The sequence below is a fragment of the Ochotona princeps genome, chromosome 15 (genome assembly GCF_030435755.1).
Source record: "Ochotona princeps isolate mOchPri1 chromosome 15, mOchPri1.hap1, whole genome shotgun sequence".
Lineage (NCBI taxonomy): Eukaryota > Metazoa > Chordata > Mammalia > Lagomorpha > Ochotonidae > Ochotona > Ochotona princeps.
In genome coordinates, this window is record NC_080846.1 from 30,841,797 (window position 1) to 30,913,885 (window position 72,089).

Here is a 72,089-nt window from a genome sequence, read left to right on the forward strand (position 1 = left end):
TGATATGGTCCATCATAAAGTCACCGTTTGCCCCATATGTCGCTGCCAACATATAGCTGAGATGAATGATTGACCTGTTCTGTCTTCTGTCTTTTCTTGTCACTCCGCTTTTCAATAAATAATACATCTTTTTTATAAAAAAAAGTTGAGTAATAGAGGATGGAAAAAAAAAGAGGTAGCAGATAGGACTGCAGGATTCTCATAGAAACTATAAAACATTCTAGGTCTTTCTACCAGAAAGATTGTAAAATAGAAGACTAGGTTCTTGGACATTTTTTGCAAGGGAGGCAAAGGAGGAGCCAAAGGCCTATTGTCAAAAACGTCAACCATATTAGCACTATATGGTAATGTGATATTAGCCAGAGGCTGGGTATAGGATGATGTCTTTTCCTTTTGATGATTGGAAACATTATGAAACTTCTTCCAGCATCATAGAACCAGTGCATAGCCCTGGACTAGGTAGCCAAAGAGTGGCTGCTGCAAAACCAGTCGGTACCATCTATGCATAAAATGTTACTATGGCAAGAGCAGGAAGAACAGCCTTAGCTTCGTTTATGTTTACCAGTCTTGCATCAATATACCTTATTGACAAAAAGCATATGTAAAATCTGGTAGCATGGAATATGGGAAATGCAATTGCCAGGCTTCCTGTGATGAGAACTTAGGGAGTAAAAATGAATGTTGAACAGCAGCAGATAATATCATGCATACCTGGCAAGAACAAGACTGTGAAGGGACTCTAAAGATAGAGTCAGAAACGTATCATCGTAACATGGGATGCCTCTAAACATTTAAAAACAGAATGACTATAAAATGCATTTTATTAACACTGGTTGTATCATAAAAACTATTCTTCTAAACTAAAATCTAATAAAACAAAATAATATATGTCACAATTATTTATTAGTTATTATATACCTGGATTCATATAATGGACCCTCTAAAATAAAAATAAATTTGTAGTAACTCATGCATTCAATTTTCTTCCCCCAATATTTTACTGGGTGCACATTTTATGGTAGGTGTGGTAACTACAGATATAAATTATCTATGGCCTCTGTCTTTAAGAAGCTAATATTGACCTATTTTTGTTTTCAGTGACAGAAAGTTTTAGAGGGCTATTTGGAAGACTGTTCTCAAAATAGCTTCTGCTGAACCTTGTAAACTCTAAGAAAAAAAGATTTAAAAATAAAATCATTTTTTAAAAACAATGAATACTCATATAAATTCCCTCCGATAAATTCCTATGTGGTAAATTCTGTAGTTAGAAACTGTGTCACGTAATGCAACGTAATTAAAAATTAAATAAATTGAAAGCAAAAAAAAAAATTCTGTAGTTAGAAAAATGACTAGCTTTTTTAAAACCAGTAGAACTTAATTTTGACTCTTAATATTCATTGACAGCTGAGTTTCCAGAATACAGGTGGGGAAAGACTGCAAGCTTGTAGAGAAGAGCTTCTTCAACTGATAGTGACCCGTGAAGTGCTGACTGAAAATAAAACCAAGCAAACAAAAGGGTCTAGGTGTGCAAGAGTCAATGGAAGAAAATGATTTAGGTTTATACATGATTTCTTAATTTCAGAAGTATTTTCAGGTCAAAAGACATTCATTGCCTCATATGTATCTGATTTTAACACTAGAAACAAATGAGTGGCCATTAAAAATAACTTGGGTGCTTGCTTGGACAGCGCATATACTAAAAATGACTTAGAAAAATGTAAAATACTAAATGCCATAACAAGCATTTAATATTTCATTAAATACCCAAGAAAGCAGTGGAGGATGGCCAAAAGCCTTTGGACTCTACCCATGTAGAAGACCTGGCAGGGGCTCCCGGTTTTGGAATCACTTCATCTGGCCATCGGGGACGTTTGAGGTGTGGACCAGCAGATGGAAGATGTTTCTCCTTTTTTCTGTAGATCTGTCTTTGAATAAAAATAAATAAATCCTTTTTAAACTTTTTTTTAAATTTTTGCTGTAAAGTCACATACAGAGAGGAGGACAGGAAGATCTTCTGTCCAATGACTCACTCCCAAATCAGCTGCAACAGCCGGAGCTGCGCCAGTCCGAAGCCAGGAGCCAGGAACCTCCTCTTGGCCTCCCATGCAAGTGCAGGGTCCCAAGGCTTTGGGCCATCCTCGACTGCTTTCCCAGGGCACAAGCAGGGAGCTGAATGGCAAGTGGAGCAGTTGGGACATGAATTGGGGCCATTTAACCTTACAGACACTGTAAGTCTGGCAGCTGATCTGCCTTCAGTTAGTTGATGTCTTCATTATGTAAGCATTAGAGTATAGAATGGTGGGATTTGCAGAAATCATCAGCACATCCCACACCCTTCCCAAGTTGCCATGTAGTTCCTATGTTGTCAGTTTTAGCCTTTGGGAACCACAGGAAGTTCTCTGCAAAGACCTGATTGGGTTTATGAGGGCTTGGTTACTTATGTTGCAACTGTTAATTATTTTCCTTTGGGGGAGGGAAACCACTCATCAAGGAATACCACCACCACCATTTTAATGAGCTAACTTTTATTGCCGTTTAATAAAGCTTAATACTTTCTCTAGAAGAATAAATCTGTTTACATGTAAAGTTGTAGTTGTAAGTAGATAGTAAAGTACATGTAAAACAGTTGTAAGTAGATAGTCATGGATAATACAGTCATTAGGAGAAAGAGCAGAGCTAAATAATATGAAACCAAAAGCAGTGGGCAGCAATAAAATTAATACCTACATAAAACTAGCAGTGCAATAATATAAGCAGAAAGCAGCTTTACAATTTAAAAAGTTATTTAAATACAGAAATAGCACCTTCCAAAAAAGGAATTGAGAAATGTAAACTTGGTAGGTAGATTCAAGTATAAAAGTTATACCCCCAACTCTTGTACCAGAATGAAAGGGTTTTAAAAACCCTAGACAGTAATAGGGCACACATGCCCCCAGTGCCAACTCAAAGCTGCATGTCCTCAACAGGAACACCAACAGTGATTTTTTTTTTTATTTTAAATTATATAGACTCAAGATTGCCACTACTGCTTCACTATCCAACATATCAAAGTCTAGCTCAGCAGTATCACTGCCATCAGCTATTCTTTAAGAAAGACTATTTTCCTGGCAGGAACGGTGACTACATTATTAGTTTGTTTTGATGTATATCAAGCCAGTGCTGAAGACAGAAGTAATTTGTTCTTAGTTTCTATTGCTATGTACTATCACAATCTCAGAATATTCTTACTTATGGGGTTGCTTCTTAACACCTCTCAAGAAGCACAAATGCTCTGAGGTTAATGAAGTCATATGAGTGGACAGAAAAAAAAGGATAGCAAAAAAGTTAAGATAAGTGGAGGACATCTAGGGACAGGAAGGGAAAACCAAGTTTGTGTTTCCAACTAAATGTAGACTTCTTAGCAAGAATATTTAGTTGTGCTCTTATGCTTGGGGAAACATTCAAGACGCAAATACAGACTTCTGAGCTGCACATTCTGTGTCATCTGTATGAATAGGGCTATTTTTACTTGTTTCAAAGGGGGAACCCATTACTATTAATGAGAATAATCATTATCGTGCAGTTGACAAAATCATTTTTTCCATCTAATTCTAAAGACTGGGAAAAAAAGGGAAAAATATCTTGGAAACTTTAAAAGTTTAGTGTTGATAAAAGTTTGTATAAGTAGCAAATTTATTTAGTCTGGCTACTTACCTCAAGTTTTCAAATAGCTCGTAGGGATAATAAGACTAATATTATCCTGTAGTTAATATAAAGCTACTACAGACTTCCAGAGTCTGTTAACTTAATATTATTCTTCCATATAACATTTTGTTGGATCCAAAATTTAAAAAAAACCATATATTGAGATTTAAAATCTAAGGAGTTTTGAAAAAATGAAGACTAGAGGGAGTAGAAAGGAAGGAAATAAGGAGAGTAGGAGAGAAAGGAGGGACGTGGGAAGGGATGGAGAAAGAAAGCCATTTCCTCTGAAGAGCCAAGACTGAGGTAAATACCATTAAATCTAGGAATACAAGGAACTAGTTTGGCCACTTAATGATCTCCTAAAAGTAATATGGTTTAACAAAGGGGAATTGCATAAGAGTTTCCAGAACTGGATTCATGCTAGAACAGTGAAGCCCTGCACTCATCATTCTTATTTATCAGAATTCCCTCTTGGAAATGGAGCAAAATATATCTATTTTTCCTCCTATCCTTCCAAACATGAAGACAAGTAAAGAAAAATAAAATAACCCCCCTGTTGCCCTGTATCAATTTCCACATCAAGACTGTAGAGAAATTCAACCATCTGGGTTCTAATGTTCTACAAAAGTCTTTTCTACCATCCTGATTTATTTTGGAAAGAGCAATTATTAGATGGCATCCATACCTGATATTCTACACTTGCCATTTAAATTTAAAAAAAAAATGCAGGGCATATAATGAAAGAGACGCAACATTGGGGTTATTTTGAACAAACAACCAATCTCATGGTTCACACAGTTATTTGGGAAGCAGTGACCATGCTGCCAGCATTCATATTGGTTCTCATGGTTATAGGTCATGATGGCACAGTTCCTTTAGAGCAAGGTGTGTCATTCACAGTTATTTTGGTCATAACATTGGTCACATAGGCACATTCATCCACATTATTATATTACTAGGTTGTAGAATAAGTGCAGGGCAAATTACAGAAGAAAATACAAACATTCAAGTCGTCATACCCTGAAAAAAATGTGTTAGGCTGTAAGTTGTAAACTTTTTGCACTAAATCCCATTTCAGGAACAAAATAAATAATACCATAGGATTCACAACTGAAGGTGGCTTCTTGGTGAAGCCTAAGGAAGCAGTAGCTTTGTAAACTGCAGAAACAAGTTTCCCTCACCACAGGGTTGCTCAGGGTGAGTGGAAACACATGTGGAGACTGCGCCCCAAATTAAGTGCTAGACACTCCCCATTCAGAATAACCACATGGCTCCAGGAGTCTGTTTAGATCTACTTCTAACAATAAGTTGAAGAACCTTGAAACAAACCACATAAGTCAGTAGGTGCTTTCACTGTGACACCAGGCAGTCTGCACTTTAACTTGTATTACATGCACAATTGACAAAATGATTCATGATGTGGCAAGTGGATGACAAAGGGGAAGGATGCGCTGCGGCACACATGGTTTGTATCCTGCTTGGGATGCTGTAGTCTGGAATAGGGATGTGCAGATAGATGGATTGATGCCACTCTCACTCGCCAAAGTGTCCAGCTAGTCAGCCCCAGCACTGGGGATTTCTAGTCTCCTCTGGGCGGAGCTGGTGTTCCGTGACTGATTCTTTTCTCTTCTCTTAAGGACTGGATCCCTGAGGCTCCCAGGTGTCTTGAAAAATGTCTCGCGATTTGTGCGTCCGGTGCTTTTGGGGGTCAGTGGAACTGGTGACTGAACAAGAAGAAATAGCAAAAGTGAAATCTAACTATTTACTCTACGACTTGGAAATTCTTGACCTTGTCCTTATAAGGACTTTGCTATTATACCCCCTAGGCAGGTGTTCTTACTCTTTGCTTTTCAATCACAATAATCCCACTGAACACTCACAGCACGGTTGTCAGAGCTGAAAATTAGATACCTATTTGGGTACAGAAAGGCAGCTGACTGAAGAGGTCACAAGCATGACACCTGGAGCTGTGTAACTCTGGGCAAGTTATTTATCCCATTTCTCCATCTATGCAATGGAAATGAAAACAGTACCAACATCACAGGGCATTACAAATTAATGAGGCAAAATTCATAAGTACTGTAGAGCAGGTAAAACAAATACCAAATGTGTGTTAACTCTGTTATCATCCTGATGCTCAGTGATGGTAAATATTAACTCTTTACCTCTTTATGCCCTAAAGTGGCTGGGACCATTATCTTGTTTACTGTTGTCTTCACTTCCTGGCATGTAACTGGTGAGCAAAAACTGTTATACTATAATAATCTTTTGAAAAACTAACATGTTTATTTCACTATGGAGCATACATCTGAGCTTCTGAATAACCTAAAATATTCTTGGTTTACTGTGGGAGAACAAGTCATCAGTCTGAACAGTGCCTCAGTGTATGTGGGGAATTCAACAGTTGACTTACTGAACCACAAACACATTAGGTGACAATTACAGTGTTGATTGACATTTATTATATCTATTTCGATAATATGCTTTTAAAAATATTTATTTGGGGCCAGTATGTTGGGTCAACTGGTTAATCCTCCACCTCTAAGTGCCATACCCCATATGGGCACCGGTTTGTATCCCAGCTGTTCCACTTTCTATACAGGTCCCTGCTTACACCCTGGGAGCACGGCCCAAAGCCTTGGAACCCTGCACCTGTGTGGGAGATTTGGAAGAAGCTCCTGGCTGTGGATCAACTCAGCTCTCGCCGCTGTAGCCATTTGGGGGAGTGAACCAGCAGATGGAAGACCTTTCTCTCTTTCTACAAATCTGCCTTTCCAATATATATATATTTGAAATTTATATGGAAAAAAACGATCTATTTGAAAGGAAGAGTGAGAGAACAAGAGCTCTTCCATCTGCTGAATTTCTCCCTAAATGGTCATAACAGTAGGGGCTGAGCCAGGAGCTGTCTGATTATCCCGTGTGGGTAGCAGAACCCCAAGTACTTTGATCAAGTTCTTGGGCCATCAGCTGCTGCCCTCCATTAGAAGGAAGCTAGGTTGGAAGTGCGGAGTAGCTAGGAATTGAGCCAGGCACTTTGATATAAAACCTGAATGTTCCATGTGGCACCTTAACAGTACCCATCCCAATATAAGTATTTTTGTGAGTATATGTCCATCTCCATTGCCTCCCATATATCACATTTGAAGAAATGACAAAAGCTAATAATCCTTAAATTAGGAAGTTTTAAAAAAGATTTTGATTTCTCCTGACTGCATTATTAATATATAGGTTAGTCTTTAAATGAAATGAAGTTTGGAGATCATAAAATCATTAAAATATTCATAATTTTTCTTTACTTATGCATAAAAATAGATCCCCTTTTAATTCTATGAAACAGAATGACAATTAAGATTGTGTTGTTTTTCTCTTTGAAGTGTAATATCACCTTCCTCATGCAGAAATAAACCAACAATGCTGTATCCATCTACAATGGAAGCCAGGGAGAGCTTAACCAAGTGCCAATTCTATCCTGTAGTCATATAACTAAAACAAAAGCTAACTAAATGAAAGCATTCCCAATCACAAAGTGATACCATCTTTGTGAAACCAAAAACTCACCTGCTGCAGTTTTACTACTGAGACTGGATGTCCCATATAAACAGGAGATTCAGGTTGAAGCTTGTATGTTCTTGCCATAACGGGACTTAAGTCCAGAGAAGGTTGAGCCTGAAGCTGAGGGTCTGCAGAAGGGAGTGTGGATGACTTCGAATTAACCATGGGTGCAGGGCCAATGAGAAGATGAGCTGTTGATCCAAGGCCAGGTAAGCCAAAATTCACAGGTCCTGTATTTGGGAGGGTGCCAGAAGATGACACTTGCCCAGGCACTGAGGGAGAATACAGGACAGGAAAAGCTCCCAGAGTAGGAGACGGTAAGACCATACATGGAACACCAAAGGAGGACATCTGAGCCGAGGATGTTCCCACACTCGGTGGGGGCAGATTGCCAGATATAAGCACATTGAAGCCATTTACTCCTGAAACTGAAGCAGAACAAGTGAATCTCAACAGAGGGTTAAGATGCTATTCATGCCAGTGTTCCTCATGGCCTTTTCAGATGGGAGTGCATGGCAAATTGCTGGATGACAAAACCTTTCCCTGCTTGACCAGGACAAACCCATTTCTATATTCTGCCTCTCCACATTTGTCTCACAGTAGTGAGCAAGACTGTAACTCACTTCTACCTACATGATCATTTGGAGGGTGTGTCTGTGAAAGGATTTCTCCCCCGCCTCTTTTTTTGGTTTTATTTTGTTTTGAAAGTCAGAGAGATAGAGCTAGAGATAGGTAGACAGATCTTCCATTTTGTGGTTCATGCCCTCCATTTCCCAAATGTCTGCAAAAGCCAGGATTTGGCCTGGCTGAAGATAACACAGTCTAGCACTCCCCCATGGTGGAAAGGACCAAGTACTTCAACCATTACCTGCTGCCTTCCAAGGTACACATTAACAGGAAGCTGGATCAGAAGCAGAGCTGGGACTCAAACCCAGGCACCCTGATAGAGAAGCCGTAGTCCTAAGCAGTGTTGTAACCACTGCCTGTCTGTCCCTCATCCCTTGAAGCTTTCTCAATCTGAGTTCCACTGAGCCCAAAGGGAGGAGCAAAGTTAAACTGGGATGGGAAAAAGTCTATTTTTACTTTTTGCAAACTTCTATCTGAAAATTTAGATATATCCCTCATTGTTCATCATAGACAGTAAATAACAATATTAACAGTTCCTTGACCTTTTCACTAGTAAAAAGTATAGTTATGATCATATTACCTTATAGCCGTTGCAGATTTTTTAATAAACATGGTCAAGCTCATCAACTTTGAAATGACAGTATTGGACCTGCTACTAGATTTTTATTACTATAACTTTTAAAAATAATTTTTCTAATTTGTATTTTAATATAATTAGATTTCTTTATAACTTTATTCTCTGCATTTATAAATGGCTGGGGAATCTATGGGCCCCACCAAAACGGCAAAGGGTCTATACCACAGAAAAAGAAAAATAAAATTCCTGTGTAAGGGTCTAATTTTCCTTCCACCGGGCTATGTTTTTGTTCATCAACATTGATTACCATGCTAATGTAAGCACACGATGCTAAAGTATTTTCTAGACAGGTGAATCTGTTCTATGTCAGTAATATCCAGTCTGCTCTGGTAGCTTTAAACTTAAGCCAAGCAAGAATTGAAGATCAGCTTGAGTACTACTGCATCAAGAGCTGCTTTATGTACAAATGTGCCTAGGTTAAAAATTAGGTATCTATTGTATATTAGCTTTAATTCAAAATAGTAAGCATTTATTGAGTCTTACTACTTGCAAGGCATTATTTTTCTAAGTGCTTTAAATATCTTATTAGATTAAATTCAGTTTTCACAGCCCTGTGAGGAAGCAGAATCTATTATTGCTGTTTTGCCCATGAGGATGGTTCAATACCTGTCTTAGGTTGCTGTAGATAAGTGGTTTTTGAATGTCAAAACTTCATACCCTAGTCTTGATACTTGATAACAATGATATAGTCAGGACATCTACATTTTTGAGATCAGATGGTTAGCTGTGTAATCATAACCAATAGGTGCAAACTGTTACACTGAATGTCAGAATTAGCTAAATTATAAAAATAGAATTACTTTTGAAAGTTATGCTTTTTAAGCAATGAAGTATAATGTATGGAAAAGATAACTGTCCAAATTATTTTTCTATTATACTTAAAGTTGATGAAACTAGACATAGCCTCACCTTTCATTTTATAAGATGGAAGAAATAAGCGGCAGAGTATGACTCAGAGCAAACAGACAGCAACCCATCCAAGGAAGCACTTTGGCTACATGACATGGACAACTATTTAACAATCTACCTTCTGACTTGGCTCCCCCAAGGCCTCTGGCACATGACGTCATCCCTTACCAGCTGGAGACTGCACATACAGGCACTGTAGCAGAGAAGGCTCTTGGACACTTTCACTTTCTTTCATAGGCTTTTCAGCATCTATATTTCTTGATGAACTTCCCCACTCAGAAGAAACAAAGCCATTAGCTGTAGCCTTTCCCGAAACTTCCTTCGAAGCAGAGGGGTGACTATTCACAGGACAGTCTTTGAAAGGTATAGATTCACTGCTAGCCATCATCTTGGGAGAGACACGGTCTGTGGATTCTGATAATTTCTAAGTACAAGAAAACAAGAGAAAAGAAAAGCCAATCAAAATTCTAATAATAAATTCTAACAGCTTTTTCAAATTGGTTTTCATGAGGGTATTAAAAAAAATTCATGAACAATGGAATTAACAGATCAGTTTATTTTGGTGTAGTTTTAATATCCCTTCATGTTGGCTTTTCATAACAATAACAAAATATCTATCTGGCTCATGGTTTTGGTGTTCAAGATAGGGTAGTGCCACCGGTTTGTCAGGTAGTAAGAGGAGCATGTGCCTTCTCTAGTAAGTCCATCATAATTTGGTCTTGGAAGGGTTTAGCCTAACAACAAAATTCAATCTAACCACATCCCAAAAGTCTGCTTCTAAACACTATTCACTATGCTACGTTTCTACCCTCTTCATCCGATTAACCTAAGACTCTGGGGAGCAAGCCTTCAAATATGGGCCTCCATAAGACATCAGACTGTCTCCAACCATGATACCATGCATTGTTTAGTTGTACTATGATTTTTTAATGAAATTTTTGAAGACTACTTTGTAAACAAACAAATACAGCTATGTCCCACACTGATAGGTATCAACTAGTTGTTCTAGTTTTAATTAAAAGAATGGTCTGAAATGAACATCATATGGATTTGTAGGATTATGACTCCCAAGTGCAGAAATGAGAGAATTTAGTTATGGAAAACTAGCCATGGTGTTTACATTGTGAAATAAAAGTTCTGAGCTGGTTTTATAAGAAGTTTCTGATGCTGTAATTTTCTGGCTGACCCACTGAACTCTGCTGCAATCACAGTGTGTCTGCTTCCTGAGGTTGTGGTCACATCTCCTTAACCTCTGAAAAGCTACCAAGCAGGAGATAAACACAGCTCAGCTTTTTGGTCTTCTCTTTTACTGCTAGGATAATGGGATTACTGAGCAGTAAAGAGAACTGAGTGTGGCCCGTGAGAGCAAGACACCAGCCACATTTCTGACTTTGGAACTCAGCTGCATCCTGGATGAAGATGATTATTTTAGAGGTTCCAAGAGACTTTTAAAAAAAGTATACAAGAATGATGGGGAGGAAACATACAGCCATGTTCACAGTGGTTACTACCTTTATGTTGTAATTCTTAGCTTTTCTCACTTAGCTTCTTCAGACTTTATAGTGTGACTTTTACTAAAACCACTTTTCTATAGTGCTATGTTATGACTAGATGTTTGGGATACCTAGCTCAGTGCTCAATTAATCATGCAAATGACACATGAAATATTATCCTGGTATCCATCAGTGTCCCTAGGAATCAGCACAGGTTGGCAAGATGTTGCTAGATACACCTACCCACTCTGCTTACCTTAGGTATGACAAGGGAGAGGGGGCTGTCTTCACATTTCCAATTTTGTCTTTTAGTGGCTGGCTCATCTTCTTCCTGATGTTCCCTATCCTCACAGAGGCGTTTCTGAGCAGAGAGTAGAGATGATAGCTCTTGCGCAACAGGGACTTCTGAGCTTCTGCTGTCCTTCTCGGACGTCAACCCTGGGGATGGTCCCTTTTGCAGGCTCCCATACAGCATGACCAGTGAAGAGGAGGGCATGTACACCAGGGGCTGTCCAGCTAGCTGAGCTGGTTTCAGGCTTTCCAGGTCAGAGGCCGCAGGAGTGAGGGAGGCACCTACTTGGCCATTCAGACCTTTTTGCACAGAGAAAGCCTGCAAATCTGCCTTAGCCACAGAAAACACTTGATGAGCTAAAGGACTGGCATAATATTCTGAGTCAACAGAGAGGGAAGGTGTAATAGTGCTCAAACTGCTAGATGGAGGCACCACTGTCTTACTGGCAAAGACTTTTCTTCTGTAATAAAAAGAAACAAAAAGTCCAAGTAAGTTACCACATTCTATCAGCCTCTGATTATTTGCTTTCCTAAACAGTCACACCATATTAGGAGTGTGGGAATGGCTTAGGCTTATACTCAAATGCGTTCCCTGAGCACCTATCTGCTATCCCCAGCAGAAAATGACTGGATGAAATCTGGACAGGTTAAAGATAGGATGGTGGAGCTCATGTGGGACCTCAGGTAAGCACACACACTGGCTCCTCCTCCATGCCTCCTACCTTTACTAGTTATCAATTCTTCAGCACTTATTCCCTTAGTGGGCAAGCAGATGCTGTCATGATGAACCAGTGTAACAGTTTTAACCACTTACTTTATTAAGAGCTACCTTTCTTAACCCAAAGCCCTCTGGCAGTATATTAGTGAGGAAAGTATGAAGCCCAACTCTCAATTGTTCGAGTAGAATTGGGATCCTATCACATCTGCTTCTTCTCTATTGCTAATCCCTCCTGCTCACAGCAGCCAGAATAATCTTCACAGACTCTACAACAGTTCTTTCTGAAGAATCCAAATGTTCTGCCTCACTATCGAACCTTTTGGCTAATATGACCACTTCCAACATCCAAGTTGTTGTGGGTAATATTTCCTTTATCCTGTTGGAAAAATTACCACTAAACTATGGCCCAGCTTTTGTCCCTCTGCAGTGACAGACACAAAGGGGAAGCACAAATTCTTAATACAGAATTAGATAATTTTATATTTCGATAGGGAACATTTCAAGTAAGTCAAAGTTAACACAAGGAAATAGGAAAGAACAGATTTTAAAGAATACTTACTGTGAAGTGTCCTCTAGTTTCTGTCTATAGACAGCTGCCAGACTTCCCATATCTAAAGTATAGCTATTTGATCCTGAAAAGGAAAAAGAAAGCTTAACACAGACACCAACAGACTGAACATACACTAGTTAAAAAAGGTAGACTGCTCAATGTATTATTTACAGTTCAGGGATTCCAAAAAAATTTCAAATCTGTTTTAGTTCTGAGATATTTCCAGAAGCTATCTAAAATGGTAACAGTCTCCAACAATGATAAGTGCAGGTCTCCTCAAGAATTAGTAAGCAAATATAACAAAACAAGCATTGCTCTGTAAGTCTGATAAATTCTAACACCAAATAGGCCAACCATGACAAGGTGATTCAGTATCAATTGCAGCACTGGGATTGTGATCACACACTGTGAAGCTGGTATTCATCTCCTTTACACCCAATCAATGTTTTACTTTGGGCAAGTGAAGTGTGGATCTCTGGCTAAAACTAGCAGGACCTCGAGTCAGCACATGCAGTAGAGTCACAGGATACAGTGTGGCCTTGACTACCCAGTGATGGATGGTTCCATGCACTGTGCTTGTGCAGCAGATACCTTGTTCTCTGCAGGGGCTGCTGGGTTCTGAGTTTACTTTCCTCTGGATCCTCTCAGAAGCCTGAACTGGGTGAAGAGAACCATAACAAGCCAGCCTCTGTTTTGCACCAACTGGGATCTGGTCGTATGTTTCCCTTGCCAGTTCTGGTAAGACAGATGCAGAAACATCCACCAGGTCTTCAGCTACATAAATAAATGAGAGAATTGGTAATGTTGTTATATAACTGTAATTTAGGTCATTTTACTCTTTTTAAAAGGGATGGCTTTGAACCTCTGATTGGAACAGAGCTATACCATAAATCAAAAACTAAAACCATCAAAGGAATTTTATGAGCCTTGTCTCAAACTCCCAATTATTTTCAATGTACTTTTTTGGGAAGTTGGTGGAAGACTATAAAGTGAGATTGAAACCATATTTTTCTAAAATTATTAGAATGGCAAGAAAACTAGAGCAAGATGTTCTTTAGCCCAAACTAGAATGGGCCTGATATTCACATACTCTGTTGGTATAGAGAGCATCAAAGTAAATCCAACCACACTCAGCCCAAACATTTTGAGATTCACTTTCAAGAAAAATTGAGATCAACCTCTATGCCACAGCTCTAGGACAATGAATTCAAGAAACCTGATTTTTTAATTATGCCTTATTATTTCTTTTATATGTAGTATAAGGATTAGTTACTAAGTGAGCAAAAGACTATGGACAGCAGAAAACTCAAGGTTGAAATGTGGCAGAACAGTGAGGTTAATCTAAGTAGAAGGCTAGAACTTGGAACTAATTTTGTGCTTAAAGGAGTCCATGTGAAGTTAAGACAGAACTGTCTATATCCAGAAGTTCAACAAGAGTAAGTACAAGAAACATGAAGAAGAGTCTATCATATAACACACACCAAGCTGCCTCAGAGATAAAAACAACCAGGGCAGCATAATATATCATATGCAGAAGAGCAGGCAACAGTAGATTCCTTGTCAAATTCAGTGCAAACTAAAAGACAATGGAGCAATTTCTTTAAAGTACCAAAAGGGAAACAAAAGAAACTTCAACCTGTAAGTCAATGCCTACCCTACCCTCAAAATGGTGAAATGTTTTCAGATATGCAATAGCTGAAATAATTGTCACTAGCAGACGTCAAGAAAGTCCATCACAGCAGCACAAAGCCAGAGAAGGAGAAATGAAAAAAGGTTACTGTAAGACTCTTATACAATATGAACAATATTATATCAGACTGTATTAAATTAAGGATGTACACCATAAATCCAAGAGCAACCCTTAAAAATAACATGAGATACAGCTATTCAGTCAACAATGCAACAAATGTAGATAGTAAGTCAACAAAGGAATTCAAGTGGAAGCCTAAAAAAAATACTAATTAAATTGAAAAGAAAAAAAAGAAACAATTGGGATTCAGAATACAACGGCAAGAAGGCACATTAAAATCCCAGATTAAGGCACCACATGAAACATAAATAGATTCAACCCAATTCAAAAGAAAAAAAAAAATATCAGATTGAGGGAGGGGGGAAATTTTGAATACATTCTTTCCACTAGAAACTCATCTTAAATATAAATATAATAACTAATCTAAAAAAGCAAGGAATATAAACAAGGAACAAGTAAACATGAAATCAATATTAATACAAAAAAATCAGGTAACACTGTTAACGAACTTGACCAAGTTGTCATTTTTAGAGTATGTCACTCAACACAAGGAATAAGTGACAGGTCATTTACCAAGATGGATCACCTCTGTGACACACAACAAATCTAAAAAAATTTAAAAGGATTCAAGTTATACCAAGTATGTTCCCTGATCACATGGACCAAAATCAGAAGCAAGAGAAAGATATCTGGATAATTAGATTATCTCAAAACTACATAACACATCTAAGTCATGGGTCAGAAAAATCAAAAGGGGAAAAGGTATTTCGAATTGGAAATCAATGAAAACACATAAAGCACAAGATGTGGGATACAGTTAAGACAATATTAACAGGGATATTTATGGGACTAACAAAGTATTAGAAATGAAAAAATGGTCTCAAATTAATGATTTCAGGTTCCAACTTCAGCAACCAGAATTAGAAAAAACTGAATTCAAAGTAGAAGGAGTTACTAGAGACAATCTCAATAACCTTATAGCTATAAAGGGAATTATAATCAGCAAACCTTTTTGCCTAGAAAACTCTAGAAGGAGGTGGCTTCTCTGATGAAGTTTTTTCAAAGCTTTAAGGGAAACAAAAAACCTCCAAAACCATACCAATTCTACACAAACTTCACAGAAAATCACACAAGAGTGATTACTTCTCAACTCATTCTAAGAGGCCTAGATTGCCATGATAAACAAATCAATACAATAATTTAATACAGAATGTAAAGTATCATAGACAAATGGGCAAATTTATTTTCAGTATCAGTGAAAAGAAAAAATAGTCTTTTCAACAAATGATGCCAGCATAACTGGATATGCAAAAGAAACAAACAAAAATGAAAAAAAAAAAAGCATCCCATTTATCCACACCTATACTTGTATCCATGTGTTAGGCAAAGATTTCTTAAATACAAACTGAAAGAATGAACTTTAAAAGAAAATAAATGACTAAAGTGAGTAGCCTAGTTTTGGGAACTAGGAGACAGTCAAAAGATGAGAGGTTGATGTCTAATCTCCAAGTACTTACGGCAGCTGGAACGATTACACTGTCTAGTAGACCAAGGACAACAGCACATTACTAAATGGCCACTGTTCACATGGGACACTCTGCTTTGAGTGATCAGGACCAACTTTATGAAGAAGCTGGCATCCGAGCCAGATCTTGAAAGTTGAGAATACATTTATGTTGAAAAGGAGCAGTGGGCTTTACAGGTGAAAAGAATAGGACGAGGCAAAGGCAGAAAAGGAAATGTCAAAGTTGTGTAAGTCAGACAGGCAGGGATATTACAAACCCCTGATCTCTTGTGACATGTAGCATTATGTGTGGCATACAGTCTATACATACTTACTAAGATGAATTAGTTATACTTGATCTTAAGTGGTTTCATCTAGATACAAAGTGAAATTTTTTTTTTTTTACACATGAGGTAGAGAACCACATTTATACAAACCAGGATTAAGTGCATGAATTTAAACCACTACACTAAAAAACTTGAATGTTCTCAGCTATGTGTAAAGTAGCTGGTACAGATGAATCTAGGCCTTGGCTTTTCAGATATTATCCATGGCAGAAGAGAATAACCTTTTTCACTCCAATTTAGCAAAATGGTATTTGTAACCTTTTAAATAAATTGCAAAGAGTGTTCATTGCATATGTACTACATTTAGAAGCCACACACTAGTTCTGAGATAGCAATTAATATACTTTTTACATTTTCTGCCATTCAGAGAAAAACAAGATATTACTCTAATAGAAAAAAACCTGAATTTAAAAAACAATTCTCAGTTCTAAACTTCCAGAAAAAACTTTGGAAGAAAATATTCTCAAGAGTTTTAACTTAGTAGTTATAGAACGCCCACATTTGTAAGCCATGAATGTTTTCATTCCTACTCCGTGAGCCACCATCACAAACCATTTGTAGGCTAACAGTTATTGCTCCTAGAGTGGGGACACCAGTCCAATCTTGTATGTGGTGTGGGTTATGGGAGAAGGTGATCAATCTCACTATATGGTAGACACAGGAATTGGAAAGACATTGGGAATTTAAAATTACACAGGTGCCCAGCACAATCATGTTCCTTACCACTGGAGCTGAAGTCCACGGGCCCAATCCATTTGAATGCTGGTTTACGGCCCCGTTCTTCTGTTACATGCACTTTCTTTATCAAAGCCAGGCTGGTCAAAACATTGGCTATGTCATAGAGTCGCCGTACCTTTGCTTGAAGATATAAAACACAGTGATGGTCATGCCATGTGTGATAACCACAACAGTTAAACTTATGTGACATGTGAAGTGTCTTAGCCACCACATGAAGCCTCACGCAGAAAGCAGCAGAACAGGCTAGGGACCAGTGGCTCTGTCATGAAATCATCCAGGATTTATACATCTGATACATCTAAGGCACACAGTAAGGGAAGGTTAGTGTGCCCTTCACACCTCTGACAAGAAGCACCCAGTGACAAGTAGGGAGCACCATATTACAAAAACAACAGGGGAGAAAATGGGCTTAATTAAAAGTTTGGAAAGTGTAATGCTGATAGGTAGCATCTTGAAAGGTTGCCCTGGGTTTCTCACAGGAGATCATGGCACTAGTTCCATCGGGCGGCCAGCCTGTGACAGATTCCCTGGAGCTTCCAGTGAGGCTACACTGCTGGCTCAGAATGCCCAGGATGCAAGGTTAGGAGACACTGTGCTAAACAGACAGACAGCTCCTCACTGAAAACTTGGGAAATCCCTCCACCCAGCGGAGAGGGCTGTGTGGTGGGTGCACTCGCTTAATTTTAAAGAGATTTTAAGGCACAGCTAGAGGAAAAACTCAGGAGGAGGGGACACATTAAACAGGAAGGGTGATGACGACAAAGTAATTGCTACTTAAGTTGATTAGCAGGAAGGAAGTCCACTTTACCTCAGCACTCAGCTGAAGCAAGGGAGCTTTATTATTGTCCAGAAACATCAGTCATTCACCCCAGTGCAACTTTCTTTTCAATTCAGATAGCGCTGGACTTATCCAGCCATTCTACAGGTGACTGCCAATCCATGTGTAAACAAAAAGAGAGCACTGAGTTCATGGTTTCTTAGGACAGTGGCACAGGGTCCAAACTCAACAGGAAAGGAATGTGCGCTGGGTGTGAATTTTGAAACCTCTCCCAGCCCAGCAGCCATGTCCCACCACCCTTCCCTGGCCATTCTTCTGGTTCTTACCTGTAGACAACTCTCATCTCCACCCTTCAGAGTAGTATGCAGGGGGTGGGGAGAAAAGGGGAAAGAAAACTCAGACATTCTATCTTGAATGCAAGCAAAAATAGAGAAAAATGCAAAGAAATTCATATTCTCCCTGATGTTAAGGATGGCATTGTGCTGCTCATGGTCCACCAGAACTGTCGAACAAGGCATGTAACAGCTAAAGAGGAATTCTAACTCTAAATGAGCAGGTTTATTAAGTCACACACACATTATCTCAAAGGCAGAGGACAGCAACATATGAAACCCAACCACTTCTGTGTTGTTAAGTGGGTGATTTAGATGAAAAATCTTACTTTTAAATTTACTGTGGTCTGGGGTGTCCTGGCTTTCTTCTATCAGTATTTTGGCAGCCATATCCAGGGTAACTATCTTGGTTTTAGAGACCAAGAACAGCATGACAAACTTCTGGCTCATGATCCTCAGAGATTTGTCTTTCCTACTGTGTGCAGATGCTGCAAAGGAAATGAAACAAAACATCAAAACCATAGGTTTACCACAAGAAAGGCTGTTCTTACACTTTGCCAGAACTGTGTACCTCTACCAACAGATGGAAGGATGAACTTTATAGTTAGCAGCCCACTGGACCCACATAATTAAGCTAAGTTCCTAAAGAAATAAGACAGATTTTCTTAACAGCTGATAAAATTATTCCACATTTGGCCTAAAATCTGAAAATGACCACAGTAACTTTCTTGTAATACTTCCTATTTACACATCATTTTGCATAACCCATGAAGTTTTCCTGAAGCAATGTTTTGAACAGAATAATGGAGAAAGATCAGAGGACAGGGTGGGGTCTGCGACTGTTTCCAGGCCTAGCTCTCCTCTCAAAGGCGAGGACTTTGGTTTACTTCTCTGTGTCCGTAATCCAAACAACAGTAGATGTCCATGTCTTCTATTTCGTTTCAGAAACAGGTGAATCAATAAGCTATATCTAAATAGGAGGCTGATCAGGTATGTGTTCCACTGGGTAGGTGGCAGACAAACCCTAATAGAGATAGCTGTGTTTCTTGGTAGTTAGGATAAGGACTGGCTATGGGGTGGAATGAAAAGCATGAGGTCACGAATAAAGCAGAAAGCAGGTCCATATCTTTCCATTTTTATTCTTTATATTTGTAACTGAAATGTGACTGATGCCTGTACTGTGTCATCTTTAAAACAGGTGAGGTAGTAAAAATGGCTGCAAAAGGGGAAAAATATGAATTGGGGGTGGTGGTGAATGCAGATCGAAATCAAATTTTTGCACCAAATGAAAACTGAGGTTATCAGCCTTTCTTCTTAACATTTTCTGATAGGGACCGTTTTCCTAAGTAATCTACTCCAATACATAACTAAATACAATTATTTAAAAAGATACTTCATTCATGATAAATGTTACTAAACGACTCATAAAAAGAAAATAGCACAGGGCTATCAGATCTAAAATGGGAGCACTGTGGGTGATGTACGGCCCAAATCTGCCAAACACCAGGTTGAGTGGGTGGACCCAAACATTCGACAGGTTTTAAGCCAGGTCGAGTGGGGAGCCATCTGTTTTTATTTCTGTTTTTCTTTCTTGAGCAGAGAGTACAGAGGACATCTTTCTCTCAGGCTGTCAATCTGCCACTTCCTAATTCCACAGGGAATCTCTTCAGAAGAGACACCACTTGCAAGGCTCCAACAAACTCACATGAGGGGTAGTCGGGTTCTGAGAAATCCAACAACTGTTGATCCTGACAGTCCAGATAGCCATCTTTTTTATGTTCTCCAAATTTATATTCCATCAGGTCCAGCTCTTTCTGTTGGAGGAATGCCATCTGTTCTTCATATTTCTGCTCCTCTCCTAATCTCTGGAGGTTCCTTAGGGTTTTGGACAAGCTGTGCCTTCCATGCCAGCCATACTGATTCTTGGCCACCCGGCTGACCAGATGCAGTGACTCTAGCACATTCACAATGTCATAGATGCGTCTCCTTTCAACACCTGTTTGGACAAACAGAAGCAACAGACATGATGCAGCCAAACATTTCTGAAATTTCATAAATTCACTGAGGGCCATGATCACGTCTGTGAATTACTTTGTATTGTGCCCAGTGTCACATTCAGCAAGAGTACACAATCATTAAATTCAAACAGTAAGAAAAGAAGCAATGGAAATGTTTCTTTTTTCTTCTTGATACCCAATCCTCCAAAATGATCAAGGATAAAACATACATTTAGAGATGGCAATAGTTCCATCTGTGTAACATCTAGAACATAGCACCATCAATATAGCATCTAGAACATAGCAACTGACTTTTAGTCTTTTAGGAAATCACTACTGGTCTTGACGGACACTTGATGAATGGACAGTTGATTTTGATTTGTACTTCTAATTACGCAGACTATAGAACAAACTATTTCCATCAACTGCCATTTCATTGTCGGAGTTTGGGACAATGGAAACTATCCTGATAACTTTTAATGGCTCAGTAATGATGGCAAGTGTTTTATATTATGACTGGAAACTTGGGAGTCTAAGAACTCAGTTCTCAGGGAACTGGAAGTCTAGAGTATCCTTCTCAAATGGCTAGAGCAGTCAATAGCCAGCGCTGGTGCTACCTACCAGCATCCTTTTGGTCACTGTGGCTATCAGCAACCTTGATTATATTCCCATCAACCCATTCTGCCAAGGAGCCCAAAAGTGAAGCACAGAGATCCTAGTATAAGTTGTACATGAAGTTCATCAACTTCCTATACACTTTCCCAACATTTCCAAACAGCTATGATTACCAAATTTGCTAGAAATATGTATGGTGGACAAATGTGGGAGCAGGTTGGATCGCCTAGTTTTATAACTTTCCCAAGTCTTACTATTTATCTTATAAACTAATCAGGATTAAAAATGAACATAAATGTAAAGGATTCCCAATAGATGTTAATTGTACCTAAATGCTTTCTGCATAACATTGGAGATACCTAAAATTCCAGCTAGCATAAGAGACAGATTTTGAAAATCTCAAGTCTATGACTCATTCTGTTGGGCCACAGGCCCTTTTTCTCTCAGCTATGTATCATAACAAAAGCTTCCAGGCATCTTGCAGAGAAACAGACCACCTAAAAAGATGCTATAATTCCTTTCTCTTGCCAGAGGCTGTTATAAAATCAGGAAATACTCAGTGACTAGCTTCTGGCCCTCTACTGATTTAAAATGAGAAAAATGTGGAATCATAATGAAAAATCAGGAGCTGAGGAACTTGTATGTCATGCATGAAAGAAACATTTCACAGTCTCTTATTAGGACGTTTCAGCTCATGACTCTGAAAGGCTCTGTCACCCTTAGGAACCTCAGGCTTCACTACCAGATGCCTGCTAGAAGGCTCTGGCAGAAGCAGCCAGCAGTCCCTCATCCAGAACTGCCTGGTTCTTTCTCCCAGTTTGTTTTCATGCATTACATCTTGCTTACAAAGTAATATCTACACACCTTCCCTTTAGGAATGTCATGTGAATGCAGAGCCAGTCATATGCCAAGCTGTTTTGTCATTTTATATTTGATAATAAGCTGTTAAGTCTCCATCTAGTGGCCAGACATCCCAAAAAGGAAAAAACACAAGTTTCTGAACACCACCAGCAGAGTGAGGTGATGCATGATATGCCCAGTGAGTGCTTAGTAGGTGATTTTGGTGAAGACTATTGTGGCAGTCGTTTGTCTGAATAATCATTCATCTATACATCTTGGATTGAATTCAGCTGCACCATTAGCAGGTGCACTACAAAGTTATGTTTCACAAGTACCAAGACCTATAGTTTACTCTGGAGGCTTGCTATCAGAAGATTTTCCCTGCATTCAGACTTTTGTATTGAGGTCATCCTATTACCAAGTGTCTCTGTGCTTTCCTTAGTTCCCAGTGGACTTTATCAAGAACAACTCTCAGTCCATTAAAATAGCTACCTAAGTTGTGCTATTTTCCACTCACTTAAATAGCTTCGTAGGCTTTCCTATTTTCCGGTTCTTTAAATTCATACCCATTATATCATTGTCAAATCCACATGGCACCAGAATCTGGGAAATAGTGTAATATGCTCTGCACCCTAGTCCTACAGCCTATAGCATGAGATGGAGTAGTGAGCTGGGACTTAACCCCAAGAGAAACAGCTTCCAGGAATGGACCCCATTTGAGTCTCACATGAAGAAAGAGGAAATGCTCATTTGGCAGGTGATCTAAATGCACTGTTGTAAAACTCTCTGGAGACCAGCAACAAGAGTCAGCCATAATACAAGAATCAGGGTAATCTGCAGCCCCTTGAAACTAGGTGTCCCCTGTTTTTCCTCTGTGGGGCCAAGACATCTTGGTAGAAGCTGGATCTATGGGGGAACAGGCTTCCTGAACCCCAATGGAAAGGACACTGGAAACATGACATTGTTTTACCCTCACCTCATCTTCTTTTGTAAGACTTTTTTTTTTAAATTTATTTATTATTTTTAATTCATTAATTACATTGTATTATGTGACAGTTTCATAGGTACTTGGATTCTCCCCACCCCTCCCCACTTTTGTAAGACTTATTTCCATGACCCTGTTACTAGTTTCACCTTACCCAGCCGGTCCAGCTAGTTCACTCTCATGTCATTCTGATTGTCACCAGTCCTAGAACACTGTCTTATACAGAATGACTCCCAACCTTAGCGCTCTACTTCCTCTTCCCAGTCTAGAATCTGACAGGAAAGTAGCACACAAGAATCCTAGTAAGATTTTAGTAGAAACTATTTCTTATTACAAACAGGTGAAAGAGCTACCCAGGTCAGGCACTAAAAAATGTCTGTTGCTAGCATTTCCCCGACTCTGCTATGTCTCTACATTGTAGGTACTACAGTTCCTTCATTATAGACCAGAAATGACAAATAAAGCCCCATTAGCTTTTCAAAGTTCTTATGGCCTATAAGCAGATGAGGCAGGCTTCATATCTAGCCCAAAGTCTACCCTATGGCCTTCCTACCACAACTTATTGCCTCTTCATTTCAGTTTCCAATAATCAAAATATTCTTTGTTGCTTGAAATGACTCACATTAATAACCATCTCCTGGGGAACATTTCTCCTGAACTAAGAACATAAAAATATAATTGGTCATTCACTTATTTGACTGTTTTTTTTTTTCAGAATTTCCTATTTCCTATATGTAAAATCTTCCAATTTATTTATTTTTCAAGAAGATTTATTTATTTACTTTTCTTGGAAAGGTAGACTTATAGAATGGAGAGACAGAAAACCCTCTGTCTTCTGGTTCACTCCCCAAGTAATTGCAATAGTTGCAGCTGAGCCAATCTGAAGCCAGAAGCCAGGAGCTTCCTTGGGTCTCCCATGTGGGTGCAGCGTGAAGGCTCTGGGTCATTCTCTATACTGCTTTCCTAAGGCCACGAGCACGGAGCTGGCTGGGAAGTATAGCAGCCAAACACAAACCAACGCCCATATGGGATTCCAACACTTACAAGGCAAGGATTTAGCCACCGAGTCATCATTCTCGGCCCAAAACCTTGCAATTTAAAACAGAATATTCTGACAATTTGAAATCATTGTGATTTCTGCTTTTTCAGAATTATCCACATAAATATATCCTGAGACTAACTGTAGTCCATGTCCACAAGGGGTCTCTATTCTGAAGCAGCTGCATGGTGTGCACACAGTCATGCCATGTGAGCACATGTGCTCGTCTTTGTTATAAGGCGCGGCTGTCTCTGTCCAGATGTACTTTTTCAAGTTTGACAGCCTTCCAGACTGTCAAGCTATGGAGCTCAAACATAATTTTCTGGCTCTCAAATTCTGCTTTATAAACAGGAATAATACCAGTCCTGATTTCTTAGAAGCTTTATCAAAAACAAAGATATACTTCTAAACACTACTTAAATCAATCTGAAGATGAATTTAAAATATGATATATTATATATACCACATAAAAACTATTGCTTTTTTTTTTACAAAATTACTAAGGCTAACAACCCTGGAATTTTTCAGCAGCCTCCCTAGAATCCTTTGTATAAGGAAGAGAGACAAAGGAAGCTCTGCCTGCTCCCCTGTTCTTGCTGCTATGGAGGATACCTAAAGACTTCCACATGCCCAAGGAAACCGGTTTCCCCACTGCAACTTGAGACAGTAATCTGATGATACATACCAAGACTGACAGCAACTTCATCTAGGGAGATGGTAGTTTTCTCAGTTGATAAGGGATAACTTGGATAACGCGCTAGAAACTTCTGGCACAGGAGTCCTAAACTTTTTTGTTTTCTGCTTGGCCTTTGTCTTTCAAATTCATCAACAGCACTGTCCCCAACAGCATCAAGCTACAAAACACAGAAAAAAGGGGGAGAAAAGATGTGCACAGTTAATATTCTAATGGAGAGATTGCAATGGTTGGTACTGGTCATCTGGAGGGATATTCAAATGTAAACCATCTAAGATTCTGACTAGAATTCATTTCCTAATCTGTTTGTGATTCATGTTTAACCAGTCATATTCTGAGAACTGCATTTTAAAAATCTCTTTTTGCAATCTGAGACTCAGTCTACTGGATAAGTTTCTTCTGGTACATGTAAAACGTGGTCATTGATAGATCTCCACCCTAAATACTAGTGTGCTTCTTAGAATTGTGGAATCAGCTTCCCAGGATTTTGTTAGAGATGCAGAATCTTGGGCCTCATCCCAGAACTGGTGCAGTAGAATCTTGAAAAGTTTGAAAAGCACTGGCCTATTCTGTATCACCAGTTTTCTGTTTTATAATTAACCAAAGGTTGATGAAACTATACGAGAGTAGTTAAGTCATATTCTTCTTTATTATCTCTAATATTTAAGTACATGAAATTAGCATTCTTGACTCACTAACTGATCTGTGAAAAGGGCTCTCCATTTAAGCCCTAAGAAGATATAAGGCTTTTCAATAAACATATTCAAAGATAAAAGTGATATGATTATCTCTAAAGACTCAGAGAAAACATCTGATAAACTTAAGACTCATTGATGATTTCAAAAATGTCCTTAGAAAGCCAGGAATTCCTTTAATAAAGTGTATTCATGAAAAGCCAAAATCAACCATCTAACAGAACATTGTAAGCACTGCCCTAAAATCAAGAAAATGTAAATATATCTACTCTGATTACCCCTCTTCCACATCATATTAGAGAACCCAGTAAGAGCCTGAGGACAAGAAAAAAAAATTGAGGCAGAGATTGGGAAGGAAAAAGCAAATTTTCATTCTGCAGAACATGAGATTTTCACATAAAAAAGCTTCAGTCACATTATTAAAAATAATACTCTGAGAACTTAGCAAAGTACAACACAAAATAGTTGCATTTCCATATAACAGTAACAGAGAATTAATTCAAAATACATTAGTAATTAACCAGAAAAATGACAGAATTTTAGAAAAGCATGTGTTTTAATGAATGGGAACACAGCACCACAAAGAGGTTAATTCTTCTCAGAATAATGCATAGATTTAACATAATTCCAACTAAAATTCAACCTAGAGTATGTATGGAAAAATAAAGAACTAAAAAGGGGCCATAGATGATGGAGAAAAGAAAGATGAGGGTCCTGCTTTGCTCCACATCAAGGTTGACACTGGTGCAGAGATAGGCAACTGAAACAGACATACATATATATGAAACTTAGACATCTGAGAGAGGTGGTGGTGTCTCACCAGATGAAGAAACTACTTAATACATGGGACAGAGACAACTGACCATGCACAAAAAAACCAAACTGTATTCCAGACTCCAGTATACCAAAAGCAATCTCCAATTGAACATATACAGCAAATTTTAAATGAAGAAAATACAGGAGAATATCTTTTAACTTTGGGATAGGGAGAGATTGCCTGTTTTAATGTTTGCTTTCATCTATTTCAAAGACAGAGAAGGGAAAGAAGAGAGATCTTCCATCCAGTGGTTTATCCCTCAAATGTCTGGAACCAGGGCTGGTTGGAGCAGAGAAGTCCAACCAAGTCTCTAATATGGAAGGCAGGGGTCCAATAAGTACCTCAAATGGTGGCTTAACCTGCTACACAACAATATCCATTTCTTTATATACAGAAGTACTCTTAGGACACATGTAATTGACTTAGCTTCAGTATCAAGAACACATAATCAGTTCTTAGATCAGTATGAAAAAAGCACAACCCTAAAAATGAGCAAAGAACAGAAACAGGCACTGCACAGGAGGAAAGAAATCTGGTGACCAGTAACCATATGGAAACTCAACTTATGAGTAATCAAGGAAAGGAAAATGAATGTATCACACTAAGACACAAATTGTATTACCATTATGTTGGCAGAGATTAGTAATGTAGACATTATCTACTGTGGAGATCAACAAATGTTTACACATTGCTGGTGGAAACAAACAGTATTTTCAAAAGCCATTTGGAATTATCCTGTGAACATAAACTTAATGACTTAGCAATTCCACAAAATGTATACATAGCTCAGTTCTCCAACTTTTTTTTAAAGACTTATTTATTTTTATTGGAAATTCAGATATACAGAGGAGAGGAGAGAAAGAGAGGAAGATCTTCCATCTGATGGTGCATTCCCCAAGCAGCCACAATGGCCGGAGCTGAGACGATCCGAAGCCAGGAGCCAAGAGCTTCCTCTGGGTCTCCCAAGTGGGTGCAGGGTCCCAAGGCTTTGGGCCACCCTCGACTGCTTTCCCAGGCCACAAACAGGGAGTTGGATGGGAAGTGGGGCCACTGGGACTAGAACAGGCACCCATATGGGATCCCGGCGCGTTCAAGGTGAGGACTTTGGCCGCGAGGCCAACACCACACAGGGCCCAGAATCTCTTTATAATCTTAAGAAATTATTTCATGTTTACTGGCTTTATGTACTGATATTGACTGTAATAAACTTAAGCAGAGGGGCCCAACAAGATGATTCATTGGCTAAATCCTTGCCTTAAAAGAACCAGGATCCCATATGGGCACCAGTTTGTGTCCTGCTATTCCACTTCTCATCCAGCTCCCTGCTTATGGCCTGGGAAAGCAGCTAAGTATGGCCCAAGCATTGGAACCATGCACCTACATGGGAGACCCGGAAGAAGTTCCTGACTCCAGACTTCAGATTGGCCCAGCTCCAGCCTTTGTGGCCACTTGCATTGTAAACCAGCAGAAGAAGTTCTTTCTCTTCTTTCTGTAAATCTGCCTTTTCAATAAAAATAAACATATCTTAAAAAACAAACAAACAAAAAACCCAAGGAATTTAAACAGAAAAGAAATGTTTAGCGAAAAAAGGCTAAATGTTTAGATATTATTTCAAGTTTCTTTAGTCCTGGCTTCATAAGAGAACTGGATTCTCATGTTTGCTTTTTTTTTTTAAGATTTATTTTATACTGGAAAGGCAGACATACAGAGGATAGAGAGTAAGTTTTCTGTTCGATGATTCACTCCCCAAACAATCACAATGGCCAGTGCTGCGCTGATCCAAAGCCAGGGGCCGGGAAACTCTTCTGGCTCTCCCACATGGGTGCAAAATCTCAAGGCTTTGAGCCATCCTCCACTGCTTTCCCAGGCCACAGCAGAGAGCTGGATGGGAAGCAGGGCTGCAGGGATTAGAACCGGCAACCATATGGGATCCTGGTGCATGCAAGGCTAGGACTTTAGCTGCTAGGCTACCGTGCCGGGCCCCATGCTTGCTTTTTATTCAATCTGTTGCAATATCAACATAATTTAGTACAAGAATCCACTGTACACTCAAAAAACAAAAAAAGTTGAAACAGCCAGTATTTCAGTAGTATTAGCAAAACAGTTTGGACTTCTTTGATCCCCAGAAATAATCCTTGGGACATTGAAATCTCTGAATCACATTTTGAAAATCACTGTCTTAGACAAATTCTTGTCTGTAATCACCAGGAATCAAGAACAGGAATATCATAACTTCATAATTACATAAACAACCAAAGTGGCAGTAAACAAGAGTGGATAAATAATGATATGTACATGCAATAGAATACCATAGAGCAATAAAAATGAGAAGTATGACCACACAGAAAAACAGAACTGGATGTATGCTGACTGAAACAAACAAACAAAACAAAACAAAACAAAACAAAAAGACAAAAAACAAAATCAAGGTCCCCAAAACTGTATACTTTATGGATACCATTTTACAAATCCTAACTCCTTCCCCTAAAAAACACCCTCACAAAAAATGCATACATATGTAACATAGTGAGTTAAGAATGGCCAAGAAATCATAAACACAAATGAAGAGAGTAGCTATTCTGATGCAAATTAGTAGTACTGTTCTGATTTTGGTAAAGCCCCAAACCACTGAATTGAACAGTGGAATTTCCTGAACCAAAAATATCTAGCTTAATATTATCTTTTATATCAGCACAAAATTAAAATTCATGGTAGTATTTGCAGAAAAATTAAAAATCCAGAAGCATGGATTCCATGACAAAGTTTTAAGATGACTATTTTAAAAATATTATTATTATTATTATTATTTTTTTAGATTTTATTGTTATTGGAAAGCCAGATATACAGAGAGGAGGAGAGACAGAGAGGAAGATCTTCCATCCGATGTTTCACTCCCCAAGTGAGCCGCAACAGGCCGGTATGCACCAATCCGATGCCGGGACCAGGAACCTCTTCTGGGTCTCCCACGCGGGTGCAGGGTCCCAAAGCTTTGGGCCGTCCTCGACTGCTTTCCCAGGCCACAAGCAGGGAGCTGGATGGCAAGTGGAGCTGCCGGGATTAGAACCGGCAGCCATATGGGATCCCGGGGCTTTCAAGGCGAGGACTTTAGCCACTAGGCCATGCTGCCGGGCCCCAAAAATATTATTTTCAAATATATGTGGGTCACAGGAGTATCATACAGAAGAGCTTATAATGAAAATAAGGCATAAGGCAAGATTTCAGCCTTAAATAAAGATATTAATTTTAATACTACTTTTGTCTCAACAGGAACCTACATAATGAGAATTCCACAATTTTTTAATATTAAAATACAATTTTTCAGTTCTTAACTAGTCTTTAGCGTGTTTACCTGTAGAGAATCTGTAAATGCATCATGCTTGTTTTCAATGGGTCTAAACAGTTCCTTTTTCTTCTCCCGGTCCCTTATTTCTGGGCTGGCAGCACTAATGAGCATCTTCAGGTTAGCTGTAGGTGTCCATGGTTCTGCCTGCTGCCTGTCAACAAGCTTGACTGGAGTAATGGGATTTCTTTCTGGAGTGAAGATTTTTTGCTTTGATAAGTCAATTGGTTCATTTTTTATTGGAGTCTTTGGGACCATCCTTGAGCGATCAGTAAATATATTTTCCTATTAAGACAGAAAAAAAAGACTTTTTAGCAAGGATGAACAAAGACAAGTATAAGCTAAAAATACAATTTGCTTCCATCATTCTGTAACACTTGAAAATACAAACAAGGCCATATGTTCAGGGCTGAAAAGTACCAGGACTAATGAGTATCAGACAGAAGGATTCATGGGTTATAGAGTGGTTCTAAAATGAGAAATGGGTTGTAATCTGTTCTTCCTTTTAAACACTTTTTATGCCATCTCTGTCAGAGTCATAGTTGTAGTTATCATTGGCCAATGCTTATAATGATCAGAGATGAAGAAAACCAATGTGGATGAAATCCATGTTCCTTCTGAATGCTATGTTCTTAAAAACACTATTTACCAGTTTCATTAGCTAGTGAACAGCAATTGTGCTTTTGTAGTTCAATGTTCACCAGTGCTGAAAGAGTAGTAACATCAGTTAATGGAAAACCATCCAAGAAAACACCACATCTTAAGCAAATCTAGAAAACAATCGAATGTTGTTGTGGCAAAACACTGTGTCTTTGTCTGTGCTACTATCTATAGTAAAGGACCAGTGTTTGATTTTCAGACTATGCACACTGACATGCAATTCCATTTTGTAAGACTAATCTGTGTCTGCCTCACAAGTGATCTGCCACCTGAGTTTGTCAAACTAACCTACATGAAACCACTGACCAGAGACTTAGATGGCCTCCTGGCAACAGTAGATTGCTTTTGGAATTTCTAAATGATTAATTCCTAAATTTTGCTCTTAGTTTTTTGCAGTCTTGGTAATAGTTTGTGGACAAACACCTTCCCCTAGACAACACTTGGGGAATAGACTTATGTAGAAAAGATTAATGATGAGCTCACTATGAAAAAACACTAAGTATACAGATCCACACTTGGAACAACCAAGTAATTCATAAAAATTTATTTCCTCTAAAATAATTAATTCATAGAAAGATTCTGCTTCTTCTGTAGTAAGATTTACTTCCAGTCAACAATATCTTATGTAATTATGAAAGTAGAGGATTTAATTATCAGTACACATTTTGCTCTACAGCAACCACATGCTCAATTTTGGCTGAGCAGTGATTTAAATAAAAAGTGCTTATTATATAAGCAACAGGTGAAGAGGTAAATGACAACCGGGAAGAGCAGAGGTTGCACTCACAAGCTGTTATTCCTCAGACTAGTAGACGCTGCAGCCATGTAACATCCCACCCTCACGCAAGGGCAGCCAGGAGATTGGGCTGATGTCTGTCATAGCAGAAGTAAGAGTCCAGCCCAGAGTGCTGCATCTGTCCACCTATGTTCATTTCACAAATGAACTCTCATGGAAATTATTAAGCATTTCAATAGATGCCAGGCCCTGTTTCACATACTTTATGTGTATGAACTTCTCATCCAATCTGGTGGCATATATACTATCATCTTTCCAGTCCACCGATGAAGAAATTAAAGCACAAAAAGGGTCAGTAACTACCTAAGGCCACATTATGAGAGGTCTTTCAAAAGTTTGTGGACAATGTATATTATGGAAAAAGTATGTGTGGATCTGCAAAACTTTTTTGCACGTTAGTACATTAACTTTATGAAGTGCCCTCATAACACTTCAACTGAGGCAAAAATCATTGGTCTAAAAGAAGCAGCTAAAAACAGATGTTCTGGAAATTCTGCATTTAAACATGAACCTTTCATGGGCGTAAACTGGGAGAAAGTTGCTACAGGTCACTGATACCCAAAGATTGTCTAGGGAGTGGCTATATGGGGAAGCAGCAACATACGTAAGAATTAGAGCCAGCTTACCTGTTTCTGCTACTTATCAGCCCTGTGAGCAGGGAAAAGTTCCTTCCCACCTCACTATACTTTAACTCTTACAACTGAAAATGAAATTCGTAAAAATACCGACCTCAAAGAATTGTACGAATAGTCTCTGGCATACAGTGAGCACTCAACAAAATAGCTTTCCCGTTCTTTCCTTTCTGTATTCTCATTCCCTCTGGCAGTTGGAGCTAATATACACAGCATATTGCAATTTACTTTCTGGGTATGTGTCACGTCTCAGTAATGAGACTGTATACCTGTGGAGGACAGGAAGCGAGTTCCACTTGTCTTACTGCTCACAATTTGGGATACATTGCCTTCCCATTACAGATGCACATAGAACACTATGCCCTGGTTATCTAGTTATTCCAAAAGGTATCTTCATGGTAGAGGGGGTGGCTTAGCAAAGCTGGGTGCACTTTCTCTACTGCTTCCTAGTAGCAGTCCTCACAGGACCAACAAATTCCAACTTTCTTCCTAGTGGAGCGGTTTAGAATGGACTCATGTGCTTTGATATATTTTCACTACAGTTAAAGTAATACTTCAAAGCAGGAGGGGAGTTAGCTCTTGTGTTAGGTTATGATTGTACTTTACCTCTACATCAAAAGGAAAAGTGCAAAGCAAGCTGTGTTCTGAAGTCTTGGGTGGAAGAAAGTCAATTGTAGTCTAGTCCTTCCCTCTCCATTCTGTCTTACTCCCCTAATACTAAATATGGTAGTGCAAAAGGGATTAGAATGGAAATTTGCAAACCTAATGTGTGACTCTGCTATTTCCATCTTTTAAGAAGTTTTAAGAGGTAGGCAAAGAGAGAAACGAAAACTCTTAGCTGTTGTACTCCCCAAATGCCGTAGTGGCAAGGACTGGGCTTGTTGGAAACCAGGAATCAGGAACTCAATCTGGGTCTCTCCTGTGGGTGGCAGAAACTCAACAACTTAAGCCACTATCAGAGTCCTCCAGAGTGTGAGCAGGAAGCTAGAATCGGGTGCTGGAGCCAGGAGTGAAACCCAGGTACTTGGATGTGGGACATGGGCATCCTAATACCAGTGTCTTAATCACCAAGACTAACCACCACTCATTTATATCTTCTTGATAGTAGACATATTGCTCATTCTGTCTGGGTGTAAGTTTTTATATGTATAACTAAGGGGTCTGAGGCTTTCTTACAAAGCTACCTAGCTGTGTAACACACACTGAGCTACATCCAGATCTCTTCATAAATGACTTACTTGTTCCATAGCTGCTCAAAGTAATACAAACAACAATCCCTTTATCAAATTGTCTTGGCTACAGAGGGCTGACAAGTCCATGACTGCCCCTTCTTGGGAGTCCTGGATTGTACTCAGAATGGCTGGTATAAACAGCTCTAATAAGTGAAAGTCTGGCCTCCTTGCTCCAACTCAGGTCCACTTCACATTTGGGAATTTTCGTTAGGGTAAACCCAACTTCCACAGCTCCACTTCTGTTCCAGTCATTCTGCTATGCCTTCCATGCTCTTCTTGTCCTCAGGCATTGATTCCAAGAGCACTCTCTTAACTGCACATAAAACTCTGGTAGCTATTAACCTGCAACATCTAGGAAGTCACTTCATTGACTAGAGGGCTTGGTGAAATGTAGCCTATTAGTCTTCCAGTCCTTATACAGAAATGGAGATGATACATTGGCTTACCAGCCAGACTTCCTGGGAGGATTAGCTGAGATAACAAAGTTAAAGCAGTCATTTGTGAACTACTTCACAAATGTTCATTATTAATATAGGACCTGCACCAAGACTACAGATAAATAGGTTGGATGATAAAAATATGTTAGTTTTGGTCCCACTTTTGACCCAGATATTATCTGGATGATGTTATCTCAAATAATATATTTTGGGAGCAGGTATTTGGCATACTGGTTAAGGTACCAGTTAAGATACCTGCATTCCATACTGAAGTGTCTCGGTTGAGTTCTAGCTCCAATTCCACACATAGGAAGGCAAAAGACAGTGACTCATGTGGTTGGGTCCTTACCACCTTTGAGAGCTGGGCTGGGTTCCTAGATCTTGGCTTTGGCCAGCCCAATCTTTGCAGATATTTAGGGAATGAACTAGTAGATGGGGGCTCATGAGTGCTCTCTCTGCCTCAAAAACAAACCAAAAAGTATATATATATGTGTGTGTGTGTGTGTGTTTAAATATATCTGTGTAAATGTGTGGTTTCCAAGGGTTTCTAAAACAATTATGGTCAGCTTTGATCCACAGCTCTCACTGAGGTCACCTTCAGTTGCCAGGTCAAATCAAAGGAAAAATATCCTATTCATGCATTCCATTTCCAATATTTCAACTACATTTCCAGTGTCTTTTGAGTCCTTCCAGTTTTTTCCATTTTTGCTATGTTATGAAAGTGCAACTGGACTCATGGCTTACTGGTGCTAAACATTATAAAAGGGTCTGTCTTGATGGTTCTTGATCAGTACTTGAAAAAGCCTAGGCATTGGCAGATAGGCTCAAATTTTTATATAAATGTACATAATTGTCTGAAGGCTCAACCATTCAAATTGTAAAGGAAAAGACAACATTTTGCTCTGCTATATGCGTAAAGTTTAGACATTTCTACCCTCTTGTCATATAGGTAATTTTTTTTCTTAAAAAAAAGTTCTATTTAAAACACTGAAGTGTTAGTATAGCTCTGATCCTGACAACAAAATAAAAATCAACTGCTGGAGAAGCACACAGTTTCTCATCTACTCAACATCAACAACTCTTAAGTATTCTTTAAAGGCCACTAAAATTAGTTCTTTGCAACCTGGCAGGTTCACTGTTGCTCCTAAAGCACAAAAAGACCCAGAGTTTCAAGACAGCATGTGTTGTATCTATTTTGCCTTTATTTACAAATACTGATATTCACTGCTAACAAGCTACCCAACTTTTCTAGTGCCACACGGGCTAATTGCTGTAACAGTGCTGCTGTGTCCAAGGTGATGGCTTTGACATTGTGATGTCCAATTTTTTTCATAACCTTCCTTGGAGACACCACTATGATCTATCACGGAGATCAGAAGAGGTACAAAAAGGGAAGAAGTGGCTCAGTGCAAAACTAGCAGGAGCTCTGTCAACTGTTCACATGGCTGAGTCACTTCATCCTCCCCCATGGGACCCAGGAGTCCTACTCTCAGGACTCATTAGTCTCTAGGATCGCTGGTATGAAGACAACATTTCACAGTACTTTAATAATCCAGCATTAGTAATTACAAAAGTCTTATTTTCCTAGAACTGAGGCTTAACATTCTTACAAAGCATTAGCCAAGCCAGCCTTGACAACTGTATAACAAACTTTGGATTACTGTGTCCAGCATCTCTGTGATTTATTGAGTTGGTTAACCTAGCTTCTCTTTCAACTGCACAATGACTGAGATTAGAAATGAAAACAATAATGGCTTGGGTGGTCCCATTTTTTAAAAATGCTTTATAATTAGGATGCTTGTAAGACAAATACAAGTGCCATACTGAAATAGCTAGTTGGTTTAGACGTCAGTCTCCTTCACACCTTAGAAATTTAAGGTACATGTGTGGTGCTTACCTTTTGTGCATTTTCTCCATCTTCAACTGTAAAATCTAGTCTGGGCTGCCTGGGGTTGATCAAGTCTTTTAGTGTTAAACAGTTTATCTCCATCTGTAAAGCACAATTGAATTAGAAAAATGATTTTACAATTAAATAATTTCTGCCCTAGCAAAAGCATCTATTCATGCTTGGTGAACATGAACTTCCCCTTCCCAAAATGCTTCCTGGGAATTTCCACTTCTCTCTAAAACCACCCTCCATTTTTGGCTTAAACTCACATTAATAAATACCAACACCTTAGTAATTACTGAAAATGTAGAAAGGAAAAAAAAATCGATAAAAGCAGCCATTCTTTATGCAAAGCCACCAGTGCAAAAACGAAGTTACCAAGTGAGGAGGCTGTTGGGCCAATCTGTCATAAAGTAGAGGGTCTCCCGGGTCAGTTAATTTTGGCGCAAAGAATTGGGAGGAATTTTGCTAAGAGGGAGTTTGAATTAGGGGGTGGGGGGAAAGGAAACCTGATCGCTCAGCTCAAACTTGCTCAGCTCTGGGCGCAGCCTGGTCCCAGGCCTCCAGGCAGACCCCCAAGATAAACTCATCCTAGGAAAATACTGAAATCTTGGGAAGGGGCAACTCCCCTGTAGAGCCTGGCAGGAGGGAGAGCTGGAGACTGCACAGCCCTTGTCGGGTCCCGCAGGCGAACACCCTGCTGCCCCACAGTCGGGAAGGGAAAGGCTGGCAGCACAGGAGGAAACCCTTTTCCCCCCCAGTTCCCGCCTCCCCACCAACGCTGAAGCTACACGCTTACTTACTCCCGCTTTCCGAAGAAGGCTTTTTGCCTCTTCAGAGACCCCCACTGCCCCACACGATTGCGGGACGCCTGTGCAGAGATCAGCAGCCTGACGGAGACATCGGGAAGGCAAAGTGAGGGACGCAGACGCTCGCTCTTAAGGCACTGCGCTGGCGGGGACCCCGTGGCGTGCGGGAAGCGCCAGCGCTCCGACCAGCCGAACACGACTCCTGCCTGGATTGCAGTCCCCGCTAAAACACCTCCTCTGGCGCCTTGAGACCGAATTTGAGAATCCACCAATCAGCGGTGGCTGCCTGGGGTGGCCGCGGCCAATCCCGCGGCAGCACGGCCAGGGCTCGCCGCCCCTCGGAGTCTTGGCGCTCCGGGTCGCGCGTTTCGCCCACACCCGCCCAATTGTTGCCGCCTCGACCCCCTCCTCCTTCCGGGTACCTGGAAACCTCGGGCCTGGGAGCCAATTCCTGCTGGAGACGCGGGCCCGGGCGGCCGCGGGAAACCTAGGTGGGGGCGGCGCGGGGCGGCGGGAGGCGGGGAAGGAGGAGGCGGAGGCCTTGGGCTCCTTTGTTATGCATAAAAGACCCGCTTGGTCCCAGAGCTTTGCCGCGCCGGAAGACCGCGAGCACAGGCAGGGGAGGGAAGACCAGATGGGCTTTGGAAAAACGATACACACACACACACACGCCCGCCCCGGCAACCTGCGCGGAAGCGAAGCTGCCCAGGCTTGCCCGGGCGAACTCCTAAGTCCTGGACGCCGGTGGGCACTGTGATCCATGGTTACCACTTCGTGCGAGAGCAGATGGCACGCCAGTTAGTCCTGGAAACTGGATTGCTATCCCCAGCCAATATTTTTTAATCCGGAAATACTTCCTGGTTCCTTCTCCCCCCCCCCCCCCCAGGATATCATAAATAATTAGAGAAAAGGCACTAATCGATAATTCTTTACAGCATGCACTCCTGTTCTGGGAAAGACTCATGAGCAGTTCCTCAACATTACTGATTTGTATTAAATGTTTCACTTCCTTCAACTTAAGTTTCTTATCTAAGTTATATATGTAGGGAGAGACACCTGCGTTTTTTTTAGATGTAGAACTGTAAACTGTTTAGTGGAACAATTTTTAGCAAGATGGAAAAAATGCTACAGAGTTTCCATGTGTTAATAGTTTCATCAACTAGTATTGTCTTCTGTTGATAATGTGCTAAAATTAGTAGACCCATATGGGTGTATTATTCTTACCTGAAATCATTAACTTAGATGATCTTCCTTTTTATCTATTGTCTTTCCTGTTCCAGACTATCACAGACCTTTAAATTATCATGTCTATCTGTGACAACTTATCCAATTTTCATGGATTTTGGTGATCTCCTGTTTTGAGGAGTTCTGTTCCAGTATTTTGTATGGTGTATTACTCCATTGTGCTTTCCAGCAGCCTTCTTTAAAGCATGTCTGCTCATATTTCACTACAAGCCATGTGCTTACCAGCAAAGATACCTTTCTCATGATCCTGTCTACCAAAGCTCCTCCTTCCGCTGCTCACCCATAAAAACAAGTGTCTTTTAAATGAACTATGAGAAAACTCATTGTGCAACCAGATCCTTTACTTTGTACTGTATTTGTTTTTCAGTTTTTAAGCATGTGTGTTTGTGTGTGTATGCATACATATGGAGGCCAGAGGCAGAGAGAGCTCCCATCCATTTGCTCATTTCCCAAATGCCAATAGCAGTTAGGGGTAGGCCAGAGCTGAGAGCACGATCCAGGTCTCTGATATTGGTGACCAGAACCCATTCACTTGAGCCATCATTGCCATTTCCCAAGATCTGCTTTAGCAGAGGGGAACTAGAGCCCGAACTTAAACCCAGGTACTCTGATGTGGAATCCAGTATTCAACCTAAATGCCCACCTTTACTTCATGCTCTATTTAGATTGTTAGCAAGTATAGCCTAAAAGTCACAAGTCAGGTGTTAAAAAGAAACCGAAAAAGCATGCAAAGCATTGAGTGCAATGAAATGTAGCAATAGTTCGTGACAATTTCTGTAATAGAAATAGCATTTTGAGGGGCTGGCACTTTGCTATGGCAGTACAGGGCCTACCTGAGAGGCTGACATTCTGTATGGAGGCCAGTCCACTCCCTGGCTGCTCTACTTCCCATCCACCTCCCTGCTAATTGCCTGGGAAAAGCGGAGGGAGATGGCGCAAGTCTTTGTCCTACCACTGACAACTTGGGAGACCAACCAGGATGGACTTCCTGGCTCCTTACTTTGACCTTAGCCTAGCTCTGACTGTTGTGGTCATCTCGAGAATAAATCAGTGAATGGAGGATCTCTGTCTCTCTCCTTTTCTCTCTGACTCTGACTTTCAAAATAAATAAATAAATCTTACTTTTAAAGTAACATCTTGAGCTTTGACATAGAAGCGTAAAGGCAGGACTGTAAAGAATGAAAGAGCAGTTATATGGAAGCAGAACATTTAAGGATTTTTTCCCTCGATTGTATTAATTTCCTGCAACTGCTATAACAAATGATCACAAACTGATTAGCCCAAGAGAACAAATTTGCTGTCTCACAGTTTGGGGAGGCCAGAAGTCTTAAATCAAGGTGTTGACAGGGTCATGCTCCCTGGGGAGCTCTGGGGAAGTCTGTCCTTTGCCTCCTCTGCCTTCGTGGGGCCTTTGGGAATCCCTGACATATGGCTGACTCATGGCAGTGTCTGTCCTCATAATTACATTGACTCCATTTTTTCTTTTAAAAAGAGACACTCGTCTGTGTGTCTCTTTGAAGGACATTTGTGCCTAGATTTAGGTCTCACCTGGAACAATCCAGGGGACTTCTGTTCAAATCGAGAAAATGTTAATACGCAGCTTCAGACACTTGCAATTTCGTTCATTGTTTAAAGTTAGAGTAGTTTTAGATTTTGAAGTAAATTGGAAAATGAATGTTTGATGGGCAAAGTCAGTGGTATTATTCCTACACATTTGTTTATACTTAAGCTTTTAAGTCCTAGGTTTTATAAATGACTTGTCAGTCTCACTGTTACTGAGTTGAGAGCCAGTGTCAGCATCAAGGATAGTTTCTGCTTCCTTCAAGCCTGGTAGCACACAGCATCGGTATCTTTTTCATGATGTCTTCAGGGATTGAGAATGAGCCTCCCAACAATCCCATCACCCATGGTAACAAAGTCTGAGATCTAAAATAAAATAGCATCAATTCTGCTATATTCTTTTGGATTAGGTAATCAAGAGCTCATCCCATATGTGAAGGGAAAGATGTGTCACACCTCTCAGTGAAGTGAGTGTCAGAAATATGGGGGTCATTTAAAAAAAACGCCACATCAGATTTCATGGCAATTAAAATACAGTTCTATCTCAATAACTTATGGTCTGGGGCCAGTTATCTGAGTTAAGAGTTTAGATGCTATTTAGGATACCCACAACCCATATTCAAATGCCTGGATTGGAGTTCTATTCTACTGCCAAATCCACCTGCTTGTTAATGTACACCCTGAGAATCAGCAAGTTTAGTACTTGACTCCCTATCTGCTAGAGGAAGCCCTGGTTTTCCTAGCTGCAGCCTGGGTCAGCCCTGGCTATTGTGGGTATTTGGATGAGCAGATAGAAGCTCTGTCCTTGGGCCTGGTGCGATAGCGTAGTGGTTAAAGTCCTTGCCTTGAACACGCCTTGATCCCGTATGGGTGCCAGTTCTAATCCCATCGGACCCACTTCCCATCCAGCTCTCTGCTTGTGGCCTGGGAAAGCAGTTGAGGACAGCCCAAAGCTTTGGGATCCAGCCTCCCCCCCCCCCCCCCCCCCATGGAAGATCTTCCTCTCTGTCTTTCCTCCTCTCTGTATACTGGCCTTTCCAATAAAAATAAATGAATCTTTTTTTTAAAAATGAAGTTCTGTCCTTGTCTCTCTCCTTTCTCCCTCTTTTCTCTTATCTTCTCCCCTTACTTTTCAAATGAAGTAAATAAAAACAATGGAAACATACAATTTAGACTGAAATATTGATTTTGAAACAGTAGTATTACATGGTCAACAGCCCTGTGTTCTGTAATATCAGTCTGTGACTCAGCGTCGTTTCTCTTTTAGAGTCACTAGGGAATTTTTTTTTTTTTTTTTTTAAATATTGGGGGCCTGGCGGCGTGGCCTAGCGGCTAAAGTCCTTGCCTTGAACGCCCTGGGATCCCATATGGCCGCCGGTTCTAATCCCGGCAGCTCCACTTCCCATCCAGCTCCCTGCTTGTGGCCTGGGAAAGCAGTTGAGGACGGCCCAATGCATTGGGACCCTGCACCCACGTGGGAGACCCGGAAGAGGTTCCTGGTTCCTGGCTTCTGATCGGCGCGCACCGGCCGCTGCGGCTCACTTGGGGAGTGAATCATTGGACGGAAGATCTTCCTCTCTGTCTCTCCTCCTCTCTGTATATCTGACTTTGTAATAAAATAAACAAATCTTTAAAAAAAATTGGTATCTGAATTTCACACTCACAGATTTCTGTTTTACTGATCTGAAATTGGTTACGGGTATTACATTTTTTTTTTTTGAAAAATACTTTGTATCTTGTTCCTTAGCATTATCCTAGCATATCCTTTGATGTCAAAGCCTTCAAGTATTTCTGACCTGGTGGTTTCAGAAATGGATCCTCAGCTCCCATCAGAAAGGACAGAAAAGGCTGGGCATGAGGAGGTGTAGTGGTTTTATGAAGCTGGGTATTGTTGGCTCTTAGCTATGTCATTGATTTTTGGAAGGAATCAAAAAATCTTGTGGGCAGGGTGGCTGTATCATAGAAAAGGGGTGACAATGTTCTGTTCAGAGGAATGCACAGATGGTATGGTCTGTGACATTCTTCTCTGAATGTCTTTCTCTGAATGAAGACTTTCTCCATTGCTTTTGAAGGCTGTAATCTTTCACCCTTTGGTATCCAAATCCCAAGCATTATCATGCTTTTCAAGAAGAGGTTTATCTCTCATAACAGAATACACAGTAATGAAATATAACCCATGCCTGTCAGCCCTAGGGCCAGGCCTTCTGGGTTATCTAGTTAATGTACTAACTTCCTCAGATATTTTACTTTTCTTGCAGTACTTGACATAATGGAAGTGAAGTCATGTTTGTGAGACATCTATATTCAAAATGTATTTACAGAAGGGAATTAGAAACTGATCCTTTCACCACAAGTAGTAGATCATGGCTTCACATCTTGAAAATTTCAGGCCACTTTGAATGTGTCTCATTTTTTAAAAATTTAAGACATTTATTATTTATTTATTGAAATACCAAGCGGCAAGCAGGAGAAGAAGGAAAGGAAAGAGGGAGGAAATAGTGATAGAGGGAAGGACAGAAAGTGAGAGATGTTGTTTTCTGTTGTTTTCTCGTCAAAAGCCTACAATAACGGGACTGGACCAGGCTGAAGCCAAGAGCCAGAAACTCCATTCAGTGCTCCCACTTGGGCATCGGGATCGTAATACCTGGATCGTCATCTGCATCCTTTCCAGAACATCAAAGAAACTAGATCAGAAGAGAAGGAGCTGGGACTCAGAAGACGAGGGCTGTGGGATGGGATGTGGATGTCTTAAGTGATAGCTCAACCCGTTAAAATAAAACACCTAGCCTTGAGTGCTTCAGTTTAATAGCACATTTTAAACTGAGGGATGCTATCTCAAATGGCCTTTGGGAATAATAGAGCTGGCGGGTGACAAACTGAAGAAAAGGAAATAGCATTATGGATTTGATCAGTTAATGCTATATCCATGTGGTATAGTTTGAATATGATTTGGCTTCCCGATAATACTGATGTTTAAGCCCAATGCTGTAAGTTTATCATGCTACAGAGGGTGGAAGCTTTATCCAGTTAATTATGCTGTTTAGAAGGTGGGCCTGTTGGGGAGGTCCTTGGGTCACTGGGCACACACGTTTAGACAGCAGCTCTGAGTTAGGCTTGCTCCTCTCTATGCTTCCTGGCTCACCACATCATCACTGCTTTGTGTAGGCTTCAGCTTCATCAGACAGCCTAAATGATGGTGCTACCTTATCTTGGACTATGAGCCTCCCCAAACCCAAAATAATAAATCATCATCTTTAATACGTAGCTTCCCTTAGGTATTTAGTTATAGTTAAAAAGACAACATGTATTGAAATATTACATTGTGCTCTGTAAAATTGCTGTTATTGCTTGTTAGTATATATTGTTTTGTTTTGTTTTTAAAAAACCTTAAAAAAAAAGCCTTTACTTTCAGCTATTTATGGGTGTGGTATATTTACATCTCTAGCTGCCATAGAGTTCAGGATAGAATTTTGGTTTTGACTGACTAAAAGCAATGTCAGGAGAATGAATTCATGAGCGGTTTCTATTTAGAACTTCAGCAGCACTATAAAGAAGATTATTTCAAAGGATAGTTACAACTCCCACCTCATATGACATCCAGATGTCCAGCTGATCAAAGGGAAGTACATCAGCTGTGATTATTTGTCATGCAGGGAACAAAGAAAATGCATTCTTTTGTACTGTAGAGCAAGGTCAGTTTCCCTGATAGTCGTGTGATTTGCATTCTCATCAAATGAACATACAGTGTGTTTGATGTGTGTGTGTGTGTGTGTGTGTGTGTGTGTGTGTGTGTGTTTGTGGGCAGGGATGGGGCAGGGTTAGTACTTGAAGCAAACAACCCAGAGCATAACAGACTAGATGAAATTAGCTGTTTCCGAGAATCCTGTGAGAATGGACAGTAAATGATTGGTACTCACGCACCTCAGGCCACATGGATGATGCAGGCTTGGGAATGGTGTTTTGGGTGACTGACTACTTCCATTTAACTGGGATTTTGGAGAACGTAGGAAGCCTAGCTTTCTCCCTAATGTTCAGTGTCTTATCCAGAAGGAAAGAACTTCATCTTGATGGGCAGAGGGACATCAAGTTTACATGAGGTGTGACCATAATCTTGCCAGGTGTTCTAGAACAGGTTTTGCCTTTGTAGATGGAGCTGATCTGCAAAACTTCTGACTAACTACCAATTCTGATATTCTATATACTTCTTCGACTTTTAGTTAATTTTCTTAACACTATTTGCACTAACTCCTAATCACTTAGTGTAGATACTTAACAGTGTGGTTGAAACCCCTTAATTTATTTCCTTACTTTGGTGAAATCTTAAGTTCTATACTCAGTAAATTGTGTGATGTACATCCACATATGTGCTTCCATGTGCTAATAATGAGAATGTTAAAAAAAAATCAGACCTGGGACCAATGCAGAAGGATAGTGGGCAAAGCTAGTTCTCTGCCTGTGGTGCCAGCACCCCATACGGATGCCTGTTTGAGTCCCAGCTGCTTCACTTCCCATCTAGCTCTCTCTTAATGGCCTAGGAAAGTAGTGGAGGATGGCCCAAGGCCTTGGGACCTTGCACCCACATGAGAAACCTGAAAGAAACTCCTAGCTCCCAGCTTTAGACCAACTCTGCTTTGACCATTATGGCCATTTGGAGCACAGCCAGTGGATGCAACATTCTCTCTCTCTGATTCTCCTTCTTTCTTTTGAATGATTTCAGATAAAAATTAATATATCTTTGAAAAGGAAGGTCAAAGGCTGACCTTTGCAATTTTTCACTTTTCCCAGAATTAAATACTTGAATATGATGCATTATTTCTGCAAAACAACATGATTTAATTCATTTATGATAAGACTTTGAGACGTGATGAAAATGTTTACACTGTACAGTAGAAAGTAAAGCATGGGATGAGAGATTATGGGGCATTTTCTACATAATCCAAGGACTCCTCCTGCCTCCTCAGTGAATTCTGGATTTCTCAGTCACACAGATGCTGAAGCAAGTCCTTCCCACCTTCCTGGACACCTGAAACCTGCACTGCCCTGTGCTGGTCTCTTTCTGTCCCTCCCTTCCCGTGATGTATATTCCCAGGTAATATGATTCCCTCCTGCCACCACAGTGTCCTCATTCAGATTATAAAGAATGTTCTGGAATACTACTATGCACTCCATCAAAAATGCCAGATCTTTGTGCTCCCTGGAGGGTTGCTGCGTATAAGACTGGTAATACTGCTCTTCCTGACCGTATGTCCCACAGAACATGGAAGATGCATTAGCCTTTCTTTGTTATGGCTAATTCATATTGGCCAGTGCTCTGTAATACCTATTATTTTGTTGCATTTGTTCTTCCCCTCTTAGGTTTATATATATTTAATAGACCAGTTGAATATCTTTTGTATCTATCCATTTTCTTTTCATTTTAATTATTCCACTTTTAAAGTGAATTATGGTAATTTTACTTATCCTTGGTTGAAATAATTTATTTTTACATGAAAGAGATATAGACAGAGGGAGAGACAGAGAGGAAGAGAGATCTTCTGTTTGCTGTTTCACTGCCCAGATGACTATACCAGCCAGAGCTGAGCTGGTCTGAAGCTGGGAGCCCAGACTGTCTTTTGGGTCTCCCAGGTAGGGTTTGGGGTCAAAGATCTGTGAATATCCTCCACTGCTTACTCAGGTGCATTAGCAGGAAGCTGGATGGGAAGTGGAGTAGTCAGGACTCAACTGGCATGCATGTGGAATACTGGCAGCAGAAGTGGAGGATTAGCTTGCCATGCTACCATCTTGAACCCATTGCCTATCCTTTTGATTGAAGAAGGGCTTGTTTTTCCCTTTTCCTAAAGCCAAACTTTACCAGATTTCTTAATTTTTAAAATAATATCTCATTTGCCTGCTATTGTTTTAATATTGCTAAAATTTTCTCTAGTAATTTATTTTGACATTTTACTTGTTTCTTTACTCTTCTTGTCATTATTAAATATCTTATTGGTGCTTATAATTACAGTGTCACAATGCTAGAGTATCCTTCTAAGGTAATTTATGTTTTATTTTTTCTTAAGCTTTCTGAAACCTTATTTTAAGTTTTTGTTTTCTAAAAACTGGTATTATTTATTTGAAAGGCAATGAGAGGAGAGAGATATTTTTTTTCCCATTTATTGGTTCATTCTCCAAATGCCTACAACAGCTAGAGCTAGTTCAGGCCAAAGCCAAGAGTGCAGAAGTTCCATTCTGATTTCCCATGCTGTTGGCAAGAACTCCAGCATCTGAGTCATTTTATAATACCTCCCCTTGGTGTGCATTAGCAGGAAGCTAGATTAGAAGTGATAGTGGGACTCACTCCCGAGCACTCTGGTATGGATTGTGGGCATGCTAAGTGATGGCTTACCCCACTGTGCCCACTCTATTGTTCCTGTGTATGTGTTTTTTAATATTTAAAAATTTAAAAATTATTTTACCCTAGTTTGAATATAAGCCAAGCAAAAATGCTCAGTACAGTACAGTGTAGTTATTTGTACTTTCCTCAGTGACTGAAGTAAAAAAAAAAAAATTACCAAGTCACTCAGCATAACTGAGAATGTGTGATAAAGAATGGAAACCTTGCAGTTTTGTTTATGTGGACTACCACATAACATACCTGTAGACCTAAAATTAAAAAAAAAAGAAGTGAGAGATGACTTAAAACTTGTAGATTAGTATGAAAACAATTAAGTTCTTCATAGTAGCGATTAATTATCATATTGAGTTCAATTAGATAACAAGACAAAGAAGCCTGTGTAGTCTCTGAGGTTAGTAAAATCATGGCCTAGGAAAGGACATGTTGAAATTTTATTATTTAAAATGTGATGGTTAAACTTACGTATCACATTGTCTGTGCCATGGTGTACAGACATTTGATCAAACATTCAGTGAAGATGACTTGGATGAAATTCACATTTGAGTAAAGCTGATGATATAATGAGAATGAAAGAGGACCACCCCTACCCCTAAAAGACAATTCTGCCAACCCTCAGCATTCAGACTTCATCTACAACATTAGCTCTTTCTGGTTTTCTAGCACCAGGACCAAGGGGATAGTGGGTAACCTAAGGTTTTTTGTTTTGTTGTGGGGTGAGGGGTGGGGTATATGGTATATTGTAGTTGCTTTAGGACAATCTTAGTGGACTCTTTGATAGAATTTAAAACAGTATCGTCCCCTCTGGTTAATATTAAAGATGACACTGAAGACAAGTATACATCAATAGCATTAGAATTCAATGAAAAGTGTTTATAATAGGAGTAACACAGAAAGCATTCATAAAATCTTGAATTAGTTTTGCTTACTTTTTGCACTTAATTATTAGTATTTATAATGAAACAGTAGAGCCGTTTTCACTACAAAGAACACCAAACACTTTATGAGCTTCTGCATGCCAATTTTGGCTTACAATATACTGACTTTAGCCACAATCATAATTATTATTTATGTCTGAATATCAGACAAGGAGCCTTTGGCACTCCCTCAAAGATGTGGTCTGAATACAAATAGTGCTAACCACTCCATTACAATCACGTCATTCCAACCCTCCCCTCAACTGTTTTGCTCATCTCAGAACTCAACTTCCTGCTCTCACTCTGATTTTTTCCTAAACAGAAGCTACAGTGATCAATGATGAGGTCAGATCCTGTCTGCATTGATTGCAAACCCTCTAGTCGCTCCTTCCAGTGGCATCCCAGCAGAGTAAAGACCAGTCTTTACAGTAGCTTGCAATATCTTAAAGCTCTGGCTGTTTTTTTTTAATCACTCTGATCTTATCTCTTTCAGTTCTTCCCCTTGTTTGCTTTGCTTTGGGAACATTCAACTCCTTGCTAATCCTTGGATACACTGCTATTTTTCTGACTAAGGAATGTAGATTTACTATCTCTCTGTTGGAATACTTTTGATCCAAAGAGCTGCAGAGCTCCCTCTTTCACTTCTTTTGAAACAGATTAATTTCTAGACCAAAGAAGATATCAAAATTTTGGTGACTTACTGAAACAAAAGTTCACTTCTTACTCACCTAATAGCTGATGACAGTGTACCTGGATGGTAGGTGGCTTTTCTGTATGTGGTAATTGTGAGACTGGGATCATTCCAATTTGGTTTACTGCAGTATCCTCAGACAATGCCTAAGACCCTAAGACCTGCTTCCTGCTTCCAGGTCTTTTTTTTTTTTTTTCATAAGTGGAAAATGACAGTGGAGAAAGAATCCATCACCTTACTCACATCCTCTTGGGTGAATGAGCAGTCACATGTCCACACTGAATTCGAAGGAGGCAGTGACCAGTCACTGGTTCTGCAGCATATCTTGGTCAGAACCCAACACTATGGATGGGGGCAAGAACTCAAGGTCAGTAAGCTGCTTCTGCTGAAAACTGTCCTGCCCCCATCTACCAAACATCTCTGTGATTCTTTGCCGGAAAGATTACAACCCAAAGTTCCAGCCAGGCACTATATTCATGACAAAGCACCGAAAATCTAGTTCAAGTGGCTTTTTTTGGTGCAGAGACCTAACATAATAGACAAATTATCTTCCAGCCTCCTGACACTTCACCAACCTCATATAACAGATGTCAACTAAAAACAAGACAACTACAATTAATCTTTCTTTTGGAAAAGGGAGGACTGAGAGGTCTACATTAGTAACTAATTGATGGCAATGAACAATCTGCCCAAGCAGGTACTTGAAACGATGGAGCTTTGTTTAATAGACTATGGCCCTGTTGCATAGGAGGGAGTTCCTTGTTCCTTGTTCCCTATGGTTCTTTGCTCTGCCCTCTTGGATGTTCCTCCTTTTCAATTGTCCTTCCTGGCAATATCTTCAATTGCCATAAAGGAAAGTAATATCTCTGGATCTTTCACAGCTTGATATTTATTTATTTATTTGTATTTGAAAGGGCCGATGGGGATGCAGAGAGCAAAAGAGAGATCTTCCATTTCCCTAAATGCCTGTAGAGCTTGAACTGGGCCAGATGGAAGACAGGAACCTGGAACTTAATCTGAATCTCTTACATGGGCGGCAAGGAACGAATTACTTTTGCAGCCACCTTCTAGCCACCACCCTCAGTGCTACCAACTTTTTCTGTTTACTTTCTCTAGAATGCTTCCACTGTTTGGCATATCCTATGCTTTGTTTATGCTTTTACTTGCTCTTTTCATCTTTACACATAACTCACTAGAAACAACAGTATCTCATTGCTAAAACATAGACCCTTTGTTTGTCAAAGCATAATAACCAAGGAGAATAAAAGAGTGAAAAATGAATTTAAACAGTATCTACCAGAGACAAAAGGGAATGGGGAGCTTGTGTTGAGGCATGGCAGGTAAAGTCAGCGCCATCAGGGTACTGGTTCATGTCTTAGCTGCTTCATTCTGTCCAACTCCATACAAATGTCCTGGGAAAAACAGAAGGTGATGGCCTAAGTATCTGGGCCACTGACACCCACATACAAGACTCGGATCAAGCTCCTGGTTTCTTACTGACTTTGTCCTGGTCCAGTTTTTGCTATTTAGGCCAACTAAGAAGTAAGCCAGCTGACTGACAATCTCTCTTTCTCAGTGTCTCTCATATCCTTCTGTAATTCTGATTTTCAAAGGTATTCATGGCTATTATTAAAAATTCAATGAAGTTTTGTAGATTGTGTATATGCTATGCTATTTGTTAGTTTACTACATAGTTCTAGTAGCTTCTTGGAAGAATCATTAGGGTTTTTTTAATATATGAAATCATAGTTCTGCAAATAGAAAGTTCTACTACTTTCTTTCCAATCTGCGTGTCTACTATTTCCTTTTTTTCTTGTTGTGATAGCTAAGAACGCCATAAAAAGCCCCATGTAAAAAAAGCATAAACTTGTCTAATTGCTTTCAGTCTCAGAGGAAATGCATTCATGATTTCATTTTTAAGTGATTTTTAAGTATCATGCAAGTTGTAGCTTTTTCACAGACTCCATTTGCCAAGTAGTTGGAGTTTTCTTCTATTTCTAGCTTTCCAGGGATTTGCCGTTTATTACTAATGGATATTAAATTTTTAAAAAAGCTTTGCTGCATCTGTGAGGATGATCTGGTTTTGCTACTTCGCTCACATTTACTGAGCACTAAATCAACTCTGCATTTTTGGGGTAAATTCAGTATATTCATAAAGCATTATCTTGTTTCCATATCACTGAATTTGATTTGCTAGAATACTTTTCATAAAAGTAGAGTTTTGAAAATAATTATTTACTGGGGCTGATTTGTGGTACAGTGGCTTATGCTACCACCTGCAACACCAGCATCCTGTTTGGCTGCCAGTTCCAATCCCAGCTGCTCCACATTTAATTCAGCTTTCTGCTAATATGCCTGGTCTTGAATCCTGGATTTATCCTTTTCTCTTGCAGCTATGTCAAATTTGCTGTCTATGTTTTGAAGCTTTATAAATTATTTTTAAAAAAAGATTTATTTATTTTTTTATTGGAAAGTCAGAGTTACAAAGAGAAGAAGAGACAGGGAGAAAGATATTCTTTCTACTGGTTCACTCCCCAGGTGTCCACAATAGACAGAGCTGATCTGATCTGAAGCCAGGAGCCAGGAACTTCTTCTGGGTCTCTTGCACGGGTGCAGGGTCTCAAGGCCTTGGTCCATCCTTACTGCTTTTCCAGGTCACAAGCTGGGATCCAGAGAGAAGTGAGGCAGCCGGGATATGAACCAGTGCCCATATGGGATCCTGGCATATGTAAGATGAAGACGTTAGCCACTAGGCTACTGTGCCGGGTCCTGAAGCTTTACAAATCTTACAGTATATTTTAACATATAAATTCAGTTCTAAAAGTTGGAGTTATTAACACTTTCTATTGAAATAAATGATTTATCTGTGCCTTATGATCATTTTAATTTTTTTTCTTAAAGTCTGTGTTAATAAGGGCATATGTTGTGGTGCAGGAGGCAAGACACAGCTTAAGAGGTCTACATTCCGTGTCAGAGTGCCTCGGTTCACATCCCACTTTTGCTTCCCATCTCGCTTACTGTTCATGCATCCTGGGAGGCTGCAGATGATGGCTCAAGTACCTGCTCCTGCCAGCCATGCAGGACACCAGGAGTTCCAGGCTCCAGGCTTTGGCCTGGCCCAGTCCTGGCTGTTCAAGTCATTTGAAGAATGAATCAACAGGTATATATACTAACAAAAATAAATCTTTTTTTTAGACTCCTGAAATGTTTTTTAATTTTAATTGGCATTTAACCTATTTGAGCAATCATATGGGATCCTGGTGCATGCAAGGAAAGGATTTAGTCACAAGGCTATCACTCCAAGCCCCAAAGCATTATTAAAATGACAGTGCAGGGAAACATTTTATTGTGTAGTAAAAATAAAAGCACACACATATTACTTGTTAATAGACATACGTTGTTATCAACATTTGGCACTAATGTTATGGTTTTTCCCTTAATACCCACACTTTTACCTTCTTCCTCTCAGAAGAGGAAAAATTTATTGTTTCCGAAGAAAGGTTTAGATTCAGAATACCAATGACTACAATATTTACTTTAGTGATGAGGGTAACTTAAGATTAGGGAAGCAATTCCAGACTTGAGCATACACTTAATAAAGCAAGTCACATCCAAAATGTAGTGGCTTTAAATGACAGTAGTCTGTGATTTTTCGGTATTTGAATTCTGGCAGGATGAAGTTGCATTTTTTTCTCTGCTTCATGGTGTCTCTCTGGGATCATCAAGGTATTGAATTCAACTGCAAGATGAGCTACACTGGGACATGAAGACCTTTTCTCTCAGGGCCACTTCTTACTTCATTCAGTGTCTAATCTGGGCTTCCTAACATTGTGGAGGCTGGACAATAGTTTGATTTCCATCCTACCTTTGCTTTATCCCTCCAGTGCATTCCAAACTCTCAAGAAACACAATGGGTCACAAGACCTGTTCATGAGGTTCTCTCTGATCGCTCTGCTTAACCTCTGCCCATTAAAATCCTTGTCATCTTTAAAAGTTTTATATTTGATGATGTTTACATAGTTGATTAGGGTGGGAAGGATAGAGTGTCAGGAGAAAGTGGAAGAGACCACTGTTTCCACATTTCCTTTTTATTTGTTCTGTATGTGGGGAAGGGAGGCTTAAGGGGAGAAGTCGCACCCAGCCTCCCAAACTACCTCAGTACCCGCGGATGGGGAACAGCTACCAAGTGTCATCCAAGAGTCCCCATTGTGGAGCATGTTCTGAGGGTTCTGCTCAAGTGATATTGTTAGTTCTGAAATGCTGTTGTTTTCGCAGATCCAAGGATGAGAAAATTCTTCCAAAGTCCATGGCTGACAGTCCACCTTAAAGTCTCCATTCATCCAGATATTTGCTGTCAAGCTTTGCTGGGGTAGTTAACCAATTTGTTTTGCCCTCCTTCCTCTGCTATTGTACCAATGGATTGCCAAATTCTCCATGTGCATCAGGGTATGCCAACCACTGCTTTGTCTAAGCCACTGGGGAGACCCAATTCTGACATGTGCACTCCACTGTCAGACCACAAGTCCTGCCACTCTCCCCATGGTTGGAGTCCTAAGTCCAGCGGTTTGGCTAGGAGGATCATCAAAGAAATCTTGTCTATGGTATCCCAGACCTGAATCCTGTGTGTGCCTGCCATTATAGGGTCCAGCTCATTCTATCACCCACATCAATCTACGCAAACACCAGTATCTTCAATTGCTAGCTCAGATCAATCTCCAGCCCTGTGGTGCCCTCCAGTACTATGGCCCAGCCCAACCATGCCCACCACATACTCAGCCCCCATATACACCAGCAGCAGCTGTAGCCTAGCCAGAGCAACCCCCAACAAACCCCACTGTGCTGGCCACCAGCCCTTGTTCCTGTGCCTGCCAGCATGTGCAGTGAACTGGTCTGGTCTTTCCCAAATCCTATTCAGTTCTCATACACATTTTTGGTGCTAAAGCCTAACTCAACTCAACTGACTCTACCCTCCAGCACACACTCATGCCAGTGGGTGCCACTGTCTGTCCATCCAGGTCCACCCCTCGTCCTGGTTCTCATGCTCACCAGTGGGAGTTGCAGCCCATTAGAGAGGTGCCTACAGTTTCCATACTGGATCCATCCCCTGCCCTGGATCTTGCACTCTGCAGGTGGTTCTGTGGTCTGGCTTGACAGGACCTATCCCCAGTCCTAGTACTTGCCAGCTGATGCTGCAGCAAAGACCAAATAGCCTACCCTTACTTTAGGCTCACGCTTGCACCAGTGGATACAGTCAGCTTTGCCTGGCTCTCCCTCTAACCCAATTCACATGCAGGCCAAAGATGTTTTGACCATGCCCAGTTTCATCTGCCCCCAGTCTCAGCTCTCATGCTTACCAGCAGGAGCAGTGGCCTAGCAGGGGAGTTTCCACAGTTCTCCTATTGGGCTCACACCTTTACCCCCTGGGTTTTATGTGTGATGGTGGGTGTTGCGACAGGTTTAGCTTGACTGATCTCACCTCAGCATTTGCTGGCAAGTGCTGTAGCCAGGCACGGCCTGATCTTCCCCTAGTTCTAGCTCACACTGGCGGGTGCTACCATCCAACCTGTCTATCCAGCCCCGAGTCCTGGCCCTAATGTGAACTGGTTGGTGCTGAGGCCCAAATTGGCTTTTCCTTAATCCTGTCCTGGTTCTCAGATCTGCCAGTGTGTGTTATGAACTGGCCCAGCCTGGTCTGCCCCAGACCTGACCCACAGGTATGCTGGTTGGCACTGTAACCTGGTCTGGTCTGGGCTGCTCCTTGTCTAGATTCTTGCAATCACCTGTAGGGACTCTGTCCTGACTAAGGATCTTATACTTGCCAGTGGTTGCTCTCACATAACTTGGCATAGCCCATCTTCTGACTCGGCCTTTGCCATCTGATACTGCAACCTGGCCTGACCCACTCCGCCTCCAGTCCCAACTGTTGCTGGTGGGTGCTGCCACCTAACCCTGCCCAGTCTGCTCCCATCCATGACTCTTGCAAACTGGCAGGTGTGATAGTCTTATCTGGCATGACCTACCCTTTGGCCTGGCTCCTGCACTTGCCAATGAGCCAAGGTTGGCCTGGCCCTGCCTGGTCTACCCACCTCCAGAACCAACCCACACACTTGCTGATGGGTGGAGTTATTGTGCCTGGCCTAACCAACACCCAGATCTGAATCACATCCTCACAGCAGGAGGTATAGCCTACCAGGGAAGTTTCCCAAGTTCCCTACCAGGCTAACTTCCAGATCAGGATCTTGTACATACCAGCAGATGCTAGACCGTTACCTGGCATAATCTGCCCCCTCAGTCCTGGCCTATGTATGAGCTGTTGGGTGTTGAAGCCCGGTCTGATCCACACCCTCTTCTTGGGTGCCTCTACAGGTGCGGCAGCCTGGACCAGTCAGCCTCTCCCCAACTCTAGTTACCCATGAATGTTGGAAGGTTCCATGATCATGTCTAGCTTAACCCATCACCACTCCCTGCTTTTATGCAAACCACCAGAAACTGTAATTCCACAGGAGTTGGTCCATAAATCTCCCACAGAATCTGCCCCAGACCCAGTTCTCTCATATGCTGGTTAGTGGCATGGCCCAGCCTAATGTGACCCGTTCCCTGTTCCGACATCACCGGTGGGTGCTATGATCTAGCCCTTGCCAGGTAGGCCCTAAACCCTAATTTTAGTGTGTGTTAGTGAGTGGTGTTCGGCAGTGGTTGATGTTAACCAGCCGAGGACAGGTCTCCCCGTGGACTGGTGCTTCATTCTGATCCTTAAAACTCCTCTCATTCCCCATCTCCAAGCTACTTGGTCTCAGCCTCCTCACTTAATTGCAAGTATAGTGGCTTTGTCGATCGAATTCTTTAAGCAGTCATTCCTCACCCACAACATATTCCCTCTTCTACGTATCTTCTCATCCTTTTCTCCTCACCACCTTCCCTGGTTAATCTGCCCTCCTTCCTCTGCTATTATAGCAGAGGTCCCTGCAGACCTCAATGGACTGTCATATCTTATGTGTGCATCTGGGTTTGTCATCCTGTGCTCTGTCTAAGCCACTGAGGAGGCTCACATCTGAGGGAACATACTTTGTCAATGCCATTACCTCAGAGATCATTTCTCACCTGGATGTGAACCCTCAGGTCCTCACACACCTCCACCTATGCCATCTCCCAGACCACCTGCAAGCTCACAACCCTAGTCCCCCAGAGTGCACTGCTGGGCACCCTGAGGGCTTCACCTGGTGCCACTGGTGCCTGGGCTATCTAACCCAAGCCTTTCTGAACTCTTCTTTCCTGGGGCTAAGCCACCAATCAGTCCCACAAATGCGGGCCGAAAATGACCCAGGCCACCTGACCAAATCCCTGCCAGGCTTTCCCTCCCTTGGGAAATCTTTTTCATCTTAATAGTACCCATCTTATAACCACTCTCAAAACCTGCATGACATTTTTTCTCCCTTGCTGTATTCATAAGCTCTGGTGGCCATACCTTAATTCCTTTTGAGTTCTTGCAGAATACTATTTGTCATTCCATCCTGTGTTGTTCTGTGTGTGGTATTTGTCATTCTGTCTTCCGTTATACATTTAGTTCAGATGTTTTGATGTTCTGAGGAAAGCTTAGCACTATCCCTCAGTGCTTATTTCAGGAATTACCTTTGTGTGGTCTTGAGACCTTGTTTTCAGTTAGTTGTTCTATTTAGGTGTCTCAACTTTTATGAGAGCATCATCTGTCTCTATTTAGACTAATCAATAAAACATAAAATTGTGCATTATAAAATAATTTGTACTTCAATTTCTTGTCAGAGGGTATAGCCTCAGAATATCTGCTATCCAAAGAATATGAAAAACTGAATTGTGGAAAGTAATATATATGAATTGCCTTCAGGATATGCAGCCTGTCCTTTCCCTATATACATTCAATTTTATTTTTGGATTAAGCCAAACCAAGAGAGAGCAGCAGTCTGAAATACTCTTGTTTCAGTTCCACTGAGAACTGCTTTAATGGAATTGCCCTCAGCATTATGCTATCGGTGTACATTTTGGTGGGTATTATGAGAAAAAGCCTGTTAATGTTTTTTTGCCAATAAATTAAAAAATTGAAATGAGAAAGACAACTTAAGAAATTAGAAATGAACAACATTGACTCAAGTGGATCTAGAAAAATCTGACTAGACCGATAATAATGGAGAGAATTATAAAATTTAGCGAAGATATATTCCCTTACAGAGATAAGAGCCCCCCTCTTTTTTGAGTGGTTATCAATCATGTTTATTTATCTAGCAATTGCTTGTCTGTCTCTATAGCTTTCTCTTTTTGTCTCTTTTCTCTCTGTCAGCATCACTCCTTTTGGTGATGAATTCTTTCCTACCATAATTAAGTGATTTTATGATAGCAGAAGATCATCACATGTTGACTCTTTGTTATAGGAATTAAACTTATATTTGACCATGATAGTATCTATCCTTGTGTTGATTAATCCAGGATGGGGCATGAGGCTTATTGCCATCTGTACAAATATGTCTCTTATTTTTAGTTGTTGAATAGTTATGAATACAAGCCTAGAACTTAATGTAGACACAGCTATTCCTTTCCGCATAAATAAACCCATCTCCAATGAGAGATGGGTGTGTGTGTGTGTGTGTGTGTGTTTGTGTGTATTACAGAGTGAAAGAGAAAGAAAGGAAAAAGACTTAGGGAGGAGGGACAGGATGGGGGTGTGGTGACATACAGACACTCAGAAACCCTTTACACTGACCAATATGTGGAAACTGAGGCAGAGGCATGTACATCCATAGAATTCAGACAGAAGGCACAGAAATAAAGCATTAAAAAGAACATAAAAGAGAGAGTCCAGTATTCTTTGAGTCCCTAATGCTGCTCCTCTCCTTCCTACATATGAGACAGTGCATTTTTTTCTTTTTTAAATAAAAGCTAATTTTGTTTAGGTATCTTTCACTTGTAGTTAAAATATTTCTAGTAAAAATTAGTTTTTAAAAATTAAGGACAGAGGGCCCGGCGGCGTGGCCTAGCGGCTAAAGGCCTCGCCTTGAACGCACCGAGATCCCATATGGCTGCCGGTTCTAATCCCGGCAGCTCCACTTCCCATCCAGCTCCCTGCTTGTGGCCTGGGAAAGCAGTTGAGGTTGGCCCAAAGCTTTGGGACACTGCACCCATGTGGGAGACCTGGAAGAGGTTCCTGTTTCCCGGCATCGGATTGGCGCGCACCGCCCGTTGCGGCTCACTTGGGGAGTGAAACATCGGATTGAAGATCTTCCTTTCTGTCTCTCCTCCTCTCTGTATATCCGGCTTTCCAATAATAATAAATCTTTAAAAAAAATTAAGGACAGAGAATTCCTTTTTTTTTTTAACATTCCAAAGGTTGGAATGGGGAAACACAAATATCTGTATTAATTTTACAAATCTAATATTAACTATGATATAAAAACTAAAAGCTCATAGGAAAATAGAAAAGCATGAATTTCAATCTATATATTCTAAAGATAATGCGGAGTGTATTTATCTACTTTTCATCAGCAGACTGATTCTATTTGGCCCTGAACTATTGGTACAAAACTTACCCATTATCTAGTGAATTAAAAAAAGCCAAACAAATCCAGTCACATTATGATTGTCAGAACAGATAAGATTTTGCTGTGGTGACAAGTAAGTCCCAATTGTCATTGGTTTAAAACACTGAAAACATTTCTTGCAGACCAAGTGGAATTTGTGGATTTACGCAAGATACAGATTTCAGAGGGTCAACCATTTGGAACATAACCAAACAAGTATTACACGAGGCAAAAAAAATATGTGTGTGTGGTGGAGGAAAGGCTTGTATTTTATCTCTTAAAGCAGTGTCACAGAGATGATGCACATCATTTCCTGTTGTATGTTGCTGGCCAAGACAAATCATGCAATGCAGCTAACATTGATTAAGAATAATTCTACGTTTACCATAGAAGTAGGAAGAACTGGAATATTTACAAATAGTTCCAATGACTTATGAAATTACTCTTTTTTTCTCACCAATTATTTATTTACTCTCTTTTCTGCCTTCAGAAGACTATTGGCTTCTTTCAAGGGAGGCCACTCAAAATTTCTTTAATGTAGCAAGATCAGATTCAAAGTCCAGGGTCTCTGGGTGGTATATGACAGGCTCTTCATCAAGAAGGAGACAGTGTTTAATTGCTTTATGAGGTCTGGATGTGACTTCTTTTGGTTTGAAGACTCGTGGATTAAAATATCTACCACTGAAGAAACTCAATAAACACCGCAACCAGACAACTAATAAACACATTCAAATGGATGGGGAAGGATCCCTCTTTCTGGGTATGAAGATAATTTTTGTTCAGTTTCTGAAGGGGCTTTCTTAACTGTAATTTTTCACAATTGCTTGTTTCTATGTCTAAGAAATTCTTCCTTTTCCATTATTCAGAAATGTACATTCAAAACAGATGGCTTTGTCAGAATGCTTCCTGTTAATAAGAGATTGAGTTTCATGGTAATTAAATATAGAACCAATCATTGTCACTTTTATTTTATGTTGGTGGTACTTTTGGAATTGTACTCTTTCAAAAACACTGGTGGTTTATCGTCTACTAGATTTCAGTCAGTTTCAGTGCAAGTTTAGTTTCTCCTTGCTTGTTTTCCAATGTTCTCTTAATCTTCCACCTTATTTTGTAGGATAGGGTAGCATAAAGGCCTTTAGAAGATGTTGGTGCCATGTTTCTTAGAATTCCCAACCTCCAAAACTGTAAGTCAAGTAAATTTGAATTGTTTGTTAGCCAAACTGTGGAATTATTTTATAGCCAAGTAGAATGGATGATGACAACAGATTTTCAACCTTTCATTATTCAGCAATGTTGTCTTCACTTACCATCCAGTCTTAGTAGAACACAGTAATACTTTACTATACAGTATCAGTTCCCATATTAGGATAGATTGGGTTGTGCTGTGTTAACAAACACTCTACAAGTCTTGTAGCCTAAGATGGTGAAGATTTCTTTTTCACTCTTATCAGATCCATTAATGGTTAACTGTGGTTCTGTAGTGTATCTTTTGCGCTCAGGGATATAGCCTGTCAGAGAGCTTCCTATATGGAACATGACCAGTAACTAACAAAGGAAAGGGGAGTGAGTAACAATACACAGATTCTTTCAGCTTTATTCTATGAACAGCTCTAAGGACCACCACTCACATTTACTGGTCCATGCAAGTCACAATAATTTTTAAGAGTTAAGGAAATTAAATCTTACAACATGCCTGGAAGGACAAAGAGAGAATATCTGTGAACACTTCCAATAAAACACACAAATACCTAATCTTGTCCCCAAGATTAATAATCTTGGTCAATTTTCCTGAAAATTTGTATAAACCAAAGGGGAAATTGTATCACATGGTGTGCAGAATTTTGCTGAAGATATCTTCATCTGAAATTCCTCTTTTCCCTGGCTCTGCGGTGTAATGCATGCTTTGTCTTTCTATTTTTTCTTCATGTATCATGCTGCCTCATTGGCACCACTCCATTCTTGTTTTTTTTTTTTTTTTCTCATTGTGACTTACAGTTTCATACACCTTTATTATGGGAAACAAACTGCATTATCTTTGTTATTTACACATTCCCACAAGGTCTTACATACTCTTCCCTAGAGAATTACAAATCATTTCTTCTGAATAAATACAGTCCTTTCTCTAATGGGAATTCTAGGTGAATGCAGTTTTCTCCATCTTACTACATTAATAATATATTAGCAAGTCAAATATAAAATTACCAAGTATGTTTTATTCTAGAAATAGAAGATGTATGAGCATAATATATTATTTCAATGTCTTACTTGAAGAGATTTAAAAATTTTTGCTATGTGATAGCTCAAGTTTTTCTGTCTACCATGGTAGACACTAACCACATGTAGTTACTTCATTTTGAATTTGAAGAGTTGAAATGAATTATTTCAATGTTTGTTTCTCATTCTTATTAGTTGCATTTCGAGTATTGAATAGCTACATTTAGCTAGTGTCTATTGTACTAATACAGGAAGTGAACAGTTCCATCATTGAGGAAAATTTCATTGTACTGCCTTAATATAAATATAAGAAAGGCTAGATGGTCAATTGATACATTAGACTTACTAGGAAACTTTACTAAGTTGAGAACCAGTAAATGTTAGAAACCAACAATATACCTAGTAAATAATGAAGGCAAAGTGCAGTTTCCCTTATATTTAGCAAAAAGTTGACTATTGCAATTACAACTATGTCCATTAGGATTACATTTGGTTTAGATAAATACACACACACAGAAATGTTTGGCTTTCTTTTCAAGAAAACTGGAGAAAGATGTTACCTTGAGAAGTATTTAAGAAAATTCATGTATTATTTTGCTAGAGATTCTCTTCAAATATTATTTTCAAGTAGCTTTTGTTACCAATTGATGACATGCAGCGTAAAATTCTGCTCTGTGTCAAGTATTCAAAATCACACATTTGTATTTCTAGTTTTATTCCAAGAATTTAATAGTTATCTGAACTTGACATCCCACAGTTGTCTCAGAAAACTATCCATTTTATCCTTCTGACCTATTTCTTCTGGTTCTTTGAAAAGGATTGATATAATTTCCATCAAGAAGTCTTCATAAATGAAATAAGCCAGATAGGGAAAGACAAACATTGCATATTATCTCTCATATGTAGAAGCTAAAAAAGAACATGACGATTATTAAAGGTTTGAAGGAGTGCTGGGGTGTAGAGGAAATTTGGAAAATGGACACCAAATTAGAGTTAGGTTGAAGGGACACATTTTCAGTGTTATACAGCGTAGTGAGGAGATCACACTTCATAAAAATCTTGTGTGTATTTTATGAACAAATAGAAGAAATATGGTCCAATCCTCTAATCAGTAATATTTCAGGAGAGGGTGTTGCAGTTCAGAGGCTCAAACTGCCACTTGTGAAACTGGCATCCTACATTGGAGAGTTGGTACAAGTCCTGGCTCCTCCATTTCTGATCCAGCTTCCTACTCATGCGTCCCAGGAAGTAACAGATGATGGCTCAAATGCTTAACTCCTTGCCACCCACATAGAAAATCTTCACTATTGCAAACATTTGGGAGTGAAACAATAGATAGAAGAGCTTTTCTCTCTCTCTTTTTTAATCGTTCTGTCTTTCAAGTGAATTGTAAGAACAGTAATGCTGGAGAAAAGAGAATACTTATTACCCGAATTTGAGGAAGAGTTGTTGTATGCATGTATTAAAATGTCACAATGTAGCCCATACAATTTTTGTTGAAAAATAGTGGGAAAAGAAATCTCACATAATTTGAGACATAAGTCACCTATTTTTTTTGTTGTTGTTCTTCACATTCAGTACATATCCAAACCTTTCTAGTATAGCTTGTTTAATCTTGAATCTCTTCCTGCTTTCTAGTTCCATGGACACTGTTAAAGCTCATTCAGGATCATATCATTTCAAGCCTGGAATCCTGCCCTCTTGTCATACCTGTCATTTCACCTTTAATTCTGTTTTTTAAACATATTTATTTTATTTGAAAGGCAGAGTGGCAGAGAGAGGGAGAAATTAGAGAGATTTCTCCGTTGATTCAATCCTTAAGTGACCATGACAGTTGGACTGGGCCAGGTTGAAGTGAGGAATTGGATCCAGGTCTTCCATGTGGATGGCAGGGGTACACACTCTTGTGCCATCTTCTGCTGCCTCTTCTTGTGCATCAATAGGGAACTGAGTCAGAAACAGAGCAGCTGGAACTCAAATTGGCTCTCATTATGGGATGTTGGCATCACATGGCAGCTTAATTGGCTGTGCTGCAACACTAGTCCTTAGTGCAGTCTTTGCCTGACTTACTTTTGCATTTTTGGTATTGATTGCAATGATTATCATGTAGTAGGCAGGTGAAGTATTTTAACTGGATAGGTTCATATATGAATGAAGGAATATACACATGTGTGGCTCTTGTGAGAAATACTATTGTAATGCTACTTTGCAGTATTGGAATTCTTCCTACCCTTATTCATGTGCCTACATGATTATTCCAGACAGTTGTCTTGAGCAGTAAGAAGCAAAGTGATGTTTCCCAGATTCAGAGCCTTCTTTTCCCCTTTTATGTAGACAAACAACTGAAAAGGAGATCAAAGACCTCCTGTCCCCTACTATCTGTAGAAAAAAAACTCAAAGACCTAAAGAGGAGGAGGGAGCATCAAGTAATCTTCCTGCAGCTGTGCTGAAATTAATGACTCCTGTGGTGGGAGATAAGGAAGAGACTCAGTAAAGCATCGTGAGGTAAACCACATCCCAGGCAGGGATATGCTCAGATGAAGATTAAAAGAGAAGCACATTTGCCTGTAACTGGATGGTATTTGTTGGGACAGAATGAAGGTAAGGGATTTTTGCAAATCTTTTTAAAGGATTTATTTACTTTTTAAAAGGCAGATCTTTCATAGGGAGAAGGAAGGCAGAAAGAGAGGTCTTCCGTCCACCTGTTCACTCCCCAAATAACTGCAATGACTAGAGCTGAGCTGATCTGAAGCTGGGAGCCAAGAACTTCTTTTCGGTCTCCTATATGGGTGTAAAGTCCCATTGACTTTGAGTCATGCTTCAATGATTTCCAAGGCTATAAGCAGATTAGCTGGTTGGGAAGTGGAACAGCCAGGATATGAATCAGAGTCCATATGTGATGCCAGTGCTAACAGGTGGAGGATCAAAATGCTATACCACCACACTGACTCCAATTTTTACAAATCTTAAGAATATCCTGTGGGAATGCATGCAGTAAGCCATATGAAAAGTTGTAAGATAAGTGTATGAAACAGTAACTAGTTCAGGGTGAAGCAACATCATGGGAGGCTTTGGATGGAATAATTCTGTTAAAGCAATTGATAGCTATGATTCTTCACTGTCAAGAAGAAAGATCGCTATTTTGTTTACATCGAAGCAGAATAGTACTGAGAACAGGTCAATAAAAGGACCAGTAATTCATGCAAAATACATAGAGGGCCAACTTCTCAGTCTGAGTGTGGGAGAAGGAAATAAGTAACAGTGAATTATTTCGTTAATGCATTTTTAGAAGATTTATTATTTTTTATTGGGAAGTCAGATACACAGAGAAGAGGAAAGAAAGAGAGGAAGATCATCTGATGATTTACTCCCTAAGTGGCAGCAATGGGTGGAGTTGAGCCAATCTGAAGCCAGGATCCAGGAACCTCTTCTGGGTCTCCCACGCAGGTACAGGGTCCCAAGGCTTTGGTCTGTCCTTGAATGCTTTCCCAGGCCACAATCAGTGAGTTGGATGGGAAGCAGGGTCGCCAGGATTAGAACTGGTGCCCATGTGATATCCCAGTGTGTGCAAGGTGAGGACTTTTGCCACTAGGCTACAGTGCCAGGCTCAGATGCAGATTTAAAAGCTATCTTGGAGTTACCTTGAGCATTAGTGATCATTTTATCAGGGCCTGATACAGTGGCTCATGCAGAGAAAGTGTACAATTAAAAGGAATTTATGTCAGGCCCTCTCTAATTAAGCTATTTTCTGTTCTGATTTTGAAGTCAGAATAAAATTGTTCCCCTTTCATTCCACTACCCACACTGCCTTGTTAAATTAAATCTACAGGCAAGGGAGTCATGGAACAGATCAGCAGACCAGCTCATAATGAAGTAAAAGATGCTCTTTGCTCTGGATAGTGATTTTTAGCAACTCTGTTTAAATAACAGTCAAATTTTGAGCCCAATGAGATAAAATTAAAAATAAGTTCCCAGTTTCCACTTCATGCCTGAATCTTTAGTGGAGACGGAATAATAAAGAAGAGTCCCAGGAGCTTAGGAATGAAGCAGACCAGATTATTTTCAGTGACTATTTGAACTTTAAAAAGATCAGAGAAAAGCATAATTAAGAGAGGATTATTATATTATTATTAAATTCCTGACTGCAGATTTGTTCAACTAGACTCAGAAAATCTTAGGAACATGCAGTGTTGTAGGTTGATTTTGATAGCCTTAGGTGTCAAAAGGTGTTTAATTGTTTTCAGAAAAATAAAAGAAATAATGAACAATAACACTGTGTGAATGGTTCATAAACAAAGTAATGATAGCACCAGTTTATGTCATTAGCATAATGGGAAAGTAGGACATTGATCACTAGCTTGATCTTCATCTTCATAAAGATATGATTTTCTTTTTTTTTTCTCACTGATTTTTTTTCAGTACATTTTTGTTTTGTTTTGTTTTAAATTACATGGGTTGAAATGTTCTGTGCTTTGATGTTCTCAGTTCAGCAGTTGACCTTTTCAGAGGAAGGGCTTTGCCACTCTTACATGTAATAAAGCAAGTCATAAGGGAACCCGGAATTACTCTTGCTAGTAAGCTTTTTTTTTTCATACTTCATCTTAATGAAATGATGAGGGCTTCAGAGAACAATGACTATCTTGCTTTCATGTTTTTATTAATTTCTATGATTCTAATAGCCACTGCTAGACCAGGTTGAAGCCAGGAAATTGCAACTCAGTGCAGGTTTCCCACATGGGTGGTGGGTGGCAAGGATCCAAGTATTAGATTGACAGAAGCTGCATTTTGAAGCTAAGAAGCTGGGACTTGAACCCAGGCACTCTGACGTGGGATGCAGAGTGTCAGGAGGTGATTTAACACTCTGCCAAGCTCCTGTCTCAGTGTGTTATCCATTTCTACAAACCTGTCCTACTACTACTCTGAAGTTGTTTCAAGTTTGTCAAAAAAATACCTTATGGGGCAGCATTTAACCTATTGGCAAATTGGGTTGTCCTTGTCCCATATCAGAGTACTGCCTCCTGACTTCAGCAACTTGCTAATACAGACCCTGGGAGGCGATGGTAATGATTTTCAGTGGATAGAGAAATTTTCTTCTGCCAAGGGCTATTTGCACATTTATAACATAATTCATGTGTCATACAAAATTATCTATTTAAAAGTAGCCTGCTGTAGATTTATTGAACTTCAAATTCTTCCTGTGGCTGCCTTGGCAGATCAAGTGATTACATGGGCCTAATGCAGCCTGCAGGGTGGAACCTTTAGCACTCCTGGTTAAGTAATTGGATTCCTCCACTCACATGGGAGACCTGGATTGAGATTCCAGCTTATGAATTTGGCCCTAGCATGGAACTGTCCGGATGTTTGGAGAGTGAAACAGAGGATGGGTGCTGTTTTTATGCTTTTCTTCTCTCTCTTACACAACACTTGAGTCAAGTAATATACTGTGATTTTTCTTGAGTTACTTTTTGTTTTTCCTGGAATTAATAATGACTGATTTTGGGCTGTTTCTTTGCTTCTACTGTTGTTAATGAGAAGATGAAATGTACAGCTTTAATATATGTAAAACAATTTTCCATGATATTTTTAAAAAATCTGTCTTGAAATTTGATAATGTGCGTTAATGTGAATCTATTTTTGTTCATTGTGCTGGGAAATCAGTCTAGAATCCTGACTGTTAACAGGTTTGGAACTTCATTTTTAATTTCCTCCATCTAGAGTACTTTTGGGAATCTACTTACTACATTGCAATTAGATCTTCTGATCTAATCCTATAGTTTTAGTATTTTCATTCCACCACTTACTACCTCTGTTACCTTTTTTTTGTTACTTTTTTATGGAATTCCTTTTAAAAAAATTTTTGTGCTGCTATTAACTTTTATCATCATTGTAAAATGTTTATGTATTCACTTTATGGGGGTATAATTAGGATACACATTTTTAAAACATACTCATTTGAGGGTTAGCTGACTAAGATGCCTTAGTGAATTTGTAAAGTTATGGTTATTATTATTTGCAATAGTAATAGAATTCCTTCTACTATGGACCTGTAACTGAGAAGTGCAGCATGTTGAGGAGAAATGAACTAAGCAAGTTTCACCAGTTGGATTAGAATCAGATCCAGAACCCAATCCTTTCAGTGTTTTTTGGACCCCAGAGTTCCTCTTTAAAATTCCTAGAGTTTTGCACAACACAGTCAGAAAACTGAGTGATCTTATTCACATCTTAACCTGCAAGCAATAATTAGATGAAATCAAAACCACTGAATGGTAACAGAGTATTACCATTTGGGATGTTGCAACTGGAGTTTAATGTACTGCCATTCTCCATCATTATCACGTCCCTATGGGAAACTTGGCAATTTTTTTGGACTTCTTCCTTAACACAAGGATGCCTGACCTTCTGCCTTCTACCAAACTGTGATTGTTTTCTCATTTTTATCAAAATCACCTCCCACCTGTCTGTGATCTGAATTATTGCCCTTACCTCCACTTTGTTGTGCCTTCTAAACTGCTCTTGTACTCTCAGTGTGTGCTGTTATGATTTCCACCAAGTTTATACTTTCTGTCATGTTCCTTTACCTTAGTGAGCAATGCCACTTATTCCCACCCCCTTGCTCCTAATCATCCTGATTACTCCCAGCCACATGCCCTCTACTTTAAATTAATCAAAATTCCTAGGATTTCTAGCTCTAAAATGTCTTTTTTATTATCATATCTATTTTTGATCATATCTGAGTATAATTCATAATATACTCATTTGCTTAAGCACACTACATATTAGTTTCCAACTTTTCCAAATGTCTGTATCATCTTCCTGGCCTCACTCTTGCTTTTTTATATTCATTCTGACTTTAATACTTAGATGAGTATTTTAGAGATTATTTCTCATGTATTATTTGTGGTCGCCTATCTTTTGAAAGATTCATAGTTTTAATCTTGTTAAAGCCAGATTATTGGGCCCTGCATGGTGGCTCAGTGGCTAAATCCTCACCTTGCATGCACTGGGATCCCATGTGGGCACCAGTTCATGTCCCAGCTGCTCCACTTCCCTTCCAGCTAGTTGCTTGTGGCCTGGGAAAGTAGTAGGGGAAGGCCGAAAGCTCTATGACCCTGAACATGTGTGGAAGATCTGGAAGAAGCTCCTGACTCCTGACTTTGGGTTGGCTCAGCTCCGGCTCTTGTGGCCACCTGGGGAGTGAACCAGCAGATGGAAGATTCTTCTCTCTATCTTTTCTTCTCTCTGTAAATCTGCCTTGTCCCCCAGCCCCCCCCCCCAAATCTTTAAAAAACCCAGATTATTGATTTGGAGGTCAGAGTTACAGAGAGAGGGTCTCATACACACGCACACATACACACACACACACACACACACACACAAAGGGTGAGGTTGAGGGAGGGAGAGGGAGGGAGGGAGGGAGGGAGAGAGAGAGAGAGAGAGGTGGAGGTGGAGGTCTTTTATACACTGGTTTGCTCGCCAAAACACTGCACAGTCAGGGCTAAGTGAGGCCAACACCAGGAGCCAGGAGCTTCAATTGAATCTCCTATGGTGGTAGCAGGGATCAATTCTTACATTACCAGATGGTTTACATCTCTTGGTTAAGAAAATTTTGGTGAACCTGTCCTGGTATTTTAAGAATTAACAAAGTAGGCTTAAACTGTGCTTTCAAAAACGATAGTAGTATCTCTCTTTAATTTTTACTTTTTATAATACAGTTCCACATGTGCATGAATTTCCCCTTCAACCCCTCTGTAGCCCCACCTATGTTATTACAATAGTGTAGTTTTTCAGCAACAGTCACCAGTCCATCATTCTGCTATTTAAGTGTATTATGACATTGTAGGTATAGACAGTGGTGGAAAGTGCAGCATGCTATTGTTAAGATATACTTAATAGTTTCACTGGGGGTTCTTTTATTTGGGAGTAGAAATGCATGCCACAATGTATCTTCACTTCTCGTTATCCTAGTCTCCACTATACAGTTCCTCTAGGTGAATATATGTATACACATGTCTACCTATAAGAATATCTCTTAAAATAGTGACTGAGCTGCACTTTTCTAAAGGCATTTCTGGGACTCTTTAAAGAGTTACAAAGCTGCTAATACTTGCTAAACAGCTGCTGTCTGAGACACTGTGGTAGGAGTGAATCCCTTCTCAGGAAAGACTTCATTATTGCTCTCATGGAACTGAGTGTTTAGTAAGAAGAAAAAGGCAAGTACACACAGAGCTACACATCAAAGAGTAGTGTTTAGTTAGCCCAATCATAGAGGCACAAAGGGTGGTGAAGCCACAGAGATAAAAAAAAAATATTTGTTTGAAATCTGGGGGAGACTTCTGTATTCTTCATGAAGTTCACTTAGTCTACAAATAGGCTTATGGACATGGTGGTATGTGTTGGGCATAGAGAAACTGCTCTTGAAGGACGTGGAGGCTAATAGAGCCCAGTGAACTATGAGAAATAAATATTACACAGAGAATATATGCCAGGTGATTTATTGTAATAGTGAAGTTTTTCTGAGGCTAGGGATATGCAGGATTCAGACTTAGGGGACTTTGAAATAACTTCTACATTTGGAATAAATGGCAAATGAATGCTTAGGTGATGAAGATTGGGTAACAGTGAGATTCAGTTAGGTTAACTCAAAGAAAATAACATGTTATCTGGGTCTCAAAGAAAGGAGAGCTTTTAATAATTAAACATGGCAATCTGTCACGATAGGAAAACAGTAATACTTAAGGCATTGATTTTAGTGTAAGTTCAAGACTGATCCACAATTCTCCTTAATCTCATAGTCAGAGAATATAGGAGAAAGGACAATGGCTTCAGATTCTGAAAGGCCATGAGAACCATGATAGGGGGGATGACCTTTAGGAAATGTGAAATTTCAGAATGTTCTCAATCTTGAAAAGATAAGCAAAAGCTAAATTCAGATAAGAATTCTGGTGTCAAGTGTTGAGGTTGGACCATAATGGTATGACTACTCTGTGTGTGTTTGTGTGTGTGTATAGGGGAATTAGCCAGGCTGAGATTGATGAGCTAAAGGTTATTGAATATTTTGCTGGGTGATGCCCAGATATTGCCATAACCTTATCTTTTGTTTTAGGATGAAAGTATTATGTGAAAACAAATAAATATACATATATAAGTGCTATGCAGAGCACTTTACGATTGGATTTTTCAAGAAGGCTGGTGTTATTGATGAGGCTTATTTGTCATGAGGACATGGAATAGGAAGAGGGGAGTTAAAGGAGTGGGAAATATTATTACCAGTTCTGCTAGCTATCTGATTATCTGTAAGATTTGCATAATTTTTGCTGTCTCTCATTCTAGCCACCAATATCTTTAATAAAAGAGAAGCAAATAAAGAATACTTGATGAAAACATTAACTAGATATTTAGTCCCATATGCTGTGCTCAACATATTATAGATTCTAAGTTAATTAATTCTCATAACCACAGTGGCAGATTTTAAAATCTCATTTTACTGTTGAAATAACCAAGACAGAGAGAGCAAGTAACTCTTGCAAGATTACAAAACTAATATGTGGTAGTCTAAATTCAAGAAAATTTAGATTCACAGACCATTCTCTCTCCAAAAAAATGTATTGTATTGTTTGGCATACTTATAATTACTTGGAAACTACTCTTATGAAATATAGCTTTTAATCTATGTTTTCTGAATTGTCATGGCATGTTTTTAATCTGGGAGGTAAGAAAGAGAACAGATCATTAGAACACATCCTTTTCTGGTTTTGGTCAGGCTTAACATTTACTTACTGAAAAGTCTGCTATGACTAAATTCGGCAGCCATAGTTCTTTGTCTTGTCTGATTCTAAGAGTCAGCCTAAGATAAGAAAAGATTAGAAAATATTTTGGTACAATACCTCTCAAGGGAACATAAAAAATTAATTGATAAATTTATGTGCCACTGTGAATTTTTTGTGACTGAGTTGTTCATTGTTTCCTTCGGGCAATGAGCCAGTGTTTATTAAGTAACTCTAATGGGCAGAATGTTTTGCAAGCTTTGTTTAAGATTTCAAAAAAAATTGCTGTAGGCATGACTTCCATCACAGTTATAATCTAATGAAAATAGATAAAATGTATAAAAATATAGGAGATGAGAGCATATAGGTATAAACTCTACGACTTGAATTTGTTTTTGTTTCTCAGTAAAACAATGGTGGTTGTAACAGTGGTAGATACATGTTCAGAGACTATATGAATGCTAACTGCTATGTGGGAGTGCTCTTCATATTCATTGTGTATGGTAATCAATTTTAAAGAAATTAAATCTTTGTAAAATTGGAAATCAAAAAAGTATAGATTTCATATGTTGAGACACTTCCATCAGTTCTTGTAAGCATTATGACCTTTGGACTTTTTTACCCCTCAGTTACACAGTCTGCGGTGAATCAATGATAAAAACCAGAAAAATTTTCAGTCAAACCAATTTAGTATGCAATCTTTGCTGTTTTAAATAGCTTATAAATTTATTATTTTCCAGAGTTGCAAATTTAAACAGAAACTTTAGTAGGGATAAATGAAATGCTATGCAGAATTATCAGAAAAATATTTATGATATTATAAAAATGCTGCTCACATTAATTCCTCATTAGAATATTTATTATTTTGGATTTAATGGTAAAATAGAACATCATACTGATGACATGTTTTGATAAAAATATATTGAAATAGCAACTATTCTGAGTCTTTCAGTTTTGAATGTAGCTGTGAATAATTGCTGATTAAAAATTAATAGTCATTCGAAGTATTTGAATCTACAGTAGTGATGGTGCATGATTCGTATCAATCATGAAATGAAGCTGCTTTGGAATTAGAGTTTTAAATTATGAAAGTTCTTGAATTTCAAGGTTGTACTCCATGTAGTATGAAAAAAGTAATACTTGAAAAAAAATGATGCAGTAGCTCAAGAGTAGAGGGGAAAAAAAGGAATTACAGTCTATTTCTGGCTCTAGGAAATGATTTACTCTTGGAGCAGGCATTTGCAACAGTGGTTAGGTGGCTGCTTGGGACACCTGTATTCCATGTTAGCCCCCAGATTCAGATTCTGGCTTGGCTTTCAATTTCAGGTTCCCGTTAACCTGCATTCTGGCAGGCAACAGAGAATGGTTCAAATGCCTGAGTTTTTTATCACTCAGTTGAGAGATGTGGATTGAATTCTAAGTGATTGGCTTCAGCCTGATGGCTATATTTGGGCAGTTGCTCAGTGGGTAGAGCATCTCCCTGTCAATCTCTGTGTCTCTGCCATTTAGATAAATATATGTAAATGAATAACAATTTTAGGGATTGATTCTCTCTTTTAAAAAGAGATTTATTTATTGAAAATAATTTATTTAATATAAATGAAAAGATTTATTTATTTAAAAGAATTAGAGAAAGAGAGGGATATATATGAGAGAGAGCATGATATACATACACATATAAGTATATGTATGAGAGAGAGCGCAAGCAAGTGGGAGCGGAGTCGGGGGAGATGTTCAGCATGTTGAAATACTCCATAAATGACCATAAAAGCCAAAAGTGGGCCGCATTGAAGCCAGGAGCCAGAACCTTCTTCCAGGTCTCTCACATGGGTGCAGGCACCTAAAGTGCTTGTGCCATCTTTGGCTGCGTTTACAGGAGTGTTAGTAGGAAACTGGATTGGAAGTAGGGCAGTTGAGGACTTGAACTTGTGTACATATGGGATGCAAGCATCATGGGCAGTGGATTTACCTGCTATGTCACAATACCAGCCCCCAAAATTATTATCTCTTGCCATGAATGGATTTTATATCTTTGTGTTTGTAAATCTTTTTATTTGTCTTTTCTTTAATTCAATATTTTTTTATGAAGGCCTAGGATATGTTAGATACTGTTACAAAGGGATAAAATAAGAAATCATCTTTGCCTTAATAGAACTCTTATGAAGTGAGAAAATAAATAAAAAATAGATTTCATATTGTGAAATACCTTTGAAGAAAATTACCACCAACTGGAGTCTTTGTTTACAGATGCTTTATTGCAGGTGCTGATGGTGAACCTATTTTAGATAGGCTGGTTAACAAGGTCTCTCTGAGGAAATGACATTTGAGCAGACATGAACTGATAAGGTTCAAAAGCTGGAACATTCTAAGGGTGACAAATGGGGAGGGCTGTATCAGACCTATGAAACAAAACAAGCAAGAGATCTTAGTGAGAAAGGGTGTGGCATGTCTGAGTGTCCTAGTGGAGGTTCATGTAGTTAGAGCTCAAGAAGTTTAAAGAATGATTGTGTATTGGGATGAGGTTTAAGAAGCTAGATTAGTGGAGGGCTTCTCAAACTTTCGTCAGGTTCAGGGGATTGAATTCATATTAGAAGGATATGAGGAGCCACTGAGTTTTGAGTGGTGATCTGAATTTTAAGGCTGCTGTGTAGAACATGGATTTAAGGGAATGAAATGGAAGCAGAGAGAACAATTAAGAGAAAGAGATTTAATATGTTTTCCTGTTGACAAATGCAGATGGGAGTTGCTGAGAGGGATGGATGTGTAAATGGTAGGAAGGCAACATCCAGGCTGTACACTGTGGAGGCAAAGTGGATGAAAGTCATTAATCAATGAAATGCTGGGGAGAGGGAGAAGAGGCATTAAAAATCATTTCTGATTTGAGGAACTTGGAGACAGAGATGCTGTTAGTTAGATGAGCCAGGCTGGGTAATGATAGTACGTTCTTTGCTGTGCAGCCTTGAGGTTATATCTGGAAGGGTCTTTACATTTCTGCAGGGCTGGTTTGCACATAAATAGCAGCTATTTATAGAAGCTATATTCTTTATTTATATAATATATCACTAATACACTAATACTGCTGCAAAATTTATAAGTGCTAACAGTTTTAAAATTAGACATTTTTTAGATAATCAGTTTTAAATTAAACAATATTAATTTCATCAGCAAAATTTAGTGGAAGGGGAGTGATTTCTGCTTTTAGCCTCTCTCATATCAGTATCCTCAACCAGAGAGGTACATTGATTATAGTTAATGAGCCTCTTATTTCTGTCAGAGTTCTTAGTTAATACTAAGATTCACTTCTGGTGTTGTACATTCTGTGGGGATAGACAAATGTGTTTCTGCTACCCTTGTATCATACACAACAGTTTTAGTGTCCCTTAAATACCCTGTGCTCTGCATCTCCTCCTCCGAATTCCTGGAAACTCTCGAACGTTTCACGGTCTCCATAGTTTTATCTTTTTCAGAATGCCATATATTTGGAAACCTACAGTATATAGCTTTAGAAATTCCTTTTTTTCTTAGTAATGTACATTTAAGTTCTCCCTTGTCTTTTTTTATGATTTGATAGCTTATTCATTTTTCTGATGAATAGTATTCCATTTTCTGTTTTTTGCCATTGTTTATTTATCAACTAACCTACAGAGGGACATCTTGCTTTGCTCCAAGTTTTAGCAGTTATGAATTAAGCTGTTAAAAACATCCATTCCAGATTTTAAAAACGTACATATAAAAAGTGGACAACTTTCACATATTTCACCATCCAGACTTAGGAGGATCATAGTACCTCCCACTCTGCCCTGTTTCCTAGTCACATTCCGTACTGACCCTACTTCTTCCTTATTTCTTTCTCTGATTTTTACAATGGCATATTTTCAGTTCACTTTGCAGTAACAGGCTTAATTGGCTAATCCTCCACCTGCAAGCACCAGCACCTCATGTAGGTATTGGTTCATATCTGTAAATCTGCCTTTCCAATAAAATTTTAAGAAATTTAAAATAAGAAAGCAACAGGGTCCAGAAAAACTATAATACTTGTTGTTAATCTTACTTCAACTAACAAGTTTGTTTGGAGAGAGAGGATTGGGTCATTAAAAAAAAACTGGGGGAAAAATAAGGAGCTGATTATTTCTGGTCAGAAGAACCCTGATTATGTGATAAACTCTGAGAATACCAGTTTTCCTTGCTTCAAAGTCAGCGAAAACTGGAAGTATTCATATGTCTCATGTTAGGGAAAGGATTTTAGTAATCACACATACAAGCATTATTATCATTTTTTAATCAAGGGGAGAGATGGAATATAATGGCTTTTAAAGTAGGCAGAGTCGTGAGCATATTGCAATTACTTTGCTGCCCTGTGGCCATTGGTCACTGAA

General features: G+C 39.6%; 1 protein-coding gene across 1 annotated transcript; it reads right to left on the minus strand.

Annotated features, from left to right (window-relative positions):
• Nucleotides 1-3,010: 3,010 nt before the first annotated feature.
• On the minus strand, nt 3,011-35,616 carry E2F7 (E2F transcription factor 7). Its single transcript, XM_058673669.1, has 13 exons — nt 35,384-35,616; nt 34,590-34,682; nt 28,945-29,220; nt 24,075-24,243; nt 19,619-19,909; nt 18,243-18,401; nt 16,789-16,923; nt 13,056-13,238; nt 12,474-12,546; nt 11,162-11,657; nt 9,581-9,836; nt 7,246-7,667; nt 3,011-5,408 (listed from the first exon to the last, which is right to left on the minus strand). The coding sequence occupies exons 2-13, from the start codon at nt 34,680-34,682 to the stop codon at nt 5,238-5,240; spliced, it is 2,724 nt and encodes a 907-aa protein (XP_058529652.1). The 5' UTR covers nt 35,384-35,616; the 3' UTR covers nt 3,011-5,237.
• Nucleotides 35,617-72,089: the final 36,473 nt, after the last annotated feature.

Coding starts and splice junctions, on each gene's coding strand:
- E2F7 (XM_058673669.1), bottom strand. CDS start 34,682: ATGGAGATAAACTGTTTAACACTAAAAGACTTGATCAACCCCAGGCAG. Junction 19,910..24,074: donor TGAAGTTGCTGTCAGTCTTG/GTATGTATCATC, acceptor TTGTCCAAACAG/GTGTTGAAAGGAGACGCATC. Junction 7,668..9,580: donor GTATGTGCAGTCTCCAGCTG/GTAAGGGATGAC, acceptor GTTCTGCTTCAG/TTTCAGGAGTAAATGGCTTC.